The sequence below is a fragment of the Amblyomma americanum genome, chromosome 1 (assembly GCF_052857255.1).
Source record: "Amblyomma americanum isolate KBUSLIRL-KWMA chromosome 1, ASM5285725v1, whole genome shotgun sequence".
Lineage (NCBI taxonomy): Eukaryota > Metazoa > Arthropoda > Arachnida > Ixodida > Ixodidae > Amblyomma > Amblyomma americanum.
The window spans coordinates 265,354,327-265,423,371 of record NC_135497.1 but is presented as its reverse complement, the minus strand read 5'-3'; the positions used below and the strand labels follow the sequence as shown (position 1 = coordinate 265,423,371).

General features: G+C 49.1%; 2 protein-coding genes and 1 pseudogene across 2 annotated transcripts; 1 reads left to right on the top strand and 2 right to left on the bottom strand.

Annotated features, from left to right (window-relative positions):
* Nucleotides 1-23,379: 23,379 nt before the first annotated feature.
* Nucleotides 23,380-53,722, top strand: LOC144096885 (uncharacterized). The gene is made up of 8 exons (XM_077629717.1): nt 23,380-23,606; nt 27,046-27,128; nt 39,744-39,761; nt 40,912-41,004; nt 43,696-43,743; nt 44,179-44,226; nt 52,974-53,132; nt 53,351-53,722. The coding sequence occupies exons 1-8, from the start codon at nt 23,480-23,482 to the stop codon at nt 53,606-53,608; spliced, it is 834 nt and encodes a 277-aa protein (XP_077485843.1). The 5' UTR covers nt 23,380-23,479; the 3' UTR covers nt 53,609-53,722.
* A 528-nt stretch (nt 53,723-54,250) lies between these two features.
* On the bottom strand, nt 54,251-55,938 carry LOC144096878 (uncharacterized). Its single transcript, XM_077629716.1, has one exon. It carries the CDS (start codon nt 55,922-55,924, stop codon nt 54,251-54,253), a length of 1,674 nt encoding a protein of 557 aa, XP_077485842.1. The 5' UTR covers nt 55,925-55,938.
* Nucleotides 55,939-65,180: 9,242 nt separating this feature from the next.
* Nucleotides 65,181-67,005, bottom strand: LOC144117338 (uncharacterized; annotated as a pseudogene).
* Between the last annotated feature and the right edge of the window lie 2,040 nt (nt 67,006-69,045).

The window sequence follows — 69,045 nt, the reverse complement described above, 5'->3', positions numbered from 1 at the left end:
CTTACAAGTAACGTAAGGTAAGGTGTAAAGAGTTTGTGCAGAGAGTTCATGGTCATGCCTCGTAGTCATAGTTATGGCTCGTAGTCATCTGCAACATTCATTACTCAGCACATTAATGCTTTAGCATTCTCATATGTAAGCACCATGAGTCTCTCCGCCGAATTTTGATTGATCATCTTCTCGGGTTCCCAAATATTTTTGCTGATTACAAGGTTCCCCTTTGATGTATTATTTTGTTAGTACTGAGGCTGAAAAGACGAAGGTCTTCTCATTTCTACCATTTTTTTGCCCGATTTTAGTTTCGTTTTATTGCGTGCACTACTAGTCCCATTATTGAAAAGCCGAAGGCGTGTGTGTGTGTATTCACAGATGGTATAGAAAATCCCAGCGATGGCAAGAAAAATAGAGCGACGTCATCAAGCGGCCGTATGACGCACACAGCAAGCCAGGCGCTGCCACTTCAGACAATCCCATACGTGTCGTTCGTCTATATATACTCACCACTGGACGACCTCCATGTGGCGCCAGTTTTCCCGGCAACATTCGTATGACAACATTCGTACCAAAATTGTGACGCAACCTTTTGTCGTACAGCGTTCCAGGTAGTGTCATACGATTTCTCCTTGCATATAGCTTACATGTGCTAGTGAAGTTGGAGGCTAGATTGCAACAGGGATTCGAACTGACGACATATGCACCTTCAATTGAATGCCTTCCCAGACTTTCGTAACAAAACTGCGAGGCAGCCGTTCGTCGTACAGCGTTCTGGGTGGTGTCATACGCGCGTGGGTGTGGGCGGTGTCTTATCGCTCGAAATAAACTGAGTTCGCAAATAAAAGCCAAACGTCTACGTCTTGCGTCCACAACATTGAAACTCGGCCAACCTCATTGCCATGCAGCTAGAGGGTCCGATTTGTTTGTGGTCTGGCACAAACTCCTAGAAAGGAACTTTAATGTATGTACCAACATTACGCGTAAACAATGCATCTATGGACAGTAATCCCTTCACAATCCCACACGTGAGCAGTTTTAAGTGTCCTTGGCAAGTTTTTTCCATCTCAGGTTTAATTACGAACCCTTAGCGGCTTTCCAGCTTTCGTCAAAACAGTGAAAGCGAGGGGGACAGATTAGAGGGACAGCCTGGCATGTCCTCCCTTCTCGTGCATCATGTTCAGACGCAGCAGTTGAAGAAGAGTCCGGCTCTTTTAAGAGTGCAGTAAATGCTTCACCGACGGACTGCAAGCCGAGGTAGATGGCCCTTTTTTAGTTTGTTTCCAGCGTCGCCCACACGTCGAGACACGCAGCAGCCCGACGTCCCTCAGCACTTCGCCGGACGCGCTGAACTTTCATTTCGCAAGTCTCGGTCGCCACCTCGTCGGGTGTTTGAGCGCCTGGAAAGCACGAGCTGCCTCCACTTGCTGCTTTGCCTGTTGCTCTTCTGTGCGCCAGCGCTTAGCAGAGATGGCGGCGAGTGCTTAATCAGCGAGCCTTGCGCCCACGGTCCTCATCTGGAAGAGCTTGCTCCCTCTCCGCTTCCTTTCACGCGCCGCGCCACTTGAGACCGCCTTGCTTCCGGTACTGCATCCCCAAGGATATGCTGCTGTGTTTGGTACTAACAACGCCGTGTGACTTTTCCGCTTCCTTTCGAGTCCCTGCAACATGCTGCCGCCCGTAACATTTCATCACCGCTGTGGCTGCGCTGCGGTTCTTCCATAGCACAGCGACGTAACTCCAGTTACTTGAAGAAAAAAAAAGGCCCCTAAAAAACGGCACCAAAAGACACCTGTCTTGCAAATTGAGGTGTTGACAAAGTTTCATGCATTATAGTGAAAAGTTAGGCACCCAGCTAATGAGCAATAGTGTTATATGCGATACGCTTTAATATATACACAAAGAAAGATCGGGAGGGTGAAGAGAGTGAGAGAGAGCAAGAGCGGGAAATATACACAAATCACACAGCCCCAAAACAGGAAATACCGACTGCGGACTTCACGTTGTACCTTATACGCGACTGAAAAGGGGAAGATTTGTGGGGAATTCTTGGAGAGGTTTGTTGTGGTGGGATGAGGGGGAGTGAGTATTATTTGCACGGCACACTGTCTCTTGAACGTTTTTCGCCGAAAAAGAAATGAGGGATGGCTGGAAAATGAGGTGTTCTCACAGAAAATATTTCCCTCAAAATGAGGAGGGACAGAGGGGAGAAGGCGACGGCGCTCTTAAACTTGCTCCTATAACTTGGTAAACTTTAAAATGATGTTAACTGTTCGCTTCCGTTAGAAAGTGAACTCACCCCCGACCTTTTCGCTGGAAAAGTCACCTCCAGGTTCACATCGAGTTTACGCCTCTGCTGAGCGCGAAAAGGACATTTCTCGCTTAAGCCCACCGTAACATAGAGCGGCCGGGTTTTCGCTCTTCGCGTGCGGTGCGGCCGCCGCAAAGCGCGAACTATGTGTACTTCTCTGTGCGCACGAAAGTAAGAATGCTTTCTTTCGTAGGCGCTACGTTTATCTTGAAGTTGAAGAGCTTGAAATATGGCTGTAAAACTCAGATGTCACCTTTTTCGATGTGCAGAACTTTATTATTGCACCGCTTATAAAAAATCGTCCTTTCCAAGTACGATCAAATCTTAATGCTTGCAGCATTCATGAAAAGTTGCAATCTTTTCAATCTGTTTGACTTTTAGCTGGTTTAGTATGACCGTGGTAATTACTTTTTTTATATGGACCCTAAAGGAGAGGTGGGAGCCTGGTAGCGGCGCCAGCTACTTTTCACAAATTTCAAAAACCACATGTACTCACCATATACAGCTCAAAAAAGAAAATAACAGAACTTCAAATTAAACAACACTTAACCTAGAAAACAAAGTACTTAAGCCAGAAGAAACAATATTAATGTGGAATTTTTATACGTATTTTGTTCGAGCCAACCAACTATCAGACATCGAAGTTGCCCCTTCTGAGAGCATCCGAAACTGCAACAGTGACATTTGACCTTTATACGGCACGCATTGTATTTTCTGAAGGTTACAAAAATCTATGCAGACTAAATTTTGTTTTTCAACGCGTTCGCGCTTAGACTGCGCTTGAATTTTGCTCTCCCATTTCTTTGGCGTGTCGGCGTAATGTCCATACATGCTATCATTTGGTTAAGACTATGTGGTACGAGAGGCTATCAGTCTTCCGTTGGCAGCGGTAGATGCTATGGGATACGTTGAGTTGCAGCGAACAGACATTGTTGTGGCGGTGGAGAGGAATGTCCGGAGGAGGCTTCCATTAGAGCATCATCGAAGGTGGCTAATGGAAGGGCCATGCCGCGACGCTGAGTGCGTGTGAACTACGTTAAAGTAGTTTGCGCACTCCCCGGAGACCCATTCTTCTCGTCGCCTCGTAACAATGTGACACGAGCGGTGAGCGAAGTTATCGATCTGGCACGAAATAACTGCAACTCATTAGTATACTGAAAAAGTCGCCATCTTGTTCGGCCACAACAATCCGATAGCATATTATCGGCTTTTACAGAAGGAAGCGCATTCGCAACAGAGCCCTTCACACAATAAAAAAAAAATTTAGAAAGCTGGTTTTCGTAGGTGCAATTGCTTGTGCTGCTTCTGTTGCTGTTATTGTCGTTTTTGCGTCCTTGTTGCTTGAAAATTTTTGTACCTGTGATTGCAGGTTCGTGTAGTTTAATGCTGCGCCAAAACAACTACCTATGTACTCATATGTCGACCAAGCAGTTGCGTAAAAAAAAATGTTGCCGAAAAATACCTGAAATAGTACGCTATTTTGATCTATCATGAGAAGGCAACAGCACGTCAAAATAATTATAAGAGCGCTACTCACTTCCTTTGCCAGTATTTCCAGCGCTTTTTTGCAGTGCTGCTAAAAGCAGCAGTCGGAGGGCTATGAATGTTTTTCTTTCTCCATTCAGGCAACGGCCATGCGGAAGTCTTGCGCAAGCTGATAATATTATTTTTTTGTCACACGGACGTTGTAAACAATTCTGTAGGTGAAAGAAGTGGTAGACTGTGAACATATTACATCTTCTCCAGTTTTTCTTTTTTCAGAATACAGGGGTCAAGAATGGGTTCATGTTTTTTATGTAAAATTTGGGTACGAATCGAGTTATTTCAGAAAAAAAAATTATAATTCAGGTTTTTCCGAGTTATTTTTTTTCGCAACAAGGCTATTTACTATTAGCGCTTGTGTTTTTGCGAGACATAAAATTCCGAGAACATTTTTGCTCAATATTTTCACAACGATATGCAAATCGAACTTACACTTAAAAACTCTTCGCCAAATCATCGTACCCCTCCTGGAGCAGTGGTGCAGCGGTTAAGCGATCAGCCACTGCCCTGCGATGGCAGGTGCTCTCAACGGTGGGCCTTGTGCGACTCAGGTTGCTCTTCCCGTGCGACCCGTCATTAATTGAACTGCCACCTGCCATGGTGGGCAGTTTGCTCACTATCCGGCCGGCAGGTTGTGATGATGGTGCAAGGTCACGTGACGTAGGTGGCCCGCCTGCCTCCTAGGTTGCTCTCTGGGGACCACCTGCCACAGCCATGCCTGTGATCTTTCGCTCACAACGCCGACATTGCCGACGGCAACGACGGATTTTCTGGGGAACGGGGCCTTTAACCGCATGAATGGCGCTATCGACGAAGACGAAAATAGGAGATAATGACGATCATTAATGTTGACAGTGGAAGTTATGGTCGACGCACAATGCTAACACTATTACTCTCTCACTATTATAACTACTCAATATTACAATTGCTTCGTCCAGTACATTACTGAGCTGTAACATACATCCATATCTGTGCAAGACCTCCCTGCCTTTGTTTGTGCATCGCGAAAAATATTCATTCAATATCACAGCAGCCATTCTAAAAGCACCAAAGCCTTATAACAGGACGTGGCTTAATACAATGATGCCAGTAAGTCGTCCGGTCACACTATATATGAGCTGCAGCTTCTAAAACGTACTTTTAGAGCTTGTTCTCACATTTGGCCCCGTCGTGAATTATGAGTGTCATTCGGGGTTTAAAACCATCAGTTAACAGAAAATACCAGCCGGGAATAAGCGCAACATATCCGCTAATTTCTGGTCAATGCGTTTAGCTTTGTGCACTGTAAAACTACTACGTTCTTTAGAAAGCTCCCTTGCGTGTAAAAATCGCGTCTAACCTGATAGTATAGAACTCTGCTTTCTAACGAAAAAATCGGGAAAGCCGGGTTTTACCCTGAAACGAGGGGCCCTAATTATGAGTAAAGGAGACGTGCAGTAACTGTCTCACTGACGGTGGACACCTTAACCATGCCATGAGGTATGGGTGTCGCTGTATAGGGGAAGGCTTTTGATTATTTCATCACTTCGGATTCTCTAACGCGCCCTGACATCGCTAAGCACGAAGGCGACTTCGCGTTTACTTTCCACTGCAGTCGCCGAAGTGTCCGGGAGTCGATCCTGCTGCCTCATGCTCTGCGACTGAACGACAGTCGCTAGGACACCTCTTGCACCAAGAAGCGAGCTCTGAATCGTTGTATACAGTACAAAACTATATAGCGGTAACGTCCCAGAAGAACTGCTTCTTGACAAAATGCCGCCTGCGCTGCTGATCCCGACGGCGCATAAACCTGTGCCCATTCCCATTAGTTCCATTTCTCTTTCCCCTGTGGCGGCGCTTCTTTGCGCCATTGGCGCTTCTTTGCGCCAATGCCCTCCGCATTTATTAACTGGATTTCGAGCCCTGAGCTCTATGGTTGCGCTTGCGGAAGGGGGGAGGGGGAGGATTGCACACTATGGCCTGAACAACGTTGCGGAGACAATTAGGCTTCACATTTTCTCTGCGCATACACGTAGAAAGCCGGAGACGCAAATCTGAGCGTGCCCTTCGGTCGGGCGTTTACCGCGGGGTGCGTAATGAATTTGGTCGAGCTTGCGGCGCGAGGTGCGACGACCGCAGTCTGGATGCGATAATTTTTTACTTCGTCCACTGCACTCGGTGCAGCCGAGAGTAATGTATTAATCTGGAGCAGCGTGTAGCAGGGAAAGAAACCTCATGAAAAAATTGGCTTATAGCTCCGCGCACACTGCAGGGCCCGGTCTCGCTCGTCGCCGGCGCACGTGACGCGTGCAATAGGGCGCGTACAGGTATGCGCTGCAAGCGGCAGATACGCATGACGTGCCACTCGTGCTCGTTACTTATTTATGCTCGGCAGCGAGCCTTTGTCGGTATTTAGTCGCTATCGAGAGGCTCGCTGGTCACCTGCGCGCGTGCAAACAACTGCGTTACGTAAGCTAATGGGACGCTGACGCGAGCCAACACGCGTCGCAGGATAGAAGCTCGGACGGGAACATCACAACCAGGCAGTCCGCTGGGAGCGCATCCTCGAGGAACTTCGGGGGAATGGCTGTGGCGTTTACAAAAATGATGGTATAGCTGTACAGAGTGGCGCTACTAACGTACCCACACTGCGGTCTGAATCTCAGCGCATGTGGCTGTGTTTTCCTTCCAGGTGAGACATATGCATGTTCTCTCACAACGCTATCTGGTTGGCTTTATTTCGAGCTGATTCGTCTTCGAACGTTTATCTGCGGAAGAACTGGTAAAATGTGGCCTCGGGCGCGAATTTATTAATCGTTAAAGGCGTCAAGCTGAAAATAAAGGCTTGCTATAGCTCTTCTGCGCCCAGAATGACTTGCGATGAAAACCTCACGAGGAAGGTTCGCTGCACTCTTGGGCGAGAACCAGTTTTCCGGAGCGCACTAGCGCGGTAGTTCTACGCGCATAACGCCAAACACACACAATCATGCTAGCAAATGGCTACAGGCTATAAGATTATAATTGAAGCACGTAACCTTAAGAACTCCACTCCGCCCCACTTCTATTGCGAAATAATTTCACCAGATTGTAAGGTTATGGAAATGTCATTGGGCACAAATCGAACAGGCACTAAACGAGTCACAGTAAAACATTCAATGTATTTTCGCGTAACCCTGTGGTTATTATTGCGGTTACTATTATTATTTTCTAACAACTCTGGAACACACATGTTAGATATGCTATGGTGTCGGTGTCGCTGCCACTAGTTTCTATTTATCATAAACAGAACAGCGTAAAAAAGAATCATGAATCAGATGCCCTGTAGCACGTGCCTGGGAAGGTGTGTAAAACGTGCCATGAGCACCCTCACAATGAATGTGTTTGTTGAACGCGCTGCAGCACAGTGCAACTACTTCGGTATCTCAGTTGGCGGTCCACTCAGGGCATATTTAAACCGAGAAATACTACGGGGGTGTTCAATTATCATTATTCGATGACAGTGTTTTAGCATTAGGTATTATCCTTGCTCTGCATTGCTTCTGTTCTACTTCTTATCCTCTCTTCATAGTTTCTGATATACTTTGCCATGTATTTCTTTACTCGTTAAAACGTTCCTTCGCTGTGACCTTCAGAGTGAAATCTAAATTCTGACGAAAACTCGTCTGGTCGGGTAGAAGATTCATGTAAGGAGAAAACGTGACGCCGACCAAAAGGTTGTTGTTTAAAACGAAGACGTTTCGGCTTCCATACGGAAGCCTTGATCACTGGGCTCAGTGATCAAGGCTCAGTGATGGAAGCCGAAACAACTTCGTTTTGAACAATAACCTTTTGGTCGGCGTTACTTTTTCTTCAGTCATGGCCTTCAGAGTCTTTCGTAGTGCTTCCCATGGAAGCCATCTTTCGGCCTCTATCCCATCTGCCCTAACTTGGAGAGGGGGATCGCAAACGGAGTTTGCGAGGCGGCTTTTGACTTGATCAGCTCGGCATGCTCGCTTCTTTTCAGCAGTTAAGGTGATGTCGGCATATCTGGTGGATTTAATGCCTGAGAGTACGGACTATTTATAGTGCTGGTGGCCGTACAGAAGGTAAAGCACAGAAGGCCGAGAAGCACAAAGAAAGGGTACGAAGGCTCACCAGCACTGCACTTGATCGTCTATCTACACCTAAGAAGGAAACAACTCAGAAACACAAAATATTCACGAAAATAAAACATGTTAATAAAACGTGAACGCGCACACAATAGCGTGGATTTCAACGTAGAACTTATCGTATCGCGTGAGTTATCCGGTGCAATTTTAGGATCGACGTTGGCCTTCTCGCCATCAGCTGATTTAGCCATTAGATTTAACGCATCTCGTCAAAGTTTGGTCTGGTTATCGAATGCTCGTGTTTAAAATAATTTTAGTTGTATTGGAATGATCACAGTTAAAAAATCTGACTCTCAATGGCGGAAAAGAAAAGGAAGATACCAGAGGCTTGTAGGTGGTGTGGTAATTTTTCCTTGCAACATAGCTTGATCTTATTGATGAGAATGACCGTGTCTCTCTCAGCCATTCATTACAGAGTAAACCGCTTCTTTCACCCGTTCTTGTACGCCCCGCGCAGGAAGCGAATAGCTTTTGCGCCACACGGGATGGTTTTAGGTTACCTGGCTAAAGGGGATAAAGGCGCGGCTAGAATTCATTTTATTCGATTTCATTGTTTTTTGACCCTAAAAAGTGCTTATGGTGTTGTTTTTTAACGGAGGGACCGCCCTGCTTTGTTTCAATATACGTTTAAGCACAAGTTTGCCCTCTTGTTGTTTTCTTTTTTGGTGACACAAGTGCTACGTTTTCCTTCGGCGTAAATTCTGTGATGTAAAGAAAAGGCAACGCTGGAAAATTTCCAGTGTTGCCTTTTTCTTTGCATCATAGAAACGCTAGAGCTTTGAGAGATCACCTATCCACCGATATTTTTTATTGGTATAACTGGGCTTTGTCTGACTCTCGGATGACGAAGCAAGATGAAAAGTATCCTTGGAGCTTTGTATGAGGCTGACTGCATTTAGGATAACGCATAGGCCCCCTGACAAAATCTTCTTTCACAATTTTCTACGCCCGGTCTCGCTGCAAATCTGTACTCAACAGCCGTGTTACGCAGGGCTGTTGCGGGGTGTATTTGGGCTGCTGTTATGCTATCCTTCCAAAGTTTTGCAGGGAGCACTGTAGCTGCGCAAAACAGGTAGACTTGGCACACGGCTCTGCAGAGGCCGTGCACGATGGTCTCTTTCGGCATCTGTTCGTTTTCTCCGCAGCACATTTCCCTGCGGAGAAGAGAGGTAACGTGAGAAACCTACCACAGTAATTTTTTCTTGTTTCATTACAACGCAGTTGTGCAGCAAAGCGGTTTTCGGAAACCGCATTTAAAAAAAGTAATAACAGTATCCCTGGACTGTAGTATACTTGTTTTCCTTGAATCGCTTTCTTTATGCGAACGGGCTTCGTTGGCGTACTTATATACAAACTGTGCCGCAATTTTCTCTAGTTTTTGAGGATTTGTACTTAGCACGCATAAAAGAGCGATTACACTCGTTTGGGTTGCAGTGAGGCGAACAAATGCATGATGTGCGAAACTTGACCAGTGTGCACTGTTACACTACTTGATGGGTCTAGACGGGATAATTTAAATGGGTCGGCATCCTCATCAGAGGTGTCCACGCCACGACGTCATAGCAATAAATGGCACCGACCAGAGATCTGATTTCGTTCTTTCGCCGATTGCAGCTTGCTAAAGACGGATAATTTGCTGCGATTCCAGCCCGAATGTACAATGGAAAGAGTTCGAAGCTTTGACATCGACACTTCAATGCGCCAGTGTGCATGCCGCAAAAGAGAGTGCCCGATCCGTCATTTTTCTCTCTTTTGTATAACGCTTAAGCAGCCAAATTTTCTTTCGGAAGACTGATCACGGCAATTCCTCATTCAGAGCGTTCTCTAGATACAAGCAGGCCGCGTTTACGAGAGGTTGCCTGCATGCCTGTTATGTCTGAATTTGTTGGGGGCAAAGTCTCAGCGACATTTTTTGGCTGAACCGACAAATAACTTTCGGTGTTAATTGAAGCCTCAGTGCTCAGTGGTACTGCGAGAGACCATAAATCACTTATGCTGCAGAAACAAAAGGATTAAGATAGAATGATTGTTTTAAGCATAAATGAATTATCATTGCTGCGTAACAGAACACACAACAGTCAGTTCAGCGCGACATGCAGCTCGGCCTTGCTTCTCATCGGCACGTCAAGAGCTACCGCACTCTGAAGCCATATTTAAATAGATATCGGAGAAATGCCAGCGCTGTCTTTTCGTTATTTATGTCGAATGAGGAATTATGCCACCTCTAATAATTGTGCCATTGCTGTGGCTCCTTCTGAAGTTGCAAACCAAAAAAACATTGATAAATTTCTTTGTCTATGCTTCCTCACTGTATTTTATTGCTGATTCCTTTTATTTCAGGCGCCGCGGCGGCTCAGTGGTTATGGTGCTCGGCTGTTGACCCGAAAGACGCGTGTTCGATCCCGGCTTCTGCGGTCGATTTCAATGGATGCGAAATGCTAGTTGCCCGTGTACTGTGCGATGTGAGTGCATGTTAAAAAACTACAGCTGGTCAAAATTACCCGGAGCCCTCCAATACGGCGTCTCTCGTAGCTTGCATAGCTTTGCGACGTTAAAGTCCATAAACCGAACGACCGGCCAACTAACCAACCAGCCAACCTTTCATTTCAAAGCAGTGCCTCGAAGGTGCGTCACAGCTTTCGAAAATTACAGTCTCTTCAGTCATAACGAATTATGCCATGTGTTTTGCGAAAGCACGCCACTAACATTAAAATATAGGTTTTTGAAGATTACGAGACGCTTTTTGCTATACACATAGCAGTAACAGGCGGGTAATTTTAACTAGTGAAGCCATGAAACAAATTCTTAACTTTGCAACTATTACGGATAGGTGCCTTATTGCAGTTAGAGATTTGTAGCTGGCTAGTAGTAGTAGCCATATTAGTTTCTAGAATTTCAAACGCGCGATTATCATCGCCTCTACGGTTCGACAAATTCTGGCCATTTCTCGCGCAATTGCAAAACCGCGCGCCTGCTGTGCACGCACTCACAGCGACGTCTATCAAACGCGTCACTCTGCAGTGCACGTCCCACGAGATGATTCTCTGGCCCGCTTGCGCTGCGGTGCTCAGCGCGCTTCGTTGCTCCAGCCCAGGTGGTGTAGGGAAAGTCACGTGGCATGTGCGCCACGGTGTGACGCGATTTCATGTACTGTCTGCGCTCGGCAGGCTCTCGGCTTTCGAATTGCGCGAGAAATGGCCCAAATTGGTTGAGCCACAGCGGCGAGGGTAATAGCTTGTTCTGAACGGCGGAGTTCGCTTTTAAATACGCTAAGGTGTAAGCGACGTCTAGCCGTCGTTTTTCTGTAGGTTGGCGAATTTCAAGTTAAGTATATATGGTGTTATCACCGAACGATACTGGTCGGTGAAATTTTCTTGATTTGCGTTGACGGTCCTATTTTCCTCTATTATTAACAATTTGCTGCCTAAAAAACTAGAAAAGCTTCCAATGTACTCTGCGCGTGGAAATTGCTGCTCCGACATATCGTTAATGTGCCTTCAATCACATTCCTTAGATGGCTCCACAACGCTTTTACGTGTGTGGGGCACTGAGTCTCTCACGCTCACCTAAAAGTGTAATTTACAAGGCGTAAAGAAGCGTGCCGCAATAATAATAATAATAATAATAATAATAATAATAATAATAATAATAATAATAATAATAATAATAATAATAATAATAATAATAATAATAATAATTGAGCCGCCGCGGTGGCTGAGTGGTTATGGCGTTCGGCTGCCGGCCCGAAAGATGCGGGTTCGATCCCGGCCGCGGCGGTCGAATTTCGATGGAGGCGAAATTCTACAGGCCCGTGTACTGTGCGATGTCAGTGCACGTTAAAGAACCCCAGGTGGTCGAAATTTCCGGAGTCCTTCACTACGGCGTCCCTCATAGCCTGAGTCGCTTTGGGACGTTAAACCCCTATAAACCAAACCAATAATAATAATTGGTTTTCGGGGAAAGGAAATGGCGCAGTATCTGTCTCATATATCGTTGGACACCTGAACCGCGCCGTTAGGGAAGGAATAAGGGAGGGAGTGAAAGGAGAAAGGAAGAAGGAGGTGCCGTAGTGGAGGGCTCCGGAATAATTTTGACCACCTGGGGATCCTTAACGTGCACTGACATCGCACAGCACACGGGCGCCTTAGCGTTTTTCCTCCATAAAAACCCAGCCGCAGCGCAACTGCTCTGCGTGCGGAAATGCAAGTGGACGCTACGCTGTACTAAATCTGCCTAGTATTGAGTACATTCTCCCGAAACTAAAGTTTTAATTTTGGCGTATCCTTATTGCTTCTTTTCTGCCTACATCCAGGCCACGACCAAAATCCCAGGATACCGAACTTGTATCGAATCTAAAACGGTGCAGCCAGCCCACATACGTTTTGTTACGGAGAACCTTGGGGCACTTACGCTCACGAGGCATTGGCATGACGGAGTGGAAGCGAAAGTACACCGCCTGGGGATGGCCAAGTAACAGCCCAAGAGAATTTTACAGCTAACGAATAGCCCCCGGGGCTTGTATCTTACGCAACTCTATCTTGAGAAATTGCTGTCTCAGACTTCTATTCCAGTCACAGCAGGAGGGAAAGATAAGCAACCCTCATGAGCAGCCTGATGAGAGCGAAGACCTTTTGCTTCCTTTTTCGGCGCGTCACGACATGCCAACCAGAGGGCCAGCGGGAGTAGATGCGCCGCGTGGGTGACTGCCCTAACGTTGCTTGTGAGCGCTGTGACGTCAGTTGGGAACGTTTTCCCTGAGCGGCAATCTGCGCGTAGGCTTCAATCTCTTCTCTCTGCTGGCGGCAAGTCCACAATCTAGCTTTTTGTGGTCTTATCTGCTGTCTTATTCCATGCGTGTTTTTTTTTCTTTGCTTTATGTTTATCTACTCAAATTGAAATTGGCGTCTCTGAACAGTTCTTGCGCATCAGGCACTAAAGGCATAATGTAATTTTAGCCATTTCACACTCAAATGGTTTTATAGGAGGGAACATAACAAGAAAGTACGTTGGGCAGAAATTAAAAATTAAAAAGCGTACTTTAAGATATATTCAATACAGCGAATGAAATACGATATCCAGTACCCCCGATTCATTAAGCTTTTCATCGTAAGGCTAGTTAGCAAGCGGAGGGAGCCTTGGCGATTGACTTGTTGACTATCGCTGTTGAGTTTCGTATTGAAGGTGGATTGGGAACCGAAGTCAAGAACCTTGGATTCGAAACAAATACAGCTAAGAATAAAAGTTACAGGACGGTTACGAGTGGTAACGAGAATGTTTGGGCGTTAACTGTGACGTGAGGGCAAATAAGTTTTCAAAGACATGTTCTGTTTTTTTTTTTTTATCCCGCAAAGTAAGACAGCTGGAGGTGAATCCGGACTTGGACAGGAGTGCGGTGATATGCTGTACAGGGTTTCGGTGGCATGCTTGGGTGGTGGAATTCGGTGGGTTTTGAACCAACCCCCTGCAGTATCCGAGGTGGACGTCTAGGCTACTATAGCCACCCTCCATCTCCATACCCTCTCTTCCTCTACACCTTTTTTCTGCATCCTATGCCCTAAAAGTATAACGGGGAATTTTAACGCGATAGCATTGGGAGGGTCACGAAGGCAAAAATTGTCTGGTGGTGTCGTTGGCGTCGGCTTCCGTGTGCTTTCTCCACCTGTTAGGTGCTGTTTAGAGGCGATTACCTCACTCCGCTTGCCACCTGTCAACCGTCCCTCTCTCCTCCTGCCCCTCCCCTCCTCCTCATAACTTGTAGGGACGAGGAAGGAGATGCCACACGAAGAATGGCTAAGAAAATGACTCCTGAGTCAACAGCGGGCCTGCGTGCAAAATACACAGCCGCGCGAAGAACTATCTGCGCGGAAATGAATCTTCAGGGAGCTATTCCTTCTCGCATTACTATGGAGCAGCAACCTGGTTCCCACAAGGCCCATCGGTCGCTGTGTTTGAAACAAGGCATGGGCAGTATCGCAGACGCGTGTATCTTCGATACTATCTTTCGATAGATTTTGTCTATCGGTGTTAGATATCGCTTGCCAAAAATGAACGTATTAAAATATTCGTAACGAAAATATGGTTTTAGTGAATCGTGTATTTTAATGATACTCGATGCTCAAAAAAGAAGTAGGCCGAAAATTTTGACACTACTGCGTGCACTGACGGTGTTCTCTCAGCGGGTAGCGCACTAAAAAAAATGGGGAAGAATTAAGAAAGAAGAGACGATATCAGTGCAGTTGGCCCGGTCAGTCGTCTTTCTTCCTACGTTCGTTGATTGGCAGACAGATGACATATACGCTGCGCTTCTGCACACTCGGTGACAGAAGGGAAAAGGAGACAGGTTCATCGTTGTGATAGGAACATCATCCCTTCTCGGCTATTTCAAGTTGCGGGGGTTGCCAGCAGAAATGGAAGATTTTTGCCTTCATGCCCAGGAGGTTTCAAACCGTTTGTTATGTTCTTTGTAAGCACGATGAAGGTCACGCACTCTTCCACACGCGGGTCAAAGGGTTCATAAGCGCCGGCAGAGCTGGCTGCCGAGAATCACTGATACCGCATGTATGGGTATTAATCTATTAACGCTATCGAGTCATACCATTTTAAAGTGGTTTGAGGAAATGTTGTTTCTTACTACCCTTAAGTAAAAAAAACGTTTTAACCACAGGTATCAGTAAGATATTCTTCGCCTAATAAAAACTTTTTAGCGTTTAACGAAGAATGTTCAGCGTCAAATGTCTGTTAAGCAAAGTGCTGGGGAAATAGCTGTTTGGCTTCCCCAAGAGCTTGCACCTTTTAGCACAGGGCAACTGCAGAGGCAACAGACAATTACTTCAGTGACAAACGAAGAGCATTAGAAACGATTTTGAAGTTTATTTGTATATTGTCAAGTGCTCAGAGTCCGGTTCGCATGAAGAACATTACCCTAAAAAAAAGGATTTCAACGTCATCATGGCTTCATTCCAAAGCTCAAGTTTTAACAAAACCAGCTGCGCCGACAGTGGAGCTTAAAAAAATTGGAGGAAACCGTGCGGCCGGGTTCGTTTAAGCCCTTTCAGATACAGTGCGCTATATCATATACACTAACAATGCAGAGACTATGAAGAAATGATTCAACTTTTGTTTCAACCTACATTGCTTTCTTGAAACGTAGCTTCCATATTTATCACACAAATAATAAACAGCAGTGATAATAAAAGCTGCTACCTTGCCTTAATATTTTCTGTACATGAACTGTTGTCGTACTTCTTATCCTTTCCGATGCAGTTTTAACTTTATTATCTCTGTAATTTCCTTTAGCAATTCCTTCATCTCATGTCCGACAACTTCACCTTTCAGTTTGTTCCACAGGAGCTCTGTACTTACGTCGTCGTACCCACCTGTTATGTCCAGAAAGGTTAAATACAGACACCTGTTTTCCGCCTTAGCTAATTCTAGGCATTGAGTAAGCACGACCAGGCTATCATCTAAGCGCCAACCGCTTCATAACCTGTTCTGAAGTTCTCCGAGCATCTTATCGTTTTCTATTCATGTCAGCATTTTTAATTTCACTGCCTGCATTGTCAGCCTGTATGTAACGAAGTTGTCGTAATCGGTGGGAAAAAAATTGTGTTGATACTATCTCTTTTCTCATTTAGATCGAGTCCATTCGTCTCTGTTGCCAGCTGTCCGGAATTTTTTTATTTGTTAGAGCAGTTTTCAATGCTTTTAACAACGCTTCCTTGCTGCTTGACCAAGTTCATTAATTAGCTTGATTTGAATTTCATCTGTCCCTTCGGTTGTGCATTTAGCAATATTTGCCTCCGCCGTCTTCCAGTTAAAATTGATCGATTCCAAACTCACTTCCGTTATCCTGTGATGTTCTGCTGGTCCATTCAGGGAAATAACTCCCTTAAAGGGGCTTCTAACTGACTCAGATATAACTGATGCAATGCATTTCACGGCGTCGTCCCCCTCTAAACAGTTCCCCTGAGCATTTTTAGTCAGTTCCTGCTTTGCACCGTATACTTGCAAAGCCATCATCGGGGTCACCCGGTCGCCTGCTCATTCAAGCTCTCCAGGTGGAAAACTGCCCAGCAAAAAAGCAGTCACAGCCAAACGGTGCGAGCATCAGCGACCCTTTCACAGCCTGGCCCAGCGCTGCCTCAGTTACAGCTCCTGAGTGCTCTGCTTTCTAGAAAGAAGTCCGTCTTCCTTTTCCTCTCTTTTTCCCGAGGTGCGGGTCTTATGTGCGCCTAATGAGCCTAACGTACTGGGCGACGACCCCGATAAATAAAAAAGGTCGACAATAGACAGGTCCGGGCGTTCCCCTCGTCGGCGCTCCCCTAGGGGCGGCGAGGTGTTCCGGCGGCGCACGAACTCCCCCCGTTCGCCCATTGGGGCCTAGAAGTGCTGAGCCGAATTCCAGCGAGTTCGAGAATCGGATGTATAAATAAGGTACCCCAGTGCGAGGCACTTGGGCGCGCGGCTCTGGGCGCCCAAGTGCTCGGCGGCCGCCTAATACCGAAATACGTCATTAGCGCCTCTTCCAGCGCGCTGCCCTGAATGGCCGCGATTCTCACCGAAAAAGAGGTTCCCCCTCGCCGAGCGCTTCGCGAGTGCGCGGGCGGGCCCCGTCCTCCTCTGGCCGGCCGCGGGCGAGGCGGGCGACTCCGTCCAGCCCCGACTCCAGCCATTTAACGCGGCGGCAGTCGTCGCGCGCACGCCCGGGACTTATAAATTATTGATGGTCGGCGAACTAAAGCGATTGCCGGCCGCGCTCGCCTGTCCTGGCAAGCGGAGCCAGGGCACCGCGGATTCCGATAATGTCGCGGTGAGCCGGAGTCGCTCGTGTCGTGAAGGCGACGTAACCAAACCCGACGCTTACACTGTGCCTGCGCCGTGTAAAACTCGAAGCCTCGATGCGAAACTCTCCCTTGTCTCCATCCCTAGACACGGTGCGACGACTGTAGAGCGATGTCTCCCTCCGCCGCTATTGAAATGCGTCTCCCTTTCGACGTGCACTGGCCGCGTGTCTATCGATCAGCCGGTGCTTTTCGACAGGCGCGTTTTGCGCCACTCGCGTGCTTTTCGCCCTTGAAAAGAGTGCGCTCTCAGGCATATGCACACGCAAACGGAAGTGCCCGAGGCGTTCGGCGCTGAGCGTGATGGCGTGATGGCGCTTACACGTGCATTCCCATCAAGATTATGAACGGCCCGGCGTTGGTTTATTCATAAATAAAACGCTCATTACCTGCACTGCGTGCAACGAAGCTGCAAACCGTCGCGATCTGTTCTCGCAGCGATTAACGTATTGGGCACTTTCCCTGCGGCTAAGCGGCGTCTGCGTTGATGTCGTTGGCGTCCTTACCGTATGTGGCAATCGAAAACTCTGGCTTTCGCTACAGCCTAAGAATGTTGCCATCGACGTAGCCATATACGGGTGCTCTCGAGAATGTATAGGACCTCTGTCGTCGGGGGACCGCCGCCATTTTTTCCTAGATGGATGGCTAATGGCACTGAAAGTATGGCCCGCAGGGAAAGTCAGGGCCGTTTGAAAGTCAGTCGTCCGAAGGGCAACTTTTGCTCTGGAACAAAAGGTCTGGTTTCAGTCTATATTGCATCTTACTATCATGTCCACTTGAGACTCGAGCAAAAGCTTGGTTTGTGAGCGTAAATCGAAATATGTTCCTCAAGTCTGAATGTTCCTGTGAACGCATGAAAAAAAAAGCTGTACTCATTGCTTCAATAATAGTTCATGAGATTTCTTTTTTCCCTGTGCGAAGGGTCTCAGTGCCTTCAGAAACTTACAACAACGTATTAGCACGCATATTTTGTTATGTTAATACACGGGATGGTAAGTATTTGAATACAAATAATAAAAAATTCTCATGGCGAAGGACAATAAACTTGGAAGTTATTAGGCTGCCAGGAGCCGAAAGCCGAAATAGACAAAGCCACCATTTTTATGCGACACTTCTTGAAAAGATGACTACTATTTCCAACCACATGAAGGCAGCATACATGGTACGTTTTCTTAAAGACGCTGTAAAACGCCGATATGAATTACAATTTAGGCAAGCTCTCAGGAAGATATATGCCTGCCCTAGGTTATGATTACCATAGTGGGCACTTCAACTGAAGTATGTATTTGGGGCTGTATATACCTGAAAACGTCAACTCCCAACAAAAACCTGCTCATAAGAACTACGATGAGCATTGACGAACTCCTACCTTGGACCTTTGAACAGTAATCCAGAAGTTAGCCGAGTGTTTGAAGCAGCGCTGATGTATCACTTTATGCTTAACATGTCCAATATTCTCTGACAAAGATTTTCAATGTTTAAAACTTGAAAGATATTGTTAGTGAAATATTGAAGGCAATGGTCCATTCTTCTAACGTGTAAGAAAACATTTCGTTTAACGTTTTTCCATCGATCACATCTAGCAGTTAAGACTGCCATAGAAAACCACCAGTAAACATTTTTGGCGATATCAAAAACGCTAATAGCAAAAAAAAAATCAAGACTGCCGTCGCGTGGTCGGCGGATATATTGATTGCTATACTGAAATCTTTCATTATATAAAAGAATGGAATTCATAAAGTGTTTCCCGCTCAAAAATGCTTTTGTACATAATTTTTGGGTACGCATGGTGATTACGATCAGCACTTTGTTAAAGCGACTTTTTTCCGGATCTTCTCTTTCTCTTTGTACATATACCTATAGCGGCGTAAAAAGGCGTTATATGTCCTGGTGAATTACTAAAACCGCTTTAGCGGCAGCTGCAGCCACGTGGAACGGAGGCAAAGTAGTTTCGAGGCTGCCCAAGCCAAGTGGAAAGGCAGAAATTGCGCGTGCCAGCTGCCGCTTGCATTGTCTCAAAACCGTCATAACTACGAGAGACCGGGGAAAAACGCGACACAAATTTGCAAACTGCAGCCATTAATTGTTTATTCATGGATATCAAAAAACAAATGCTGCCGAATAATTTTCTACCGTACTGGCCCCACGATCACCAAACACTAAACTGGATAAAAACGCAGTGTAATTTCATCAGACATAAAATTTCAAAATGTCGCTTTTTGCCCCACCCCATGGGGCAAATTCAGAGAGCGCACGAGTCAAAACGAGACGCCCTTCCAAAATCAACATCTCACTGACCCTTGCGATGAATGCACACGAGGCTGGCGTCAAGGACATGTAGACAATCATTTCGAGTCAATTCAAATGTCAGACAGTGTGCTCAGGTCGAGCCCGGTTCTGTTTTGTTCCGTGCCTCACTACAGTCTATGCGCTTCTACCGCCGGGCTCTGCGTGTAGCATTGCTACATAAAGATTTTGAATTTATTGCTTTCTTCGCAGCTGTTGCCTGTTTTGCTCTTTCGCTCAGTTGTGTTGACATGGACATGTGACATGGTTCGGTTCGCAGTGCGTGAACACGATGTGTTGAATGTGACTGTACATGCCAGACCGAGCAGTTATCTCGGTTATCTTAGAGAGTGGAAAAACAAGAGTAGTGCTTTTGATAAGGAAATAAACCTATCACATTTGCAAAGGTTCCTGCGGAACATCACGACATGGCGTTTTGTTCCACATGTAACCTGCAGTAAAAATAATCCTCTCTTAATTACCCGAAGAGCGAAAAATCCTATAATTTTCACGCAATATCTTCAGTAAACATTTGTTTTGCCTAAATACCTGAGACAATCTAGGATGCAAGGTTGGGTGCACTGCGCAGTTTTGAAAAAAGTAGCCTGCAGAATTTCACGCCATTTCGACTGATTGCTCGTTCACTATGGCTCACTTCAAAGTTTTTACTTCTCTTTAAAAGCAGCCAACCTGGTCAACTTGAAAGATAGTTGCAGCGGACATGTTTGGAATGAGACCACCGAAATAGTAAGTTCTTTTGATTGTGTTTCAGAAGTTATGTGGCGCTAAGCAACGAAGTATAGTGTTTTGCCTCACATGTAGCCTTCTGTAAAAACAAATATTTTGGAATTATCAGAGGCTCGAAAACTCATAAACTTTGCATATGTTACGATGAGTAACCAATTATCTTACATAAATACTTGCGGTAATTTAGGGTGCCAGGTTGATTGAGCTGCACAGTTTTGAAAAATGTGGCGTGCAAAATTTCGCCCATTTTCGACTAATTTCTCGTTCACTGTGGCTCAGTTCGAATTTCTCCTCTGTTTATGTGCAACCAATCTGGCCAACCTTAAAGCCACTTGTTGTATAGCCGTGTGCAATCAGATCACCGAAATATGGAGTTAATTTGATTGCTATTTCAGAATATAAGAGGCACTAAGGAACGAAGTGTCGTGTTTTACCCGTGTCGTATTTTGCCCCCTCTGGCCCGTGGACCATTGCACAAGTAGGAGCCCACTGTTGAGGACCTTTTGTTCTTTTCATAAAATAAAGTTGTTCCTCCTCCTCCTCCTCCTCCTCCTCCCTAATCTATGTGAAGTGTCCATACATATTGGGCTAGCTCACGTACGTCGCATTCTGTTTAACGAAGTGAGTCAGGGGTTATTTTTTTCTTTAGCAAGTGTGCTTGGCTGATGCCTTAAAAGGGAAATGAAGGTTTGCTTCAAACAAGAAACAAGGAGCGAACAGTTTACACCGCGCTTTGATTTACCAGCCACAACGCTTTACAGCTACAGGGGTGTGAGGGAGGATTTAGGGTGTGAGCAGCGTTGTCAGCGTCAGTTACCGAAAGCTCTGTGATGTCATGGCAACACTACTGTTTGAAAGTTGTCACAGTTATATAACCAGCCAATTATCGCGCGCCTAGGGAGGTCGCAACAAGGCTTGACCACCTGTGGAAGAATAGCAAGGCGATGCAAGAAAACTGTGGTTCAACTACTGTCGTCACCTTTTCGTGCAGTGCGTCGAAACTTGACGATTGTTGTTTTTTAGAAATCGGCCAGATTTGTTTCTATTGGAAAAGTTTTGAACGAGAAAAATTTTCATATGTAGACGAACAGTTGGTTTCCTAGTGCTTTCATTCCATACCTTTGCTTTTGGAGGCATGGCACCTGCCTTTTGGCGTTAAAAGTGAAGCAACAAGTCCAAAATATAGATGGCTAATTTTATTTTCGCATTCTTAATGCCCGTTAAAGCATGTTTTTTCGATTGAAAGCAGGAAAAGGATGCCATTACTCCGCACAAAAATGAGTGGCAGCACCACGGAAGCGAAATAAGAGCATTAACTACACAGTGCTTATTTATGGGCAGCTTTTTTTTCTTTTCGTTAGCACATCAGAAAGTTCTGTTAACTCGGAAAACCGTAGCTTCCCGATCTCTGTGCCGACCTCAGAAGCCGCAAGCGGGAACAACCGGCGTTGCTTAACCAGGTGTTGGTGCTCAGTTTCCCTGCCCGATTCCGTGCTTCGTGTGTTTGCACTACGAGTAATGTCAATGCCACCAGATTTAAACCGAAAATCGAAAACCGGTCTCGAAGTATGACGCTTCCATCGCTGTTTGTTAAGCGGACGAACGGTATGACTTATAGGTTAAAGCAGCGTATCTGCTTCTTCTTGTATGCACCGGTTAGCATACCTGACCTGAATCAAGTTAACCTCCCTGCCTTTCTATTACCTGCTCCATCTGTCACGCGTGCTGGCTGATGCAGTAAGGAATAATTTAGCAGCTGAAAGGGAAAAATTTGGATTCACTGAGGGCCGTTCAGATGTTCCACTTGAACCTGTTGACAGGCTAGAACATTCGTTCGTTGTTATCTGAGCAGGTGCTTCTCTTTTTAGAGCGCTATACACATGCAAATGGGAAAGAATGCTGTATTTGTTTCACGATAATCGGTGCCTACAACTGCACCTTAGGTCGCTTTTGACAACGTGTTCCATACGCTGTATTAATCGGCTGGTGTGTCGACAGGTTACGTAGGCAGCAGTCTTTAGATAACACTGGGCACCACAGCACGCAAACATATTAATTTTTGAGACATGCTAGAGAGCCAGGCTTTTCTTGAGGAAGAGTGAGAAATTGAACCCCAGGATTGTGGGAAATGTATTTTAGTAATATCTTTAAATTTTTTATAAAGTAGCGACTAAGTTGGGAGAAAGCTCCGTCAATAGAACAAAGCGCGTAGTGTCGGCTTAAGAATGCTGGAAACGGTGCCATCTCAACTTCTGCCGCACCCTCCGTATACGTGCTCTACATAAGATGTGATAGCAGAAAAAAAATTCGGCAAAGACACTTAAGACTGCTTACGTGTGGAAATGCGAAAGCATTCCTGTAGCTGAGTGCATTACGCATACGCGCGCGCACGCACGCACGCACGCACGCACGCACGCACGCACGCACGCACGCACGCACACACACACACACACACACACACACACACACACACACACACACACACACACACACACACACACACACACACACACACACACACACACACACCCGCGCAAGCACGCACGCCACCCGAAACGCTGTATAACGAACGGTTGCATCACAATTTTGATACAAAAATTGGCTTTTGAGGAAATGAAAGCCACAGTAATTGTCTCACATATCGATGGACACCTCAACCGCGCCTTAAGGGAAGAGGTAAAGAGTCTGGGAAGGCATACAATTGAAGGTGCATATGTCTTCGGTTTCAATACCTGTCGCAAGCTAGCCTCCAACTTGACTAACACACGTAAGGTACATGCAATGAGAAATCGTATGTCACCACACGGAACGCTGCACGACAGACGGTTGCGTCACAATTAAGGCACGAATGCTGCCGGGAAAACTGGCGCCACATTTAGGTCGACCAGTGGCGAGTATATATAGACGAACGACATGCATACGATTCGCTTAAACGGCGGTACCCGGCTTGCTGTGTGCGTCATACGTGCGCTTACTGACGTCACCCTATTTTTCTTGCCATCGCTGGGATTTTCTGTACCATCACCGAGTACACACGCTCGCACACACCGCCGGCTTTTCTCGTAATGGGACTAGTACTGCTGTCGCATTAATGACATGTGCAGGGCACTCCTATCGTATGCGTGGAATTGGATGCCAATGCCTTTTTAAGATTTTCTTGAGCATGCTTTTCACGAAGAGAGACAAAGTTGCGCAATTTAAAGGTATTTCAAAACACTGCCTCGTGCGATAAGTATGGCGCCTGCGGTCTCTCTGCACAGGCTATTTTTGTCCTGCTCTCCACAATTATTCCGCCTTTATGTGCACAAAAGCAGCCGGGATGAGATAACGACTGGTTTGGAACGGCTATTGTGCATTTGTAAAAATTGACAAAAAGCACTTGCTTGAAGACGCTTTTATGGACCGCTTAGTTCTGAGCAGGTCTTTTGTTTTCTGCTTAGGGTAAAAATGTAAGACGCAAGAGCTGCAGAGGAACAAAGAAAAGGCCGCAGGCTGACTTGGTAAGAAAGAATAAAACGGCGCCGCCAATGGCCAGCTGTCTTTCCAGACGTGGCATTTCAGGCGTTGACGTGGCTTATGCGCCCGACTGAAAGGCTCCCTGGTGTTGGGCCTTCATTTGGCCAAATTCCTTCTCAATGGCAGCGCACCTTGCGTGTTTGCTACTGAACGCCTACTTTCTGGCCGTGGGTGCTTCGCGTTCACGACGGGTTGTCATTCCTGGCACGACACGACAACCGGAATTTCCAGAATGCCACAACGACGGCAAGTAAACTATCTCGTCGCCAATGTTCATCAAACGCGGCAAAAGCCTCTGGGAAGATTCTAGCCTCCCCCCCTCCCCTAACCTCGTCCCTTAAAGAAAAAAAGAGCCATAGCTGACTTCTATTTTATGTGTATGCATTTCTATACGGCACATGAAAGACGGTCATGCGGTGCTAATAGAACACTGCCCACAAGACGCCGCAGTGCAAAGTAGCGCCTGCGCTTTCTTTGAGGTCTGACTGTCGTAACCTTCCAGTTTCGCGTGGCGGACATGTACTCTTGGACTATTGGCGCTTCGATGACGCGGGCCGACTTAGATGTGCTCACCGCGCTTTTGTCACAGCGTCCCGCTGGCTATGTGTGACTGGAAAGAAGAACTGACTTGAGAGCCGATGCTATCGCAGTCTACGTGCCTCTGCCCTGACCTGCCACGCCGGCGTTGGCGTCAACGCCGGCGTTGGCGTCTTCTCACCCCCATCATGCATCCGCCCTGATAACATCGAGCCACTTTCGTGGTCGACGTTCTGTTCCACTGGTTTTTCCCTTAGCAGCGTTGAAGCACCTGAGAGCAACGTACAGCCTGAGTCAGAAGTAAACAGTCCAAGGTGTTTGCTTCCAAGTCGGTGAAAGTCACAACTATCGGCGGAGTGAGGACGCCAGATTATCCCGTTCTGAAGAGATCTAGAGGCTGGCGTTGCATGACGAGCCACACAGCATGGCTCAGAAGGAAACCCCAATAGGTTCCTTACTTCTGACAAAGGCCAGAATATCTTCTATTGACTACAACTGCGCTTTATTTTCCTGCCTTGAACTTTTGAGTTCTGATAAAATAAGACAAAAGGGACTTTTTGTGCTTTATCGAAACCGAGCACGTCTATTAGGAGAGGCCCAAGCGCACGTAAAAGTAAAGCAGTTATGCAGGCGGCCACAAACGTAGATCTGTGAAACAAACGGGTAGAGCTGAGCATAAACTAAAAGTGATAGTTGAAGAATTTTTTCAAGTTCTGTGAAACTTACCTCGCAAAGTAAATGTGACCGAGGACAAGAATCCCACTTTCGCGGCTGCGAACATCCTCTGTGCAAACACAACCAATAGTACGAAATGGCCGTGGCTGTTGCTTGCTTCACTGGCACGGCACTGAGAATTCGCAAGAAGAGCTTGGCTCAATATCGCAGCAGAAAAAACGAGCCCCGACCAGAGGTGTGGCCAAAAGATGTTGGAAGCTAGAAGAATGTAACATGTTTTGTTAAGCGTCAAAAAATGTTAGACATTACGAACAATTTTCGAACGTCTAGCATTTTTTTACCAAACTTTCGGTGAGCACTCATTTTTTCTGTTGTGACATGAACTTACCACCCGCCCAGATGAGGGTTCGTCATACCTTATATTTCAGCTTCACTCTATATGCTGTACAAATTTGATAACAATCAAAGCAAAATATAATTTATAGTCATAATAACCAACTCAGTGCTACGTAGGTCGTGCAATTAGTAAAAAGGGTGACAGCTGCCACATAAAGACAACTTCTATATCGCAGTATTCTAAGTGGTGATGACGCAGTCTTCTCGGTTGCAAGCTCAGTAGCTCCCCAGAACCACTCCCGAAAACGACACCGGGCAACTTTCAGCACACAGCCACCCCACGAACGCCGTGCTGGTGCAAGGCGCGCAGCTGCTTAGGGACACCCTTTGTTGCCGATTTGGGTGCTACGCTACCCACCAACAGCACAGAGCCCAGATCACACTATATGAAAACGACGCCGTAGAAATGTCTTCGCCCGTCGATGTTGCTGGGCTACAGAGGGGCGGCAGAAAAGGAAATATATATATATATATATATATATATATATATATATATATATATATATATATATATATATATATATACAGGGCGTTCCAGCTAACTTTGACAAAGATATAAAAAAAAACAAGCATTCTTCGGAACAGAAATCGCGTGGTTGCTGTTAGGGTTTACCTAAAATTTCAGTACAATTTTTTTGCTCGTTTTCTTTGCATAATTATTCAAGGTTAATTAATTATTTTTTAAAATATAGCTTGAAACGTCCAGGCGTCAATGGGAAAGTTGTGGAGCTCTAGAAATAATGCCCAGCCCAGGCACTTCCAACGAGATAGCCTTAGCGTGGCCGTTTTTATTCGGGAAAAACTAAAGCCCGCGGAGTTCAAAAATACCACGTGATAACGCGCTCCGTGCGCCAGCATGCGCCGCGATTACAGCGCTCTCATCCGTGATTTGTAAAAAACATCGCTAGCGCCGCGCCTTCCCTTCGCTTACGAAAAAGAGCTTCTATCTTTGCTCGGTTCTGATGTTACCGGCGGCGGCTGGCGACGCGTTCTACAATCTGCTAGCGTGAGAGTGCAGTTATCGCTGCAGAAACGGGAGCCGGCTTTCTTTCAACGACCGCCCGAACGCACTGGCGCTTATCTTGGAACCAACCACAACGCGAAGCTCTGTCGTGTGCAGCACGAAAGGCACGAAGCGAGCGATGTTTTTTACAAAGCACGAATGAGAGCGCTGTAATCGCGGCGCGTTCGGGTGCGCAGAGCGCGCTGTCACGTGGTAGTTTTTAAAATCCGCGGGCTCTCGTTTTTCCTCAATTAAAGCGGCCACGCCAAGTCTATCTCGTTAGAAATGTCTGGGTTGGACAATATTTGTGGAGCTCCACAAATTTTCTATTGACACTCGCGGTATTACAGGACTTGCTACGTCCGCCGCTATGGACGAGGGTGGCGTTGGTGAACACTCTCACGGTTCGCTTACACCCAATAATCACAAATACCCACGAGAGCAGTACATTGGACAGCCGTCGCTGTAGCTTAGTTGGTAGAGCACCGGACGCGATATTCGGAGGTCGTGGGTTCGGATCCCACCGGCGGCATGGTTGTTTTTTCTGCTGCTTTATAAGTAATTTCCTTTAAGCGATAGATGGATAGAAGTATTATTATCCTACTGATCACCACTACACATTTAAAAAAATAAACATTCCGCTATATATATGTATATATATATATATATTCTGTAGGGGTTCCAATGCGCCAGTTTACAAGTGTAAGTACAGTATTACTACAAACGCGACTGTTCGTTTTAAAGGTTTATTGTGCCAACAGTTTCGGGAATCGTATTCCCTTCGTCAGGGCATATATATATATATATATATATATATATATATATATATATATATATATATATATATATATATATATATATATATATATATAATATATATATATATATATATATATATATATATATATATATATATATATATATATATATATATATATATATATATATATATATATATATATATATATATATATATATATATATATATGCGTGCTAGTTAACTCACCTCGATATGATTTACAAAATAAATACAAATTCAAGTGCTTAATAGTTCTTTGTGACATCTGTTTTCAGTGAACAATGTCGTAACAGCTTGCGAAGGCGAGCTGGCGTCATTGTTAGGCCGCCCCAGCATGAGGAACAAACGCATGACTACAGTACGTATATTTATTCTCCTCAACGCGTCCAAAGCAACTCCCTTCTTCGATATTAATTTGCCGAATCATCGCTTGACCTTATTTATTTCTGAGCGAGCACCATTACTACGCCTTCTTTATTGTTTTACTGTTTCTATCCTCCGCTGCACAGATGTTTCAAGCCAAGATAGCTTGCCAACTTTTGGGTAGCGACTGGCTTGCGTTCGCGTTTCGAACCGTGACTTGTTGGTACATCGGGTCATGCTAGCGCATGCCCGCAACACAGTCCGCATTTTATATTATTTTCCTGATTTATTGCTTTGCTTGTCTACTAGTGGGACCATATATGGTGTCAGAACTGTTCAGGGCTATTGGACTTGAGAGTCGGTGAACCGGATCGTCAAAAGGCCATAATCATGGTTGCCTCGAAGGAATTGATAGAAGACTCGGAGGCAAGAGGGTCTGTAACACGGCACATCGAAGACTTACTCTGCCATGCTAGCTGCAATCGGATAGTCTTTCGCAGGTACGGATACGTGCCCATTTGAAGAACCTCAAGCGTGGAAAGCAACGAGTGGCAATTGTAAAGTAAAAACGCAGCTCGAGAGCCAAGGTATTGAGAATAAGAATGTCACCCGCAGAAGCTGCCCCCTCCCACATCACCACTTAAGGTTCAAGAGACCACACAAGAATAAAATGACCTTTCCTGCGCCACTTTGGGAAAGGCAGACTAACCGTCGAAAGATCGTTCTTTGTAAATACAAGTAGGGGTGTGCGAATATTCGGAAATTTCGAATATCGAATCAAACACCTACTTATTCGTTTATTCGAATGATTAGAATAGTGTATGCTCAAATTGTTCGAAACAAATTGAATATGTTCAAGTTTGTGAATAGTTTCCAAATATTGGCGCGAAGTTCAAATAAGGCCCGCCGTATTTGTCTTTCACGACCAATTCAAAAACAGGGACCATATGCACGCCGCGTACCACGCTGTCGCGACCGATATGCGGGGGATAGAGGGTCCAGCAGACGCGGTGAGGTCCATTCGCCTGGCGGTATTCAAATCTTCATACAGAGCCTCAAAGATTGGAGACGCGGCGGGGCCTAAGCAGGTTCAGCAAACCCGGCCTTTATGCCTTACCTTGGAGGCCATGCCTCGCCGTAGCTCTCGCCTGTCTCATGTACTTAGATGTGGCTGTAGTTTGTTATCTTATCAAGAGCAAAAGGTACTTTTCCTATGCTAATAACATGACAGTGATAAAGTTAATACATTGATTTCATGTTGCGATCCCCCCCCCCCTCCCCAGTAGCGTCCTTTAACAGATACAGCTATAACTAGGAAAGTTAGCGCTTCGCTGTTTCTCCCGATTGCTCGTTGAATATTAACACATGTAGCAAATATTTGTAAAATATTTGATTCGTATTTGATTCGGTTCTGCCACTGTTCGGTTTGTTTTCGATTCGGTTTTTCGCTGAACTATTCGTAGTCGATTTGGTAACAAAGCTGCACTAATCTTATTCGATTCGGTTTGGAACAGGCACAACTCGCACACCCGTAGTAAATACTAAGGGTTTTTTGACGAGCGTTTTAACCAGCTGTGCCTCCTAAAAGAAACGCAAGTAGAAAGAGTAATAAGTGAAAATCTTGCTCATAACATAAATATGGTTCTGGGGTCAAATCGACTGGCCTGTTCACACGCTAGGAGAGTTTTCGAGTAAGATGATAGCCCCCACGTGTCTCGCTTTATTTCAGTGAGGCCGACTATATGCACTGCTCCTGGGCAGTCACGAGCCGTTCTCACGTGCCAACGTGTCTGTGATTCGAACCCCTCATTCCGATGAGTCGCGACTGTTATTTTTCAAGGAATCCGCTATTTGCCATTCAAAATTTTTGACGCGCCGTAGTAATGAAGACGATGTGAGCTGGTCGCGAGTCAGGCTCTCCGTCACTGTCGACAGCTGCTCCGCGTCCATGTACCTTGCGCCGTGGCATCGCGTTTAAGCACACAGCAAAACGCAAGAAGGCAAGTGGCTATTAAAACGTTTATGAAACAGCTTGCATTTCTCGCATTTAAAAATGAAATTTTCGGTTCGCGTGTTGAACCATAGATGTCGCGCGTGGAGTAATCCACTTTTCCTTTCATTTTTTTTCCACTCTCGTTTCGAACAGTCAAATAAGCATACATAATGCGAGTTGCTAACTTTATTATTTTTTGTCATTATGCAAGTAGTCGGAAAGATTTTCAGCGCTTTCAGCACTGAAACAGACTTGCAATGCTTTCAGCCAATACAAAAAAGTCCTATGGGCGTCTAAGGAAAAAGCTATGTCCGTCTATGGCCTTTTACGAACGTCTATAAGCACCAATAGAGGCACTTATTGCCAGCTATTGAAAAATCTATGCCACTAAAGCTATAGCTTTGGAACCATACAATTGTCTTAAGCTCTCTATAGAAAAATGTATCAGACTGTATAGACAGCTATAGACAGAAATAGGAAAGGTCTATAGTGTGATGACCCCCATAATGCGCAGGTCCACACGGGACGGAGAGGCAAAGAGACACCGTATGGCTCAGTTTAAACAAACAGATATATTCAATAATTATACATGATTAAGATTCAGAGGCTAGGGCGTCCGAGCTTACGTGCCGACGACTTCATGGGGGCGATGGAGTGGCTCCGGAGTTGGGCTCGAGCGGTTGCTGGCAGAAGCTGCACGCCGTCGGGCTTCGGCGCTGAAGGCCCTCTTGGCGAACGATGTCGTCCTGAGCGTCCTTCTTCCGTACTGCTTGTCGATTTTTATATCCTCTTCTCCCCCCACTCCCTAGGGTGAGGACGCCCACGCCGGAGGGGAAGGAGGGGGGCTAGGGCTTTCACTTGGGCGCACAAACATACCACCGCACTTATGGTCTCGCCCCCCTCACGTGTTGAGTCCGAGGGAAAGAAGGTTGTCTTCGAGGTAGCGCATAGCGTCGGCTGTGGTAAGGCGCGCTCTGGCCCGCTGACAGCAGTTCCCGCGGGTCACCGGCCTCCGTTCTCCATCCATCAACTGACACCCGCTCCCCAAGGTAAGGCGCGCTCTGGCCCGCTGAGAGTTCCCGCGGGTCATCGGCCGGGAAAGTGGTCCCTTGTCCTGGGATGTGCTCGGGAGGCCTCCCCTGGAACCGCCACGGCAATTGGGGAGGATAAAGCCCGTTTCCCCGCGGCGGCGGCGGCGGGTCCGGTTGGGTCCGGTTGGGCTTAAACCCCTTCGTTCTGCTCGTCACTCTCAAAGAGCATGGCTGGGTAATTGATGATGCCGCTGTCATCTGGGTCTCCGTCTATGCCGCGCCGTCGAACGCGGAATCTCGTAGCACACACAAGGAACGTCACACTCGCTCACCCTCCAGAAGAATGTTCTCCGAACATTTCAGTCCATGCAGCTCCCCTTGTCTTTCTGAATCGCCTCGCACAGTGCCTCCGACCAAACACTTTTCGCTGCACTCAACACCACTGCACAACACCATATGCCTCCGCTGTCATAACTGGCGTCTCCAGGGGCAGCACTGATCTTCTTTTACAGATAAACATGAAACTCAGCACCCAAGCCTCTCCTTTCTAGTCCAAACTGGACGAAATAAATTTACCACAGTTACAAAGGAGCTCCCACTTCTAGCACGATCACGGCACAGACAAAAATATAGATAACGAAAGGAAGTAGGGCAGGTTCTGCATGCGCTCCGCATGCTCTCCTGTGAAGGTGTTACTTAATGACCGAAAGGTTTAACTACCAACTCCGAAAACTTAACACAATTCTAACCAGTTCACAACTCCGCTCTGTTTACGCCATTAGTCCGACTTAGCTTTCCGATTTCGCAGCGGATATCGGCCTTCATGAGTCATACTAAGTAAGTCTGTGACCCTTTGTCTGCTTTGGGACTCGTGAGGGCTCGTGGCAGGAGCCTCTCCTGGCGTTATCTGCGCGGCAACCTCGCGCGCTTCTTCTAGCAATGCATGAAGTAAATCCGGTGGCATTCCGGCCGTCACCTCTGGCGCCTGCCGAACAAATGCAGGAGAGGGCGTTTCTTGCGAACTATCTGCGCGCTCCGCTTCATTTCTGTCCCCATCAAAATCCGCGCTTTCCCTTTCCTCATTTCGTGAATACTGAACCGGTGCCGACTTGAGGCGATTTGCGTGTATCCTTATCAAGCGCCGGTTCACGGCTCGGACTCTGAAGTTTACCGGAGAAAGCTTCTCGACAACCTCGCACGGTCCTCTCCACTTCGTATGGAACTTACGAGCTACCCCAATCTGCCTTTGGCAGTTTTCAATGTACACGCTGTCCCCCACATCAAACGGCGCGTCTCTAGCACTGCGATCGTGCACCTCCTTCCTGAGCTTCGCCGCTTTCTTTAAGGCCTCCTTTGCGACGTCCCTCGCCACTTGCAAGCGCGATTCTAGCTCAATCTTATAGTCGTCCAGTGAAGCGTATGGGACACGACGGGGGCCCTCTGGCACTTCACTAGGCTGGTCCGGGTCTCGGCCGTAGAGAAGAGAGAATGGCGATTCGCCCGTGCTCTCTTGTGCTGCGGAATTGTAGGCAAACATTGCATACGGGAGCCACAAGTCCCAGTCCCGCTGGTCGCGCGAAACAAAATGCGACAGGAACCCGGCCACGGTTTGGTTCAGACGCCCCACCGCGCCGTTGCAAGCCGGATGGTACGGTGTTGTCTGCTTCTTAGCGATCTTAAGCAGCTCGCAAACTCTCCTCCTTAGCTGCGACACGAAGTTCGTTCCCCGATCTGTCAAGAGTTGCCTCAGGGGTCCATGTCGGAGCACGATCTGTTCGACAAATGCTCTTGCAACCGTGTCTGCCTTCTGATCTGGGAGTGCTACCGCTTCCGCGTATTTTGAAAGGTGATCGACAAATACTAAAATGTACTTGTTTCCGGAAGTGGTCGTGGGCAATGGGCCCATTATGTCCATACCTGTCCGCTCGAAGGGAGCCGAAACCTCAGGGAACGGCTGAATTGGAGCTGGTCTTCGTCCCTTGGGTGTTTTTCTTTCGAGACAGGAATGACACTTCGCACAGTAGTCTCTAACATCCTGTCGCATGCCACTCCAAAAGTACAAACGCTCCACACGCCTGCGTGTCTTCGCTACGCCAAAATGACCGGCGCATGGCGCATCGTGAAACGCGCGAAGAACCCTTTCTGTCCACGACCGAGGTATGACGACTCTCTCCCAAGCGGTTTTCTCTGGTCTCCCTTTCCTGGTTGGCCTCGTGCGCCGACACAGGGTGCCGTCTTTGCCAATGAAATAACCTAGCTGTTCGGGGTGAGACGGTGCGCCCTCTAAGCTTTCGATTATTCGCTTCAGGTCAGGATCTTTGCACTGCTCTGTGCGTAATTCGGCGGGGTCGACTACGGGGACAAACTCATCTATAGCTGCCACGGCAGCTGTGCGGCTGAGTGCATCGGCATTCAGATGTGTCTTTCCTGACTTGTGCTCAACTTCAAAGCAGTATTCCTGCAGGTGTAGATTCCATCTAGCGAGTCGCGAGCTAGGGTCCCTGACACTCATCACCCATTTCAGAGGATGGCAGTCTGTGACTAGCTTGAATTTGCGGCCGTAAAGGTAGCATCTGAAGTGCTTTACTGCCCAGACAACGGCGAGGTACTCCCTTTCCGTAGCTTCGTACTTTTGCTCTGTGGGGCTCAGCTGTCGGCTAGCAAAAGCAACGGGATGTTCTTTGCCCTCGATAACCTGAGATAGCACGGCACCAACTGCGAACTTTGACGCATCTGTGGCCATAACGAAGGGCAAATTAAAATCCGGGTGGCGCAACAGCGGTGCACTCATTAGCTTCCTTTTCAGGGCCCCAAAAGCATCCTCCGCGTTTTGGTCCCAGCGAAAGGCGACATTTTTGGCTGTTAAGGCGGTGAGCGGCTTAGCGAGCTTGGCGAACTCCTCTATGTGCCTTCGGTAGTAACCGATCAGGCCGAGAAACTGCCGGACCTGGCGGACGCTAGTCGGAGATGGAAAATCCGAGACACACCTTAGTTTCTCAGGGTCCGGTCGCACGCCGTCAGCTGAAACAACGTGCCCGAGGTATTTCACCTCGTTTTTGAGGAATTGGCACTTAGAGGGCTTCAGCTTGAGACCCGCTCCTCTTAGTCGCACCAAAACCTGCTCAATATCGCGCAAATGGTTCTCAAAACTGTCACTGTATTTGATTATGTCATCCATATACACGAAGCACAGCCTCCCCAGAAGACCTGCCAGGATAACATCAGCGGTTCTCTGCCAGACAGCAGGGCTGTTGGCCAGACCCATCGGCATTCTTTTCCATTCATAGTGCCCTGAGGGCGCGTTGAATGCCGTTTTCTCGGCATCTGCCGGATCCATTGCTATCTGCCAGAATCCCGCCGCCATGTCCACTACCGTGAAGTACCTGGCAGAGCCCAGCTGAGAAAGCGTCTCCTGTATATTGGGGATGGGGTATGGATCGATGCGAGTTACGGCATTTAGTTTGCGGTAGTCCACTACCAATCAATACGAGCCATCTGGCTTTTCCACCAATAGTGCTGGTGCTCCCCAGGGTGACATTGAGTGTTCGACAATGCCGCGATCAATCAGGTCCTGCGCCTGCCGCTCCATCTCCTCACGTTGGGAGTAAGGAATCCTGTACGCACGCTGGTAAACGGGCGATGAAGTGCCGGTTTCTATCCTGTGCTTTATAACGCCACAGCAGCCCAAATCCAGGTTGGACGCGGCGAATACCTCCGAGTAGTCGTTCAGCAAACCAGCCAGAGCCTCCCTCTCCCTGGATTTTACGTGAGAAAGATCGAACGACACCTTTGGAGCAGCCGAAGGACTAGCATGCTCTACAGTTGCGAGTACCGTGTCGGTGGGCTCACGTTTCTCTATCGCAGAGGTGAAGAAAGCCAATGTTTTGTTCTTGGGAAGGCTCAGTGGCTGCTGGCTACAGTTAACCACCCGTAAGGGCACTCTGTGGGCGTCATTAACTGTCATGAGGCACGCGGCTGCCTTCAGGCCATTGCTGAGAGAGTTGACCGGCTCAAGCACTCCCACGGCGCCGCTCTCTACATCTGAAGGCACAAACGCGTACAAAATGGGCTCCGACCAAGGAAGGACGACCGCCTCCTCGACCAGCCTGACGGCAACCCGCGAATATACCTTCTCCAATGATCCCACTGTTTGACGGGTGTCAATATCGGTAATGCGAATCTCAGCCCCTCTCCTGTTCAAAAACGGAACTTTTGAGCCGCCCGCATTAACCTCTTCCTCAGAGAATGAGACTACTACCTTCCCTTTTCTCAAAAAATCCTGCCCTAATATACCTGACACTCCGTTTGGCAGAGACACCGTGTCCGGGCATACGTAGCAGGGGTGCTCCAATGCAATTCCGCCGAGAGAGAAGTGTAACCGGTAGAGTCCACTTATGCCAAGAGGGTCCCCCGTTATGCCTACAAATTTGGTTGCCATACCACCAGACGCTTCCAACACCTCGCGGTCCCCCTTCCTTCGAAGCGTGTTAAAACTGCTCTCCTTAAGCAATGTCACCTTTGACCCCGTATCTATCAACAATTCCATGCAACAACCATTTAACTTGCAACGCACAACAGGGCATGCCTCGTCGGCCACACAAACTACCACCACCTCATCATCCACTGCTCCCTCCCCACGCTCCTCAGGCTGGGGAGGACTATCTAGTTCTTTGTCTCGGTATCTGGAGCCCCGCTGTAGGCTTGCTTAGGGCGTGTCTCGCCTGCTTCTCTTTGTGGCTCCCCACGGCGCACGTTTTGGCAGAACCTGGCGATGTGTCCGCGACCCTGGCAAGCGAAGCATACGATTTCTTCAAAATCTCGCATACCGCGCCTGTAGCTTTGTGGCGGTCTCCGGTTTCCAGCGAATGGGCGCTGTTGAGCGCGCGCTTCAACCTGGCGTTCCACCTGCTGAGATAGCAGCTGTTCTAAGCGATCTAACCGCTCTGTCAAGAGAGCAACCTCAGGGTTGAGCACCGCTCTCTCTATGACGCGTACTCTCGCTGCGGCTGTCGTTAACGCCTCATTTCGTTCCTCATCCAATGCGGCCTCCACGGCTTGGTCGAAATTGCTCGGCTTGCGCGAGAGCACGAACCGGCGCACGGGGTCTTGCAGACCAGCCACGAACAAAGCGGTCATTTCCTCTTTAAGTATATCCTCCGCGTATTTCTTCTTTAGCTGGTCTCCTTCCTCCTCCCTGCTTAACGTATCGCGCGCTAAGCGCTGAAGCCGCGACGCAAACGTTCGCACGTCCTCCCCTACCATCAGTCCGGCGTCACGGAACCTCTGTACCCGCACGTGACGTGGTTAAGCGTCGAAATGCTCAAACGCGAGCTTCTTAAATTCCGCAAATGATTTTGTGGATTTTACTTTTTCGTCTCGCCATGCAAAATCATGAGCAGCTCCTGCCATCTTACACCTCGCCATTCCCAGCATTTGAGCATCGGACCATCCCCCCATTTTCCCAATCTCTTCTAGCATGGAAAAGAAATCGCAGATTGGAACCCCTGTCTTATCTCCCGTAAACGTCGAAATGACGCTTCCTAATGCCAGCATGCTTGCTCCGAGCGACGGCTGTGGAGTGGGAGCTCCCTCAGATACAGACATTTTTTTTTCTCAAGCCCTCCAGTGCCTCAAGCCTCTCAAATGGGGGTAAAAGTCCCACAATCAGTCCCGTGATTCCCTTTTGATTACAATTTTGAAGTCATGAATGTCACAGCATTCAGAGGACATTTGCTTTTGAGACCCCACTTCTGACACCAGTGTGATGACCCCCATAATGCGCAGGTCCACACGGGACGGAGAGGCAAAGAGACACCGTATGGCTCAGTTTAAACAAACAGATATATTCAATAATTATACATGATTAAGATTCAGAGGCTGGGGCGTCCGAGCTTACGTGCCGACGACTTCATGGGGGCGATGGAGTGGCTCCGGAGTTGGGCTCGAGCGGTTGCTGGCAGAAGCTGCACGCCGTCGGGCTTCGGCGCTGAAGGCCCTCTTGGCGAACGATGTCGTCCTGAGCGTCCTTCTTCCGTACTGCTTGTCGATTTTTATATCCTCTTCTCCCCCCACTCCCTAGGGTGAGGACGCCCACGCCGGAGGGGAAGGAGGGGGGCTAGGGCTTTCACTTGGGCGCACAAACATACCACCGCACTTATGGTCTCGCCCCCCTCACGTGTTGAGTCCGAGGGAAAGAAGGTTGTCTTCGAGGTAGCGCATAGCGTCGGCTGTGGTAAGGCGCGCTCTGGCCCGCTGACAGCAGTTCCCGCGGGTCACCGGCCTCTCCATCCATCAACTGACACTCGCTCCTCAAGGTAAGGCGCGCTCTGGCCCGCTGACAGTTCCCGCGGGTCATCGGCCGGGAAATTGGTCCCTTGTCCTGGGATGTGCTCGGGAGGCCTCCCCTGGAACCGCCACGGCAATTGGGGAGGATAAAGCCCGTTTCCCCGCGGCGGCGGCGGCGGGTCCGGTTGGGTCCGGTTGTGCTTAAACCCCTTCGTTCTGGTCGTCACTCTCAAAGAGCATGGCTGGGTAATTGATGATGCCGCTGTCATCTGGGTCTCCGTCTACGCCGCGCCGTCGAACGCGGAACCTCGTAGCACACACAAGGAACGTCACAATAGCTATTTGGCCCAAAATTCTATACCCGACCATAGGGCATTTTTGTGTGGCAGCAGAGCGTTCACAAATCTTACGACTGCTTCTTGGTTTCCGGTGTTTAACATGAATCCAAGTTTTGTCCATGGCAGCGAATCAGTGCAGAAGTTCATGTGAGCCGTAATTCCCTAACATCGTTAACCACTGCATGGGACACTCACAAAGACAAATTGCCACTTCCACGGTTCTGTTAGGGCCCTGTCACACTAGCCCGACACGCCGCCGACGCCGACCCGACAAAGACACCAAAGATCGGCCAACCCTGTCGGCCGACCTTGTCTGTGGCAGACCAAGCTGTCACACTAGGCCGACAACGACACCAACTCGTCCGACGACCAGATGTCTTCGTAGTGTGACATGCTTTGACGCCCGCGACGCCGACAAAACCGGTCTGCCGACCGTGTCGTCGCGAGATCGGTCGCTGAGCAAAAACATTCACGAGACACGAACACGATTTCGCTATGGTACTGTTTGTTTATGTTCATAACAAGCTCTGGGATAGATGAATGTCCAAAAAGGTATCATTACTGAGGATCGTTGGCCAATGCCAAGGTGCTGGTTGAAGTGATAACTACGATACAAGCAAATTTCATCCTATAGCCGCCTGCTGCTGCTGCTGCTGCTGCTTCGTGCGGCTCGCCTGACGTCTGCTAGATCCGCTGCTGAAGCCGTCGCGGAAATCGAGCATAACTTTATTTTATTATCGGACAGGTTGATGTGACTAGAGGAGTTCCTTTTTTACTGCGCTGGCTAGTTACAAAGCTCCCTGAGCTGCGGCATCGATGCGAAACCAGCTAGGCTTAGCGACGAGTACGGCAGCCGGGAAGCAGCGCAGTTCGTCTCCCTGGCGCTCCCGCAGGCGTCGTCGTTGCCGAAAGCGCGGCTGTTGCGCAGGCATGGTGTCGTTGCTCGAATATAGCATGCGGCCTTTCTGATAGCATGGCTGTTTCGTTTTTTTTTTTTTTTCTTGTGCGAACGTGAAGTAAACCGAGCCTGCTCGCCGGCAGGCCAGCATGGATCCCGTCCGCCGCCGTTATAAAAATCAGCTTAAGATTGTTTTTGACGTAAGAAATAAACGCTGAGACTGAGAAATGTGACAAATGTATCATTTCTGAGGATCGTTGATCAACACCGAGTTGCTGGTAAAAGCAACAACTTTGATAAGAGCAAAATTTCTCGCCAGAATCGCCCAGCAAGCTGCCGCTGGCCCGCCGTTGTGGTCCGGCTCGCCTGTCGCCCGCAGCTGTCCGCTAGCTCCGCAGCCGAAGGTGTCGCGGAAATTGACCATAATTTTAGTTCATGGTGCGATTATACTGTTAACAGCCAAGCGATATTAAGAGATATAGCGCAGGCTACTTGCGAAGCGGCGTCCGCTGCGCCGGGCAGCAGCACAGTTCGTCGCCTGGCGGGACCGCGAGCGGTGCCGTTGCCGAAAGCTCGCTACTAGCGCAAGCATGCTTTGTCGCTGTTCGTGTATAGCAGGCGGTCTTTCTGATAATATGGCTATTTCGTCTTTTCTGGTGCGAACTTCAACACGCAGTAATCAGACCGCTGCGGGTGGCAAAGCGTACACTTTGAGCTCGAGTGCTTGAGTCGAGCGGCGCAACGATGCTTGCTGCTCCGTGTGTCCCTGCTTGCAGTGGGGCTGCAATGCGCAAGCAGCGACCGGTGCCTCGCGCCGGCCGAGTTTTCGCACATGGGTCGCCGGCTTTACTTCTGTCGCGAGTGCAACACTGCGGAGTGCTTCTTATCAGCGCCTCTGAAGGACAAAAACTGCTCAGTTCTCCATGGCGTCGTCGGTATGGCAGTAGCTTCGCATTCCAGAGGTTCCTAGTTCGAATTCGCGTCAACGAGATTTTCTTTTTACTATTTTAGCCTTAATCTCTCCCGTCCTGTTGACCCGCGAGCGACAGGATTTTTTTTTTCGAGCCATGCCTTTCTGACCCAGAAATAAGGGCCGCTCAGTACTGGGCTGCCCTCAGCCTAGGTTCATAATCACGATTGTTAAAGAGTGTTTTACTATGGTGGGATTTATTTAAAAGAGTTAAAAATGAAGCGTCCCAGCCCATGAATTTCGCATAGCAGGAAATGACAAAAGAGTGAGAACGAGAAAGGGTCAAGTCGGCGGGAGGTCTCGCACGCTGTCTCGCTAGTGTGACATGGGAGTTGGCGGACCATCGGCCAACTGCCGTCTTGTGGGAGACATGGCGCCGACGCCGACAGTCGGCCGACTGTTTTAGTCGGCGCAGTGTGACATAGAGCCAGACATCACGACGACATGGTTTTGGCAGACCAAGTCGGCCGACTGTTGGCCTAGTGTGACAGGCCCTTTAGAGAATCCGCTTGGGGTGATACATGCCGGGAGCCTCTTCTGTCCATTAAAACTACATGCTTTTGTTAGACAACACAATTCGTGCAGTAATCGACAATAAATAGACCAGTGCATTTGTCCCTATGCATCTGTCAATCGCTTGAGCACTTCTCTGGAAGAATTTAGGAAGACCGATTTGATATGATGCATGCGCACAGTTAGAAGCCCCTCGACGCGGTTTGGCGACGGAAATCTTCAGTATTTTGCTGAAGGCACGTGAAACAGGAAAAATTATAAAATATAGACTGCCCTTTGCTTTTTAGCCTAACTTTTGAGTCAGGAATATGGCAGTGATACCTTAAAAGTGACTGCTATGAATGCGTATACTACGGCACCCATGCTTATTAGCGGCCAACCGTGCAAAGTGCGTCATGCCGCAGTACATGCAATTTGACTCCCAGCGGGCTATTGAAGTCATATATTGGTGTCTATTAACGGAGCTCATCTAAGTGAGACTTTCTGATTCAGAAGTGCCTGCCAAGCAATGTGCTTGTTTTTATTACAAATAAAAACAGGTGTTTTATGTGCTTTTCCATGGCTTCCGTCTGGCTTATGCAGTCGAACTTCCTGTCTCTTGTAAGTGCCTTTTTTCCTATTTGTTTCTTTCTACCACTCGAGAGCGTCGCCATGCCAACTCTCTCAACCTCTGTATAAGCGAGAGCAGCCTTGCCGCTCTCAGCCAAAGGAAAATCTAAAAGCACCGAATTGAGAGCCCGCTCTCCACTTTAATGCTTAACGCTAATATGGCACTTTTTCATGGCAAAGAAAGATGTCTGAAGGGAAAAAAAACTGTGCGTGGTGCTAAATTTTTATTCATTTTGTGGAAACAAATATGCTTGGCCTAAATATGACACTAATTCAACGTCCTGGGTTTTATGTAATCTTGCCTAGCACGAGCATTCCGCTACTTATTAGCATACTCAGTCACGATGTAATAAAAGAAAAAAAGGCATTTGTAAAGCAAATTGCAACCGCTCAGCCATTGAAAACGCTTCCGAAATTTTTTTTGCGCACAGCAGAACTGCGCGACCTTTCGAAGTCGTCTCTCAAACGTCTATACTAAAGTTTGAGCGTCTTTTAAACCACCAAATCAGAGGACTCTCAAACCGACCAGGTAAAACATCTTGAACATCCGAAGTCTAGGTTCATGCAGGCACCAACTGTCCTTGTGTAATAATTAAGCACCCAACAAAATAGAACACAGGTGGTTATTATTAAACCGCTATATTTCGCGTTCGAAGAGCGAATTGAAACCATTTACCAGAACTAATAATGAGCGCTGCGTGTATTTTTTTATTAAAAAGGAATCAAATGTGCATCGCTACAGCGCGGGGCAAGGAAAAAGATTCTTGCGATATACGCATTGCGGCCCCCTGCAAGAAGAGATCGCATGTGTCCAGCAGGCCGTTCAGTACTAAAGTTTTCCCAGAAAAGAGTGATTAAGTATCTCACAGTCTTCTTTTGTATCTCATGTATCCTCCTGTAGCAATCTCTTGTGCGTCGACCTGCAATATCTCCAAACAGGTTGCGTCTATTCCGCATTTACAAGGGTTGGCTATACCGTGGGGACTTTGGTGGATTTTAGCATTAGTGATTTAAAATGTATAGTCAGAAATTGACCCTTTGTTCTCAAAGCTACTGAAGCAGCCCTAATAAAATGCGCGCAAATTGTCTATAGGCTATAGAGAAGTTTCGTCGAGTTTTAATCTTTGTTTCCAACCTGTAGGAAGAGGTGATGGAATTCGAGAACTGCATCTTGCACAGACAGGAGCTCACTCTACGAGAATTCATTGCATGGTGCGAGCATAAGTCGTCACTGGTAAGCATCATGCCACTGCGTCGTTCAATCTGGGTCTCGGGTCTGTCTGTACGAACGGATACGCGCTGTAATGATGGTATGAATCTTTTTACCGCTCGATTGTTCACGAACGCTAAGGACAAGGCCATTCTGACATGTATTTATTGATAGTTCGTCCCAGCATGCACCCGTCAGGTTCAGCCAGATATACAGTCGTGCCCCATTAATTTGACCCCAGTTAATATGGACGACTCGAATTATGGACAGTTTTCTGGGGGATCAAACTTTTTAAGTGTATTTACGCCTCGTTAATATGGAAACTCGCTGTCCGGACAATGAACGGGGTGAAAATGCACGGAGCCCATTGGAACCCATGTATTGTTCTCCCGTTTATATGGACAGCGATGAGAACAAAATCCCGAGCGCCGCTACCAGATGTTCCGCCCCTTGTATTTTGACTGCAGAAAACGAGTGAAAAGCACACGAATGTGCAAATGCCGTTGTATTTGCCTTTCTGTGTGTGCATGATTTCATGCTTTACAGTGGTAAGGTGCCAGGCCAACGCGCCTTACTGTTTTTGCCACATTGGATGACTGTTTGCGAAAAATAATTATCTGTATGCTCCGTTGAAAACCACATTCAGCAGTTGCCAGCCGAGTGAGTACAGAGTTTTTGGGATGTTAACAGCCGCAGTATGAGATACTTCATCACATAAACAGACACTATCATCCGTCTTGTGGACCACTAGGCACTTCAAACGGGCTTCCACCGAAACCATTTGATTTTCAAAATAAAGACGACCAGCATAATGCACCTCAGCTGCTAAGATTGCCCAATTTCCATTTCACTGCCTGCCACGGTGCTTAGGAGGAGTATGTAATCATAAAACGATTTTCAAAGTATTTGTTTTTGTTTTTATTCATGATCCGTTATTACGGACGACTCGCTTTATAGACACTTTTGCTCGGGAACCAAAGTGTCCACATTAACGAGGCACGATTGTATACTATCGCTATCTCAAAGAAGGCACGTATGTTTCTGTACTACCTTATCACGCGATTGTGGTGGGAATGTTATCATGCAGGTAGGGTATACCTTGCAAGAGAATTGTTAGTCGTAGCTCCGCTTGTGCATTGTTATGACAAAACAACTGAAGTTGTTGTTAGCGCCTCTCAAACACGCCAGATGTGCCGGAGCACCACGCACCTTTCAGTTCGTGAGCTAGATGTCTGCACAACGCGAACTGCGCTGTTGAATAGCAAACGGTGCTTCTCAGGTACGCTAGTCACGAAAGCAACGTTTACTGGATTGTAAGTAAATGTTACAGTCAGCATAAAAAAAGTTAACAGACGTACGATCAATACGGTTCATGCGGAGGGGGATGCGTTAACATTGCGATTCCGATTGTTTGACCGATTTGGGTTGACGAACTGAATTCCGTGACATCAACAGCAATTAAAGCTTCGATTTTACAATGCATTTATTACCGTGTTGGTCAGTTAGTTCAAATCAGATATATAGTAGCCATCACTTTTCCTACTCGGTGTGGTTCTGCGCTTTTCACTCTCTTACACCTAGGCTTCAAACCACCAACACCAGGTTTTGCCCATGTTGACTATACTTCTCGCAGATTTAGCGCAACAAAAACAACGGACAGTCAAGAATAGATGACACGGCCGCTGAGCAAATGGTCGGGTGGAGTGTACGCGGCGGTAAGAAAATGAGACTTTCTTCGTGCCAAGAACATTAACGAAGTCGCACAGTAAAGCACGCCACCGAATCTACTGCTTGCAAGAAATGAGTTGTGTACAAAGTGCTCCCGCTGAAAGACACTAGACAAAAAGAGATAGGTTACTTCAAATGTTCTGCTACACTGCCAAGAGTGCAAGAAACGCGAGAATCGCACGTGTACGCCGAACTCAGATAATAAAACGGTTGCGTACGATCGCAGCGACCAGCTGTGCAGGGAAATCTTTCAGGAATATTACGTCACCAAAGACCGTGAACATGTGCGTAGCCAAACCTTCTCTAGCTTTGCCAGCAAGAAACTTAGCGCATCTTGTCAAGTGCCCGTCGTTTTCAAAGTTAACTATTGCCGTTGCTTTAATCTGTTGTTTTTGCTGTTGAAATTGTATTCGCGCAGTTTTCTCGGAAAATATCGCCTATTTTTCGACAAACCTCCAGTTGTCAGTCAGCTTCCGTGTCGTCTATTTGCACTGCCCTTCATTTTTGTAGCGTTAATTCTGCAAGATGTATGATATTCAACTAGCCTAATACGCCGTACTGTTGAATGAACCTAGTAATGCTAGCGCATTGAAGCTCCACTTTCCTCTCCACTTTTCTCATCTCCACAGCGCAGTTGACGGGTCCACTGAGAAGTAGACAGTCACTGCGCCTTTTCTTTCTTATAAATTTTTTAATTCCTTCCTTCCTTCACCGACTCCACCTTCCTCTCTACATTGCATTCTTGCCGCTGCATAAGACAAACGACGGTCAATTTTTGTGAAGGTGGCAGTAATAATGCTGCCACATTGCGTCATAATTCTTATTGGTAGTGTCACGATTCATTATTATTAAAGTTAACTTGCTGTCTCGCTATCGTGGATAATCTATAATTATTCTTGTGGCTGACGTCCTAAAGATCAATTAAATACTGTTCTAATATAGTTTTCTCATGCACCTTATTCCCATGCTGCGTCTTTCTTACTCCAGGCAAAAAAGGTTGCTGTTTGCTATCGCTTCGTTCTTAAAAAGTCTAAGGTGAGTGCCCATTTATCTTGAGTTTTTTCTACTGCTTAAATATAGAAGAGCGGCGGCATTCATGACAGCACAGTCTGAGAACGTCGTGATATTTCTAAATACTCATGCGCACAGCATATTAGTTACAAGCCAACACCACGTATCAAACTGAGGCATAAAGCACGCATGCACGAACAATACACAGTGTCAAAGATTACCGGCTTTACATGACTCATGCACGGTTTCAGTTTAGGGGGCTGGTCCAAACATCACTTACGTAGGCGCGTAACCTGTTTATGCAGGTACTGAACCTTACACATTGTGGCACCTTCGACGGCAGCATCGAGAAATAAATTAGGAGCAGAACGTCAAATGCACTGCAGTTGTTTTGTTAGGCACGTCAGCAGTTCTTTTGTTTTAACATCGTTCTCTAAAAACACACCTTGTTTCTTACAGCGTCATCTATCTAATTCTCGCATTGCGAAAGGACTGCAGAAATTTCAGGTGAGTGGGAAAACATCAGGGTAGCAGTTGATTTTGCATTGTCATGGAATATAACGCGCTATTTTTTTATAACTGCCAATGTTTTTTTATTATTAAGTAAGGCTGATTGGACAACTTTTATGAGCATGTGAAGTGTGGTCAGTAAAGCCTTCTCAGAGGGCGTGATAATGAGCTAGACAAGGACAACTTTCGGATACCAACGGGACCTCAGCGCCTTTTGATTTGCGGATGGCATTGTTCTGTTGAGAACGTAAGCGCAACTTGGAAGCTATAATCGCGAGTATCCGTGTGGTTAAATTTTACCGCAGTCATTAAGTATAACAAAAAAATAACCCGTATGAAATAACCAAGCATTGAACTAGCGCTTCGACGTTGATAATGAAGTAGCAGCTAAAAAAAATGTAGCCGCAGAGGGTCCAAAGAAAGAAAAAAAGCAGGCTCAAAACTGGCATGACAGTGCTTAGGTGAGGCCAAATGAAACAAAACGTGGTTCTGAGATTAAAGTGCGCTTAGTAGGCGCCTCGTGGGATACTCTGCCCTCATGCACGAATCTCAGTGAGGCCGCTACTTTTCAGTGCCCCGGATGCCAGCGCATTAGATCACGAAGCATTGTTCTCACTAATCTGGTACATTTTAGAAGCGCTTTGCAGTGAGGGCCAAGCTCACCAGCATGAGCAAAATGAGAAGTGCAAGACAGCAGCACAGCAAGTTTTTCAAACTCTCGATGCTAAACTACCGAACGGGAACTTGACTTGGGGGCGTAACGAAGGCCCTCGAAGAGTTTTCAGAAACAGCTGTTTGAAGCCATGGGGACTATAAATACAACTATCACGCTTCGGGATAAGAAACCAGAAACACAGAACAAACTCGCAGAGAGGACACGCTGGCTTCAACACGTGATAAAGAAGAAGGCGACCATATGAGCAGAGTGAGCACGGACCTACGGTAGCTCTAGTAGAGGAAGATATATGTAACTGATTAGACCGTTTTTCTACATTCCGGAAGTTCAGGAATGAGAAAATATGAAGGCTGCATGGGGCGGCAGAAGCATGTGAAAATATAAGGGATCCTTTCTTTTTCACTGGGATGACAACATTGCTTCTGATGATGCAATAAATTCCCCCAAAAAATTGTCTGGTATATTTTTCCAGATAAAAAAACTAGCAGGAATCGTAAACCTGTATTCACTACCGCAGTGACTGTGTTGTTGTTCCTAAAATGCAAGTTCTTAAAAATTCAGTTTTCATTGTACCAGACCCCGTCTCAATAAAATGAACACAGGTTTAGCTTTGAAGTTCTTAGTCACCTCAGTCAAGAAGACCACATCTCAAAAACTAGTCTGACTTGCTTCAGATGGTAGAAGGCTAGCTTAGAAGGCTAGCTTCTGCCGTGTCATTTCTGGGGCAGTATTCCAGGCGTAGACGTGGACGGACCCGCCTTCAGGCCCAGCTTTTGATGTCGTCGTTTTGCTGCTTTCAAAGTAAATGTACCCACGCTCGGGTCCAGTCAGTCGTGGAAAGGCGTGCCGACCTATAGACATCCGCTTCGATGGCTTTACCACAGCTTAGCTTAGTGCGCGATGTTCCTTTGACAACGTACTGCATTCGTAACGTCAGCCTGTCGATTGGCATTGCACTAGGCGTCCCATTTGCGAAAGGCTTCGCCTGAGTTGTACGGCTGGTAACCGGTAATGCTTGCGGCTGCCGCCCTTGCGAGAGGCAACGATCGCGCCCTGTCCTGTTACAGGTGACAATGCGTTGAGCCTCCCGCTGGCATCAGTTTTGCTGGTCGGAACGTAGCCGATCTCTACATCGCTTCTATAGTCAGTTAGAACTCAAGAATGTAGCAGCGAATGCTTCTCGAAGAAGGCCCGTCTAGCCAATGGCGTCGCCCAATTCTGGCTCTGAAGCAGACGTTAGGCAGGAAAGGGACAAGGGTATTTGTCCTCAGCCCTAGCGACCCCGCACTGTCTTTTCCACTTCCCCCGTTAACCCATCCGCTCCCCTAGCCCGAACAAGGACCAACCCATTACCCATGGCACGGAGACAAAGGCATTTCTCCTTCCCTTTCTTCCCTCGACTCTGTCTCATGAAAACCGGTCGACGACATTTGCTCGAGGACCTTCTTTGAGGGGTATTCGCCGCAGCATTCTTGAGTTGCAGCTGACCATAGTTGACGATGGCGTTTCCAGCAGAGGTCCGTGATGTTGAACTGCTAGTGAGAGGCCGCCTGCCGGACGCGCAGCCAGGCTCCTGTACTCTTGGAAGATAGCCATAGAAAGCGTATGCGGCATGAAAGAGGTGTCCTTCCTGCGTGCCCCATGCGACGGCCTAAGCAAGTGACGCGTTAATTAGCTCAGTTACCAGTTACTTCAGGATCTCTGCTCAATTCTTAAGGACGTTATTTAAAGCAGCTTTCAATGTTGCTGGAGGGAAACTATTTTTCTTCCGGTGTTCCTCTCGTCTCTTTCATCGCACTGCTGTAAAACAATTAAGCCGACATTAGCCTCTCGGTAGATCCAAACAACGTTATTTAGGGCACATATAAAGCATCCAGAACTTCGATCACCTATCGCATCTGTCGCCAGTGCAGAAGGCTCTGCCAGGTACTGAAGGGGGCAGGGGGGGAAGGTGTATGACAGCGAGATAGAGGGAAAGACAACATTCAAGATTCGCGTAGACGGAGGTACAGTTATGGTATGAGAGGCCAGCTCGGAGGTAGCAAAGGAAAAAGCGCGCCAGGGTAATCTAGGCATATGTTTAAATTTTGTGGTCGCAGAGAACGTGGTTTCGTACCAGCTAGCGTCCGGGCCAAACTTTACTTCTTTTACATCGCTGACAAGTTGCATCAAACAGATTTCGATGGAGGCGGAGGGAGAACACTGTCCTGTTAAAATTATCTCCATATTTACTCCTTGGCTGAGATGTCAGGTGCCCGAGTGTCATGTTATTTTTTTTCCTTTTTGTTTCTGTTACGAATCATGGTCCCGTTATGGTCTTGGTGTGCTAACTGGCATAGCGTGTGGGATCTCTAAGCTGTTAATCATTATCGTTATCATTATCAGCTTAACTACGTCAACTGCAGGACAAATTACGCTCCCATATCCATTCAAAAATGCTTGCCGGTGACAGCTGCCGCCATCTTATCCCCACAAAATTCTTAATCTCCTATGCCCGCCTTTGACGCCTCCTGATACGCCCGCCCTCCCTTGGAATCTACCCTGTTACTTTAAGTGGCCATCGATTATCTTGCTTTGGCATTACATCCGCTGCCCGTGCCAATTTCTTCTTGATTCTCTCCAGGATATCATAAACTAAAGTTTATACCCTGATTCATTCTGCTATATTCTTTTTTATTAACGCTACAGTTATCATGTTCTTTCCCATAGCTTGCTGCGCTGCCCTTAATTCAGGTTTACGGAACGGGAGCGCGGCCCTTTGAAACACATGTAAGCAAAACTTTCAAAAATATTTTTCTCGTTTTCTAGAGCACACATGGAGGCGGCTGTTTATTAACAGTTGGAGAGTGCTTTGAAGAAGAACGTGAGAAAGTATGTTGCATCGTTTTGAAGCTATCGCTTTAAAATGCCACGATGCGAGTGTGTTGTGAAGTCGTACTTAGACCCTAAGGACGCTCTATCAGCTGGGTGCTTCCCCTAATCGGTCAAGCTTGTTGTGTGGTCCGACGTGCTGCCGCGTGCGCTCACTAATACAGTTGTTCAAACTAGAAGCCTAGAGAACATTACCCGAAAAATCAGTTCTCAAATGCCGTGGCAAGCGCACGAAAGAGAACCGCGCACTGTATCAGATGGCGGCGCCGCAGACGATAACACGCCAGATGATACCCCCGGTCCCCTGGCCGCCTCCGCGGCTCTGGCATGCGCCAGCGTCACCTAGGTGTAAAATCATTGGGTTAGTCGTCTGCAGAGACGATACCCCCGGGCCCCTGGCCGCCTCCGCGGCTCTGGCGTGCGCCAGCGTCACCTAGGTGTAGAATCATTGGGTAAGTCGTCTGCAGACGGTAACACGCCAGACAATACCCCCGGGCCCCTGGCCGCCACCGCAGCTCTGGCGTGCGCAAGCGTCACCTAGGTGTAAGATCATTGGGTTAGTCGTCTGCAGACGATAACACGCCAGACGATACCCCCGGGCCCCTGGCCGCCTCCGCGGCTCTGGCGTGCGCCAGCGTCACCTAGGTGTAGAATCATTGGGTTAGTCGTCTGCAGACGATAACACGCCAGACGATACCCCGGGCCCCTGGCCGCCTCCGCGGCTCTGGCGTGCGCCAGCGTCACCTAGGTGTAAAATCATTGGGTTAGTCGTCTGCAGACGATAACACGCCAGACGATACACCCGGGCTCCTGGCCGGCTCTGGCGTGCGCCAGCGTCACCTAGATGTAAAATCATTGGGTTAGTCGTCTGCAGACGATAACACGCCAGACGATACCCCCGGGCCCCTGGCCGCCTCCGGCTCTGGCGTGCGCCAGCGTCACCTATGTGCAAAATCATTGGGTTAGTCGTCTGCAGACAATAACAGGCCAGACGATACCCCCGGGCCCCTGGCCGCCTCCGGCTCTGGCGTGCGCCAGCGTCACCTAGGTGCAAAATCATTGGGTTAGTCGTCTGCAGACGATAACACGCCAGACGATACCCCCGTGCCTCTGGCCGCCTCCGGCTCTGGAGTGCGCCAGCGTCACCTAGGTGTAAAATCATTGGGTTAGTCGTCTGCAGACGATAACACGCCAGTCGATAAGGCCGGGCCCCTGGCTGCCTCCGGCTCTGGCGTGCGCCAGCGTCACCTAGGTGCAAAATCATCGGGTTAGTCGTCTGTAGACAATAACACGCCAGACGATACCCCCGGGCCCCTGGCCGCCTCCGGCTCTGGCGTGCGCCAGCGTCACCTAGGTGTAAAATCATTGGGTTAGTCGTCTGCTACAGTGCGCGGTTTGTTTATCGTGCTGTTTAAGGACTGTCTTTAACGTAAACCTGGCTATCGTAATGGCGGACCCTCCAGCGTGTGAGCATTGCGGTTGCGATGAAAAGATCAGGCACCTGCCCTGTGACTGCCCTCGTTTTGCGCGAGAGCGTGCTTCCCTGGCTGCTACATTCCGCCGCTTGGACTCTCGCCCTCTTATAGAAACCAAGATTCTGGGGCTTGGACAAAACCTTCATCGCAAAGGACAGCGGTTAAGGCGCTCCTGAAGCTCTTAAAGGACTCGGGGTTGAGTTCCCGGCTATAAACTTTAAGCCTTAATGTGCGCCCTCTGTCCCCTTGTCATAGTGGTTGATGGAGACGTGAAAAACCCATTTTGTTGTCGCTCTTTCTTCCCTTTTTTTCACTATGTTCCCCTCCCCACGTGTGCCTACAGGGCATCACCTGGTTAATCTCCCTGATTTTCCGTCCTTCTGCTTCTCTCTCTCTCTGCCTATCGTTTGAACGGCAGTATTTGCGCGAGAATGGAGCGTGTGCGGCCAAAATGTCAGACAACGCGAGAAGCTTTCGCGATTTGGGCAAACACCCAGATAATAGTGCGTTTTTTGAGGGTATGTCCGGCATCACAAGTACGTATATCAAGGTGTTTTAAAAAGATCGGTTTGAAATTACGAAGCGTTTTGTAACACTTCTCGAAATCGCTCGCCAACTGTTAACGAACGGCCGCCTCCATGGGCGCTCTGTCAAACGAGGAATATAATTTGGTAAGTTTCGGTTACATGTGTTTCTACGTGTCGCATCACCGCCAAAGGTAGGCGACTCCCATGTGCACACTTCGCGACGTTTTAAAAATACGTTGCCTTCGAAATGACGCTTGATACATTCAGTAAGCATAGCAGGTGGCGCCAGAAGTTTAGATGGGCGGGTGAAATTAAGAAGATGAGATTAAGATTAAGCAGGCAAAGGGTGGATGCAGCTGGCAAAGGACAGGGTTAATTGGAGAGGCATGGGCGAGGCCTGCGGGGCAAAGGCCTCTCCCATGTCTCTCCAATTAACCATTTGCCCTGCAATGGGTGTAGTCAAGCTGATGATGATGATGACATTCAGAATGTGTCCTATGATGAACTTTGCTGTTCTTAGCAAAGGGGCGAGATCATAGGTGCACTGTGAAATAACTGCTTTGAAAACTTTTGCTTCCATGTATTCCTGTGGCCGCTAAGCCTACCTTGAAACCTCAGCCGAAACCGGCTGCTGCCTAGAGACGCTGACAAAAGAGCACGGAAGCGTCGAAGAGTATTTATGGACCGACTCCTCAGTCGTGCTTTTTTGAATTAGAGGCGTGGCCACTAGGTAGAAGAAGCCCGTCTGCAATCCAGTCACTGAAATACAGACTGCCAGCGAGCCATCTCACCTTGCCCTAAGAAGCCTGCGGATCATTTAAACTGAGGTATAACCGCCAATGACCTGATAGCTTGCGAATTCTGCTGGGAAAGTACAGAATGGCTGTCACGCCCTCCTAAAACCTGGCTAGACCATGCTTCCGTAGGCTGCCCAGGTCACAGTGCAGCCTTGTCTGGGCTGAAACGCGACGTGCCGGTTCTGGGCATGACTAGAGAGCCAATCTTTGCTCCTGATTGGTTCAGCATTTGGACGAGAACTGCTAGAGTAACAGTGTGCATAGCACGCTTCGTCAGCAACTGTCGTTGCACTCCAACTCGTCGTACCAGCCCCTTCCTGCTCAAGCAAGTTTAGAACGACGTCACTGCTGCTGAAGTCTTCCAGCTCACGAAGGGAAAAGGTCTTGATGCATCATTGAAAATGCGAGATGTTCACCCTTTCATCGATGAAGACGGTGTGGTCAGGATCAGGACTGGGCTTCTGAACGCTGCAGCGACTTCCAGCGAGAAACCGCCTGTCTTAATAGCTGGTGACCACCTGTGAACGCTCCTCTTGGTGCTCCATGTACACCGCAGTGCTCTCTACAGCGGTGGCAACGACACACTCACCAAACTACGGCCAAGGCTCTGGCCCGTCAGTGTGTTAAACGTGTCCTCGCAAAGTGTGTGCTGTGCGCGTGGTTCCGGCTGAAGACTGCCCATAAGCTCCCCTTTCAAGTGAAAGACTGCAGAACATTCGGCCTTTTGAAGTTACGGGTGTTTACTTTACTGGGGCCATTTTTGCGAAAGACGGCCGCACAAGAAAAGTGTACATCGCGTTGTTCCCTTGTGCCGCCGTAAGGGTCATTCACCTTGAACTTGTCCTCGACCTTATCGCCGAGTCCTTCATCATGGCATTCAGGCGATTCTATGCTATACGTAGAACCTCACAGGTTGTATATTCCAATAACGCTGCGACATTCAAAAGGGTATCTCGGGACTTTTCAGCGCATCACAGTTCAGTTAGAGCACAGAACATGAAAAACTAACGGCGCTAGTCATAGCATAACGTGGAGGTTTATGGTGGGGAGGGTTTTGAGAACAGCTAATTAGAATTTTCAAGATGTGCCTACGGAAAGCACAGAGGAAGGGATATTTTGTTTGCACGGATCCCCCCTCCCCTCTTTGTGGCATGCTCAAATCTAAAGGCAACATCAAGGTGAACGAAAAAAGCTCGTTTAAAGTTCTAGTCGCATTTACTATGAAATAAACTTGATAACGTCATCAAATGCAAGATTTTTGCGCCCCAACCGAAATGCCTCGTGAAGTTTCAAGGACCCAGTTGAAGCTCAAGAAGTGGCAAAAGCGAATTTTTAAGATAACAAGCTCCAAGCAAACAACTAGCAATGATTACAATGCGGTCCCTCAGCCACTTCAGGCGTCATTGCGCAGTCTTGTTTAGCTTTGTATTTGTCTGTGCATAATTCTTACTGAGCGGGTGATGAAAGTACACCAATAGGCGTTCGTGCAGACGCTGCTTTTGGTACATGGACTTATCGAATCCCTGCTTGCGACCACATTGAGATAGAGTAGAGCAGAAGGCAGTCTCGGTCGAACCAATGCAGCCGAACGCAGATATATTGAGCTCGGAGGAGATCACGAAATCGATCTATATATCGATAATTCGATATATTAAAAATTGCAATAGATAGGCTTCTCTCTAACCTAGAGGCAAGAATAGATTTCACCAACGCTAGTGACGCGGTCCTCGCAGCGACGCCGGCGTGCTGACGGCGCACAGCTAGCATCCTTCACATCCACGTTACAGCAGACGGTGGTTTAGAACTAGCCAGTGCCCATCATAAGATGTCTGAAATTTTTACCAGTACGCTATGAATAGAATAATCCCACCAGAAATAAGGTGCCGTTAGTTTCCGCAATGCTGTCCGCAGCAAAGCGAGCTAAGCACGCCAGACGACGCTCGCCGCTAGGCTTTAGTTCAGTTGGCTTCACTGCACAACATTGATGTGGCATGGAAAATATTACAAGAGGCCAAAGGCCACTCTCAAGCACACTAGACGTTCATCTCGTCAGGTGGTTTAACAGCCCTAGCGCTGCCAACAGGTGCCAAAGGGCTCGCAGCCGACCCGTCTCTGTTCGCAAAAATTGATAAAAGAGGGCCGTTAGGAGAAGCTCTGCTTGCAGGGACTCGGGACGCCGTTCGATTATCGAATATTCTGCTGAATGCGACTTCGATAAACGTGAACAATAGGCCTATACTCGTGCATAAAGTTTTCAAGATGATGTTCTGACTGTTCAATATAAACACTAATTCGATATATCCGGGCTCGGCTGTAGCGGCCTCTCAGACAAAAATTTTCTTGTTTTATCGAACAAATCCTTTCGAAGGCTGACTTCTTGTGCGTGTTCATATTGCAGGAGTGCATATTGAACGAGAATGGTGGTTCTGATATGGAAGATGGCTCAGAAACGGGGATAGACGGCGACAGAACGATGCCTCCGCGGGAATCGACGGAATCAGACGAAGACAAGATGGATGATTCAGGGACGATGCATGATCCGGATGAAGAATCTGAGGTGAGTTACACAGGTGGCGCTCCCTTGACAGTGAAGGCAGTGGTTGAAAAAACTTATTATAAAGAAGGAGCGCCACCTCATTGCCGGCGTATAGGCGCTGACCGACCACGCTAGCCAATAAGACGACAGCTAGACTGTGGTAGCCGACGCGAAAGGCGCCGGCCGATTGCGAACCCCACGTGTGTTGACAAGTTTTGTGAATTTCTCCGTTGTATAAGGGCTCTCCGGACAGACACCCGGATGAAGATTCCCCGTCCGGGAAGGAAGATGACGACGATATGAAGAGCCCGAATAAAGCCATATGGACGTACCCGCTCCACGACCAGAGCTACTACTACCCGAGGCGCGAGAAAGGGCTGGGGAACGGAACGGTGCTGCCTGCAAACCAGACTGCGGGGCCGACCGTGTCACAAACAACTGGTGACGAGTTTGATCAGCTGCCGGTGACAAAGCCGCCAGCAGCTAGCGGCCGCTGAATTGCGGCCCAAGCGACATAGGGTGGCGGTCAACATAAACGCAACTTCATCGGCGTCGAGGACGACTGCAGGGGCGGCCGTTTCCAGGAGAACAATAAAGGACGTCACAAAGAACTAAATGTGTTCTGTTCTAAGTCTTGTGCCTGTAAAGAAGGCAGAATATATTCATCTCAACTGCAATATTTTCTAGAGTGCGAAAAAGAGTTTATGAGCGCATTACTCGACGCATTACTCTGAACACAGGTTAGAATAGTGCATATGAGCAAAGTAGCTCTCTTTCTGTTCTTATAGACAGTAGCCTGTCAATGGAAGAGCAAACAATTGGGGGACACTCAAGCTTCGCCAACAAGGGTACGACGGGACAGTAGTAATGGGGCCCGGCAGCGGCTTCTCTTGCCCACGCAGACACGGAGACTGTTTGCATATTGTCACGAAGGAGTGACTGCAATCCGGAGAACCGAAAGATAGCGGAAATGGCGTTTAAATAAAACTATTTTATTTAGGATGACTTGCGCCCACAATGGATTGAATCAATCGGTGGTGGCGTAGCAGCAAGCGTGCTCGGTGGTGGTGGTGAAAACTTTTAATTGCTGCAATAGAGTTTGGGAGCCACAGAGTGGCCCCGCTACATGGTCGGCGTCCCTAGTCCGGGACATCGCATGACAATGCCCCGTCTCTTGCCCGTTTCACCAGAGCCCTTTGGGACTCAAGCGAGGAGCAGTTGAGGAGGGCAGTCTCCCATGCCTCTCCGGAAGGGGTAGGGGAAGGGGGGAGGTGGGGATTTTGAGTACATGCCCACACCATGTGGAAGATATCACAGGTCTCCCCACAGTGCGGGCATCGCCCATCCGTGTTAGGATCGTAATGCTTTAAGATTGCAGGACAGAGCAGAGTACCTGTCTGCAGGCGCCTTAAAGTTCGCTCCTCCGTCTTACTCAGCCCCTTGGCAGGGGCCGGGAAAAGGCGGTGGTTGTCGCTATAATGCGTTATTATTTCCCTGAATCGCAGCAGCGGCTGGTTAGTCTCCGAGCCAGAAGAGCTGGGATGAGGAGCCCGGTAAATAAGCGCTCGGGCAGCCGCGTCAGCGGCCTCATTACCTCGTACGCCCTGATGGCCAGGAGCCCAAATGATTCTTTTCGGTGTTGAATCAGTGGCAGTCCGTCTTAGAATGCAAGCAGCTAAGGGGGAGATCTCCCCAGCCAAGTAATGATCACATGCTTTTCGGGAGTCTGTAATGATGATTCTCGAATTGGCGTGGGCGGCAGCAAGCGCTATCGCTACTTCCTCGGCTCGCATTGAATTCGGGGCTCGAAAAGAGAGTCCATCGACGTGCATTTTCTGGTGAACAACAGTGGCCGTGTAAAATCCCGTGGGCGACGGCCATGCTACGTCTACATAATATACACTGGGTCGGGAGCCGTGTTGTCTCTCAAGAGCCCGAGCCCGCGCTTCTCGTCTGTTTTCGTGCATGTCGGTGTCCATGTTACGGGGGAGCGGGGAGTCCCAGAGCATATGGCGCCACAGTACCGGGACACGCTCTGTCTCCTCTGGAGTGCAGTCGTGTTGGATGTGTAAGCGGTTTAGCAGGCGGCGCCCAGGGGCCGTCTGCATGAGCTGCGTGTATTGGTTCACGAGGTGGGCCTCCCGCAGCTCCTGGTAGGAGTTTAGCACCCCCAATGCCTTCAGTTTGGCATTAGAGGTAGCCACCGGGAGATCCAGGGCTCGCTTAGTTGCCTTGCGGATGATGGCGTCTATTCGCGCCTCGTCTTGCTTAGTAGTGCGGAGATATGGCACGGCGTAAAGGATCCGGCTAGTCACGAAGGCATAGACAAGCCGAAGCGCGTCCGTGCCCCGCAGACCGCCCCGCTTGTTGGAAACGCGGCGGATCATTCGCCCTACCTGTTCGCCTATTCCCTTGAGTTTCACAATGGTGGAGTCCGGTCTGAGTCTGTGGTGAATGAAAAGGCCCAGAATACGGAGCTCCTCCACCTCTCTAATAGGACCTCCTGACAGAGAGATGTGAATTGCTGTCCTATCCTTTGGGTTCGCTCTGACATGCAGAAGCTCTGATTTCGCTGGAGCACATTGGAGCCCACAGTCCATAGCATACGCGTCGACTATGGAAGCGGCCTGCTGAAGGCGGGCCTCCATGTCCCCAAGGCTCCCCTCAGTGGTCCAAATTGTAATGTCATCTGCATATAACGCGTGTTGAATGCCTTCCACCCGGGCCAGTTGGCTTGGGAGGCGCATCATAGCTATGTTGAACAGGAGCGGTGATAACACCGCTCCCTGAGGGGTACCCCGTGTTCCCATCATGTAAGGGCCGTATTCCTCGCCCTCAATCCGAAGGAAGGCCTGGCGATTAGTCAAGAAATCTCTTACATACGTGTAGGCCCTAGCCCCACAATCGGTAGAACTCAAGTTGGCCAGGATGCTTCCGTGTTTAACATTGTCGAAAGCCCCTTTCAGGTCAAGGGCGAGGATGGCTTTGTCATTGTGTTGCATAGTTGTGGGTCGTATTATATCCCTGCAGCTGAAGAAGGAAATCCTGTGCAGACATGTGGGGCGAAACCCGAACAGGGTGACTGCAAAAACGCCCTTACTCTCCAGGTATGGAGTGTGACATTCCGTGTGTGCTACGAGGATCCACGTTCGACGGCGCGGCGTAGACGGAGACCCGTGACAGCGGCATCATCAATTACCCAGCCATGCTCTTTGAGTGACGACCAGAAAAACCGGACCCGCCGCCGCCCCGGGGAAACAGGCTTTATCCTCCCCAATTTCCGGGCACATTCCAGGACAAGGGAGCTGTCAGCGGGCCAGAGCGCGCCGTACCACAGCCGACGCTATGCGCTACCGCGAAGACAACATTCTTTCCCTCCTTCCCCTTTCGACGTGGGCTATCGCCGGGAAGGCACCCACAGCTTCCCGCCGTGCCTCGTGAACAAAAGCGCATTCCCAGAAGGGCCGTGACGGACACCTGTCATGGCGGACAGGCAGTACTCGCCAAGAATGTGGAAAGACAGGCGCTAGTGAATTAGCTCCGAAGAGAGAGCCTGTGTATACTCTCACTTGAGAGAGAGTGGTGGCGTTTTTGTTGTTTATTTAGTTTGTATTGTTAACAGACTCTGGGTTCGAGGCTAAGCCCAACCCAAGGGGTGGTCCCCATCTCGCATGTTATTTTGGATTGGAGAATTGATGCTTTGGGCGGGCCACTGGAAATGACCGCCCTTAGTCCTTTGTTAATCAAGTGCTTAAAAGCACATGTAAACGGATGCAGTGGAGTCTGAGCTGAGGACGACATCGTTCGCCAAGAGGGCCTTCAGCGCCGAAGCCCGACGGCGTGCAGCTTCTGCCAGCAACCGCTCGAGCCCAACTCCGGAGCCACTCCATCGCCCCCATGAAGTCGTCGGCACGTAGGCTCGGACGCCCCAGCCTCTGATGTATAATCTTAATCATGTGTAATTATTGAATATACCTGTTTGTTTAAACTGAGCCATACGGTGTCTCTTTGCCTCTCCGTCCCGTGTGGACCTGCGCATTATGGGGGTCATCACACTGGTGTCAGAAGTGGGGTCTCAAAAGCAAATGTCCTCTGAATGCTGCGACATTCATGACTTCAAAATTGTAATCAAAAGGGAATCACGGGACTGATTGTGGGACTTTTACCCCCATTTGAGAGGCTTGAGGCACCGGAGGGCTTGAAAAAAAAAATGTCTTTATCTGAGGGAGCTCCCACTCCACAGCCGTCGCTCGGAGCAAGCATGCTGGCATTAGGAAGCGTCATTCCGACGTTTACAGGAGATAAGACACGGGTTCCAATCTGCGATTTCTTTTCCATGCTAGAAGAGATTGGGAAAATGGGGGGATGGTCCGATGCTCAAATGCTGGGAATGGCGAGGTGTAAGATGGCAGGAGCTGCTCATGATTTTGCATGGCGAGACGAAAAAGTAAAATCCACAAAATCATTTGCGGAATTTAAGAAGCTCGCGTTTGAGCATTTCGACACTGAACCACGTCACGTGCGGGTACAGAGGTTCCGTGACGCCGGACAGATGGTAGGGGAGGACGTGCGAACATTTACGTCGCGGCTTCAGCGCCTAGCGCACGATACGTTAAGCAGGGAGGAGGAAGGAGACCAGCTTAAGAAGAAATACGCGGAAGATATACTTAAAGAGGAAATGACCGCTTTGTTCGTGGCTGGTCTGCAAGACCCCGTGCGCCGGTTCGTGCTCTCGCGCAAGCCGAGCAATTTCGACCAAGCCGTGGAGGCCGCATTGGATGAGGAACAAAATGAGGCGTTAACGACAGCCGCAGCGAGAGTACGCGTCATAGAGAGAGCGGTGCTCAACCCTGAGGTTGCTCTCTTGACAGAGCGGTTAGATCGCTTAGAACAGCTGCTATCTCAGCAGGTAGAACGCCAGGTTGAAGCGCGCGCTCAACAGCGCCCATTCGCGGGAAACCGGAGACCGCCACAAAGCTACAGGCGCGGTATGCGAGATTTTAAAGAAATCGTATGCTTCGCTTGCCAGGGTCGCGGACACACCGCCAGGTTCTGCCAAAACGTGCGCCGTGGGGAACCACAAAAAGAAGCAGGCGAGACACGCCCTAAGCAAGCATACACCGGGGCTCCAGATACCGAGTCAAAAAACTAGTTAGTCCTCCCCAGCCTGAGGAGCGTGGGGAGGGAGCAGTAGATGATGAGGTGGTGGTAGTTTGTGTGGCCGACGAGGCATGCCCTGTTGTGCGTTGCAAGTTAAATGGTTGTTGTATGGAATTGTTGATAGATACGGGGTCAAAGGTGACATTGCTAAGGAGAGCAGTTTTAACACGCTTCGAAGGAAGGGGGACCGCGAGGTGTTGGAAGCGTCTGGTGGTATGGCAACCAAATTTGTAGGCATAACGGGGGATCCTCTTGGCATAAGTGGACTCTACCGGTTACACTTCTCTCTCGGCGGAATTGCATTGGAGCACCCCTGCTACGTATGCCCGGACACGGTGTCTCTGCCAAACGGAGTGTCAGGTATATTAGGGCAGGATTTTTTGAGAAAAGGGAAGGTAGTAGTCTCATTCTCTGAGGAAGAGGTTAATGCGGGCGGCTCAAAAGTTCCGTTTTTGAACAGGAGAGGGGCTGAGATTCGCATTACCGATATTGACACCCGTCAAACAGTGGGATCATTGGAGAAGGTATATTCGCGGGTTGCCGTCCGGCTGGTCGAGGAGGCGGTCGTCCTTCCTTGGTCGGAGCACATTTTGTACGCGTTTGTGCCTTCAGATGTAGAGAGCGGCGCCGTGGGAGTGCTTGAGCCGGTCGACTCTCTCAGCAATGGCCTGAATGCAGCCGCGTGCCTCGTGACAGTTAATGACGCCCACAGAGTGCCCCTACGGGTGGTTAACTGTAGCCAGCAGCCACTGAGCCTTCCCAAGAACAAAACATTGGCTTTCTTCACCTCTGCGATAGAGCAACGTGAGCCCACCGATACGGTACTCGCAACTGTAGAGCATGCTAGTCCTTCGGCTGCTCCAAAGGTGTCGTTCGATCTTTCTCACGTAAAATCCAGGGAGAGGGAGGCTCTGGCTGGTTTGCTGAACGACTACTCGGAGGTATTCGCCGCGTCCAACCTGGATTTGGGCTGCTGTGGCGTTATAAAGCACAGGATAGAAACCGGCACTTCATCGCCCGTTTACCAGCGTGCGTACAGGATTCCTTACTCCCAACGTGAGGAGATGGAGCAGCAGGTGCAGGACCTGATTGATCGCGGCATTGTCGAACATTCAAAGTCACCCTGGGGAGCACCAGCACTATTGGTGGAAAAGCCAGATGGCTCGTATCGATTGGTAGTGGACTACCGCAAACTAAATGCCGTAACTCGCATCGATCCATACCCCATCCCCAATATACAGGAGACGCTTTCTCAGCTGGGCTCTGCCTGGTACTTCACGGTAGTGGACATGGCGGCGGGATTCTGGCAGATAGCAATGGATCCGGCAGATGCCGAGAAAACGGCATTCAACACGCCCTCAGGGCACTATGAATGGAAAAGAATGCCGATGGGTCTGGCCAACAGCCCTGCTGTCTGGCAGAGAACCGCTGATGTTATCCTGGCAGGTCTTCTGGGGAGGCTGTGCTTCGTGTATATGGATGACATTATCATATACAGTGACAGTTTTGATAACCATTTGCGCGATATTGAGCAGGTTTTGGTGCGACTAAGAGCAGCGGGTCTCAAGCTGAAGCCCTCTAAGTGCCAATTCCTCAAAAACGAGGTGAAATACCTCGGGCACGTTGTTTCAGCTGACGGCGTGCGACCGGACCCTGAAAAACTAAGGTGTGTCTCGGATTTTCCATCCCCGACTAGCGTCCGCCAGGTCCGGCAGTTTCTCGGCCTGATCGGTTACTACCGAAGGCACATAGAGGAGTTCGCCAAGCTCGCTAAGCCACTCACCGCCTTAACAGCCAAAAATGTCGCCTTTCGCTGGGACGAAAACGCGGAGAATGCTTTTGGGGCCCTGAAAGGGAAGCTAATGAGTGCACCGCTGTTGCGCCACCCGGATTTTAATTTGCCCTTCGTTATGGCCACAGATGCGTCAAAGTTCGCAGTTGGTGCCGTGCTATCTCAGATTATCGAGGGCAAAGAACATCCCGTTGCTTTTGCTAGCCGACAGCTGAGCCCCACAGAGCAAAAGTACGGAGCTACGGAAAGGGAGTGCCTCGCCGTTGTCTGGGCAGTAAAGCACTTCAGATGCTACCTTTACGGCCGCAAATTCAAGCTAGTCACAGACTGCCATCCTCTGAAATGGGTGATGAGTGTCAGGGACCCTAGCTCGCGACTCGCTAGATGGAATCTACACCTGCAGGAATACTGCTTTGAAGTTGAGCACAAGTCAGGAAAGACACATCTGAATGCTGATGCACTCAGCCGCACAGCTGCCGTGGCAGCTATAGAAGAGTTTGTCCCCGTAGTCGACCCCGCCGAATTACGCACAGAGCAGTGCAAAGATCCTGACCTGAAGCGAATAATCGAAAGCTTAGAGGGCGCACCGTCTCACCCCGAACAGCTAGGTTATTTCATTGACAAAGACGGCACCCTGTGTCGGCGCACGAGGCCAACCAGGAAAGGGAGACCAGAGAAAACCGCTTGGGAGAGAGTCGTCATACCTCGGTCGTGGACAGAAAGGGTTCTTCGCGCGTTTCACGATGCGCCATGCGCCGGTCATTTTGGCGTAGCGAAGACACGCAGGCGTGTGGAGCGTTTGTACTTTTGGAGTGGCATGCGACAGGATGTTAGAGACTACTGTGCGAAGTGTCATTCCTGTCTCGAAAGAAAAACACCCAAGGGACGAAGACCAGCTCCAATTCAGCCGTTCCCTGAGGTTTCGGCTCCCTTCGAGCGGACACGTATGGACATAATGGGCCCATTGCCCACGACCACTTCCGGAAACAAGTACATTTTAGTATTTGTCGACCACCTTTCAAAATACGCGGAAGCGGTAGCACTCCCAGATCAGAAGGCAGACACGGTTGCAAGAGCATTTGTCGAACAGATCGTGCTCCGACATGGACCCCTGAGGCAACTCTTGACAGATCGGGGAACGAACTTCGTGTCGCAGCTAAGGAGGAGAGTTTGCGAGCTGCTTAAGATCGCTAAGAAGCAGACAACACCGTACCATCCGGCTTGCAACGGCGCGGTGGAGCGACTGAACCAAACCGTGGCCGGGTTCCTGTCGCATTTTGTTTCGCGCGACCAGCGGGACTGGGACTTGTGGCTCCCGTATGCAATGTTTGCCTACAATTCCGCAGCACACGAGAGCACGGGCGAATCGCCATTCTTTCTTCTCTACGGCCGAGACCCGGACCAGCCTAGTGAAGTGCCAGAGGGCCCCCGTCGTGTCCCATACGCTTCACTGGACGACTATAAGGTTGAGCTAGAATCGCGCTTGCAAGTGGCGAGGGACATCGCAAAGGAGTCGTTAAAGAAAGCGGCGAAGCGCAGGAAGGAGGTGCACGATCGCAGTGCTAGAGACGCGCCGTTTGATGTGGGGGACAGCGTGTACATTGAAAACTGCCAAAGGCAGATTGGGCTAGCTCGTAAGTTCCAGACGAAGTGGAGAGGACCGTGCGAGGTTGTCGAGAAGCTTTCTCCGGTAAACTTCAGAGTCCGAGACGTGAACCGGCGTTTGATAAGGATACACGCAAATCGCCTCAAGTCGGCACCGGTTCAGTATTCACGAAATGAGGAAAGGGAAAGCGCGGATTTTGATGGGGACAGAAGTGAAGCGGAGCGCGCAGATAGTTCGCAAGAAACGCCCTCTCCTGCATTTGTTCGGCAGGCGCCCGAGGCGACGGCCGGAATGCCACCGGATTTACTTCATGCATTGCTAGAAGAAGAAGCGCGCGAGGTTGCCGCGCAGATAACGCCAGGAGAGGCTCCTGCCACGAGCCCTCGCGAGTCCCAAAGCAGACAAAGGGGCACAGACTTACTTAGTATGACTCATGAAGGCCGATATCCGCTGCGAAATCGGAAAGCTAAGTCGGACTAATGGCGTAAACAGAGCGGAGTTGTGAACTGGTTAGAATTGTGTAATGCCGCAGCTCATAACATTGCTATGTGCTTATGTGTTAAGTTATCGGAGTTGGTAGTTAAACCTTTCTGTCATTAAGTAACACCTTCACAGGAGAGCATGCGGAGCGCATGCAGAACCTGCCCTACTTCCTTTCGTTATCTATATTTTTGTCTGTGCCGTGATCGTGCTAGAAGTGGGAGCTCCTTTGTAACTGTGGTAAATTTATTTCGTCCAGTTTGGACTAGAAAGGAGAGGCTTGGGTGCTGAGTTTCATGTTTATCTGTAAAAGAAGATCAGTGCTGCCCCTGGAGACGCCAGTATTGACAGCGGAGGCATATGGTGTTGTGCAGTGGTGTTGAGTGCAGCGAAAAGTGTTTTGTCGGACGCACTGTGCGAGGCGATTCAGAAAGACAAGGGGAGCTGCGTGGACTCAAATGTTCGGAGAACATTCATCTGGAGGGTGAGCGAGTGTGACATTCCGTGTGTGCTACGAGGATCCACGTTCGACGGCGCGGCGTAGACGGAGACCCGTGACAGCGGCATCATCAATTACCCAGCCATGCTCTTTGAGTGACGACCAGAAAAACCGGACCCGCCGCCGCCCCGGGGAAACAGGCTTTATCCTCCCCAATTTCCGGGCACATTCCAGGACAAGGGAGCTGTCAGCGGGCCAGAGCGCGCCGTACCACAGCCGACGCTATGCGCTACCGCGAAGACAACATTCTTTCCCTCCTTCCCCTTTCGACGTGGGCTATCGCCGGGAAGGCACCCACAGCTTCCCGCCGTGCCTCGTGAACAAAAGCGCATTCCCAGAAGGGCCGTGACGGACACCTGTCATGGCGGACAGGCAGTACTCGCCAAGAATGTGGAAAGACAGGCGCTAGTGAATTAGCTCCGAAGAGAGAGCCTGTGTATACTCTCACTTGAGAGAGAGTGGTGGCGTTTTTGTTGTTTATTTAGTTTGTATTGTTAAGAGACTCTGGGTTCGAGGCTAAGCCCAACCCAAGGGGTGGTCCCCATCTCGCATGTTATTTTGGATTGGAGAATTGATACTTTGGGCGGGCCACTGGAAATGACCGCCCTTAGTCCTTTGTTAATCAAGTGCTTAAAAGCACATGTAAACGGATGCAGTGGAGTCTGAGCTGAGGACGACATCGTTCGCCAAGAGGGCCTTCAGCGCCGAAGCCCGACGGCGTGCAGCTTCTGCCAGCAACCGCTCGAGCCCAACTCCGGAGCCACTCCATCGCCCCCATGAAGTCGTCGGCACGTAAGCTCGGACGCCCCAGCCTCTGATGTATAATCTTAATCATGTGTAATTATTGAATATACCTGTTTGTTTAAACTGAGCCATACGGTGTCTCTTTGCCTCTCCGTCCCGTGTTGACCTGCGCATTATGGGGGTCATCACAGGAGAGAGGCGATCCCGAACCATCGTCTCCATAAGCTTGCCCGACACATGAGGTCAGTGATATGGGCCTCAGGTTGTCCGTATTCACGGCCTTACCTGTTTTAGGGATAAACGTCACAAGTGACGTTTTCCACTCGAGAGGGAGTGGACGCCCGTCCCAGATCTGGTTGATGTATTCTAATAAATGGAGATAGACTGGGTCCGGTAGGTTCGCCAACAGGTTCACTGTTATGTGATCCCGTCCCGGAGCCGTACCCCGGCGCATTTTTGCTAAGGCCGCCTTAAGGTCGTGCAACTCAAAAGGGGCATCAAGTGTTTCATTAGGCATGCCAGAGTACATGTACTCAGGCCCAGGCGGGTCCTCCGTACGACTGAGATATCTGTCGCACAAAGTGTCCGCAAGTAGCGCCGTCGTACCTTGATACCCTTGAGGAGCCCGCCGGAGCTGCTTTTGCGTCTTCCCTCTCGTTTGGGAGGGGTCGATTAGACTGCGAAAGAGACGCCACGTCCCCTTCGAGCTCATTTGATGAGCTGCGGCGTCGCAGCGTGCTATCCAATTAGAATCTGACAGTTCGGCAACATACGCTGCAGCCTGCTCTGTGAGTTTGCCTATGCGGTCCCGTAATTTGCGATTAGTTTTCTGCTTTTTCCACCGCTTAGTTAAGCTCCGGCGCGCCTCCCACAAATGCAGGAGGTGGGTGTCCACTGCGGGGATCTCTTCGGTGGTTTGTAGTGTTGTGACGTGTTGTTTCTGAATGTTGTATATGTGGCTAGCCCACTCCGCGTAGCCGCCGGAAAATAGTACGGGAGGGATAGTGTGATTTCGGAATTTGTGCCAATTGGTCAGCTTGGCCTGACCCGATTTTTTGCGCGCTGCCTTCGCCATAAGTGTAATCCGGAGAAGGAGGTGATCGCTGCCTAGAGAATCTCCCAAGTTCTCCCAAGCAGCCGCTCTAGCATTTTTAACGAGAGAAAGGTCGGGACACGTGTCGCGGGTTACCGAATTCCCCACTCGTGTGGGATACGCCGGGTCCGTGAGCAACGTGAGGCTTAGGGTGGAGATGAGCTCCGCCAGCTTACGTCCTCTTGCCTGTTCGAAGTGGTAGCCCCAATGAAGGCTGGGAGCATTGAAGTCTTCAACGATCACTAGAGGCTCTTTGGCTGCCATTTTTATCGCGCGAAGGAAGATTTCATTAAAAGTTATGCGCGGCTTATGCGGAGGGCAGTATATGTTGAGGATATGTATTGACGGGTAAGCGGCGTCTGAGAGGCAGTACCCGGACCATTGTATATTCTTGCTCGGTACTCAAGTCTAAGTCGACCTGAACCACGGTGTAAGCTTTATTAACCAAGATGCACGTAGAGGCGCCCCCCTGAAAGGTGCTGTAGCCTGATAATTTAGCGTCTATGCCGGGCTCCTCCAGGGCAATGAGTGCCGGCATGTCTCCTAGGGACTGCAGGTAGAGCTGGAAGTGTGACCGTTTTTCCAAGCTCTGAAACCCCTGCAGTTCCATTGGATGATCTGGAATTTTTCAAGGTTTTTCTCATTCCTATTAGATCTGCTAGTCATTTTGTTCTGTTTATTTACGGGCGAGCGGACTAGCTCTGGCCGGGAGCCAGCGCAACCCCAGCGATTGGCCGCACCGACCCACCAGCTGCAGAGCCTGAACCATGTTCCTCCGCTGCCTGGAGGGAGGCGAGGGGATTCGCAGCTAGTGGCGTTCTTAATTTGGGTGCTGACCCAGGGCTGCACGGCTTTAAGGACCGAGTCAGTGACCTGGGCCATAAGGTCTGGAAGTGCTTGCGTTAAAGCTGCCTTGAACATGTCCTGGAAGGACTCGCGGACTGCTGACATGATTTGATTCGGGAGGGCCGCCACTTGCTCCTCCAGTTTCTCGGTTTGGCGCTGCAGTGCCTCTAGGCCGGCGACGCGACCAGCAGATCCAACTACCGTGTCCCCGCACTGCCGCGAGACGCTAGTGAGGCAAGATGTTACGGATGATCCGTCATCCTCGTCATCTGGCTCAGCTTCTTGCATTGGTTCGGATGACCCGGCCTGTTTGGCCTCTAATTCTTGAATTTTGCGCGCTAGAATTTGGTTCTGGCGCCTGAGCTCTTCTACCTGCTGCTGTAGGGCGGTTTCGGTAGGGCAGGGACGGGTAGGGGGCTCGGAGACTGCCCTACTCTAACTGCTCACCTGTGGTTGGACGGGTGCCAAGGGCGGGAAGTCCCTGGCGTTGAGGACCGGGGGCACCGCCTGGGTCGCGGACTTGACAGGTTTCGATGTGCCGGGTTTGGCCTTGGTTTCCTGATCGGCTGGCGCTTTCTTGGCCTTGGGCGGAGGAGCCTGCTTGGGCCCCGTCTTTGTCTTCGGTTTGGATCCGGATGGGGAGCTCGGTTTGATGGCTTTCCGGAACCGCCCGGCACAGCCAGGAGCTCCGGTAGGGTGGCCGCCTGCGCAGATGAGGCAGCTCGGAACACAGTCATGTTCTGCCGGGCCGTCAGGAGTGGCATCGGGAACCTGGACTCCGCAGCGTTTGCAGCGGCCCGGCTGCGGTCGCGGGCACGCATAGGCCCGATGACCCACTGTGCCACAGCGGTGGCATGCTGGCACTGTTTTCTTGTACAGGCGAACAGGGAGCCGTTCGTAGCTGTACAACACCGTCCGTGGCACCTTGGTCCCCGCGAAGGTGATCACCGCAACCGGGGTTCCCCCTAGCTTGCGCACAGACACCACATTTTGTTCCGCACTCAGTTTTCGTTTAACGCTTTCAGACGTTTCGTCTGGCGAAACAGTCACGACGCCTCGACAGAACGCACCGGAGAGTTTAGGGTGTCCCCGGAACGGTAGCTCGCGTTCCCCTACCGGCAACAAAATATCCCGGAGTAGCTTCTCCGCGGCGTCGACAGATTTCAGTGCACACACAAGGACGTTTTGGTCCCAAACGGGACACACCTCAAGTCCAGCATTTGCGTCATCCCCGAGGATGCTGCGCACTGCAGCGCCGGCTCGTCCAGGGCCAAAAGTTGGCTTGAGGTCGACCGTGTTCCTTGGTTTCAGCACCACGACGATGTCATCTTTTACAATGCGCGGCGTGTTCTGCGGTCGCCACCGGAGTTGCTTGGAGCTCTTCGAGGCTGCGTTCAGCGCACTCCCGCCCTGCGTATGCGCAGAGCTAGCCGGCGCCTGTTGCTGGGTGGCACCAGCACCAGCGTCCCTCGATGCCGCCGCCGCGTTCATCTTTCCGCGCCAGACGCGGACCATATCTTGGAGGTAATCGTCCTCGGTTGGTAGAGGATCCTCGCCTTGAGTCGTATCCTCGGATTGATGGGTATCCATTGTTACGATCTGCAAGGACTGCGGGTCGTATCCGGTGACTTGATTTGGAGCCGCCAGAGCCGAGGGATCCCCGACCGGGGCCATCGCAGGCCCCGGCGTCGTTAGGCTTAGCACCACCGCGGCGTGACGAAAGCTTCAAATGACCGAAAAGTGGTCAAAATTGGCCCCACCTTAACAAACGTGGTGTAGACGGGTGCCGCTGAGGTTCCTGGAGACGATGATACCAGGCTTGCAGGGGGAAAAGTTGGTGTATCGCAATTGATTGTGATCTGTCACGGAGCCGACGCGGTATCTTGATCGCGTCTCTTTCGGTGGTTCAAGTCCCCGCTGTCGTCGGCGTCAGCCGTGAGCAAAAAAATTCCTCCTCCTCGCAATGTACGCCACTGCCCCAACAGATAGCGCGTGACGGCAGCGCCTCTCACTCGCCTCGTTCCTGCTCGGTGGTCGTCGAACAGAATGCCCGCCGCTTTCGGCCGTGCTCAATTTAAAGCTGATAGCGAACATTCTAGATAAAGCATGCAAAATTACTAGAACATTATGGAACAGATCCAGTCGACTGAAAAGTTTTGTAAATTTCCATGAAGTTGACGGGGCTCAACGTTGAAGGGGTTCACGAGGCGGGAAGAGGATGTTAGGCCACGCGCTGACGACAAGATCAAAAAGTGGCTATTCTTTCGGCACGTGGCATTACAACGTGATTTATGCCAGTACCTGAGTACCTCGAATGAGTCTGCGAGGCCCCAGCATAATGGCTGAGACGCTACGGTGTCTGACGCCAGCGTCAGGGAGTCCATCCCGCCGCGATGGCCACTTTCGATGGAGGCGGAACGCAAGAAACCTCCGTGCACAGAGGTCGCGGTGAAGGAGGATGAACCCGAGGGGGATGAAATTAATCCGGAGCCCACTTAAGTGCTGTTTTGGCAGGAAAGAGATTCGCTGGTAATGTATCGAATGCGATTTACGCCTACATTCTCATTTTTCCAAGCGCGCTTTCATGTGTCGGCAAATCTTTTTCCCGTACGTTCGTTCTTCCATTGAAGAGAACTTCACCTGGGTAGCAATTAAGCTACCCAGGTGAGGCCATGGTTCATGCTCACCTGAATAACGACAATGAGCATGCATGTATTTTTAACTGTACGCTGTACACACGGCCATGCGTATCGCAGACTGGATTCAAGGCCTCATATGTATTTAGGTGAGGCTGGAAGAAGAAGACATAGTAGACGAAGAAGAAGATAGCCTAGACATGAACCTCTACGGCAGCTCTCATAAGAGAATCGCAGCGTAAAAAGCAAAAAAGTAACCCTACAGCATAAAGTAATAGAGCAGGAAATGAATTAGCCTATAAACTTTTATATTAACATACACAGCCGCGTAAAAATATAGTAGCTGTTCTAAAATGGTTCCTCAGGCTGCCAGCATGGTATCATGTGATGTGGCAGTGCTGCTAATCAGTAGAGAGCGAGGTTCACAGCTCCGCAGCGTAGTAAAAGTGTGAGCGCTGAGTACCATGTTGCACTGAGCTAGCATAACAAGGATAAAAGCACGATGACTTGAGAGCAAATCAGAGCATAGATGACGATTTCGCGTCGCAAGGACAGCCCTTCTCCACGAACGACGCAAAAATTCTGTGGAGTGCACTTCGCGAAGCCAATGCGGGAGTCAGGGGCGAAAAATGCGCAATTTCATCCACAGAACTAGTATGAACAGTTGTAAAACGAAGTATGGGATATGTAATTACAAATTTTACTGGCGAAAATCAGTTTTAATAAGGTGTTAGCGAATCAGCGATTCAGATTTTCTTCTTTTCCTTCCTGTTCTGTTTCGATGAGATATTACCAAGTGCCCTGCATGCATAATACGCGCGAAGTACAAATTTATACTCCTCTACCACATACACTGATAGTGCATGCACCCGAGAGCTTATCGCACAGAACCACAAATTTAGCGCTTTGCCATGCATCTTGGCGGAACCTTTAAAGGGCATCGCCACTGCGGTGGGCAGCGCTATCGCGGCTCTGCATGCAATCACCGGTGCTCTAAGCTGCCTGAATTTTATTCATTTAGGGGGCTTACCGGGCGCTCGACGGTTTCAAGCCCGTAAGGCGTTTGGAGGAAGCTCAC

What these genes read in the sequence shown, in the direction of transcription:
- LOC144096885 (XM_077629717.1), top strand. Translation starts at nt 23,480, where the DNA reads ATGGCAGCGCACCTTGCGTGTTTGCTACTGAACGCCTACTTTCTGGCC. An exon ending in TCCAGAATGCCACAACGACG is followed by an intron (nt 23,607 to 27,045) that starts GCAAGTAAACTA and finishes ATCTGTTTTCAG; the next exon opens with TGAACAATGTCGTAACAGCT. An exon ending in AAGGACTGCAGAAATTTCAG is followed by an intron (nt 44,227 to 52,973) that starts GTGAGTGGGAAA and finishes TTCATATTGCAG; the next exon opens with GAGTGCATATTGAACGAGAA.
- LOC144096878 (XM_077629716.1), bottom strand. Translation starts at nt 55,924, where the DNA reads ATGATGGGAACACGGGGTACCCCTCAGGGAGCGGTGTTATCACCGCTC.